This window comes from Rutidosis leptorrhynchoides, chromosome 2 (assembly GCF_046630445.1).
Source record: "Rutidosis leptorrhynchoides isolate AG116_Rl617_1_P2 chromosome 2, CSIRO_AGI_Rlap_v1, whole genome shotgun sequence".
NCBI lineage: Eukaryota > Viridiplantae > Streptophyta > Magnoliopsida > Asterales > Asteraceae > Rutidosis > Rutidosis leptorrhynchoides.
In genome coordinates, this window is record NC_092334.1 from 525,885,654 (window position 1) to 525,957,742 (window position 72,089).

General features: G+C 34.3%; 4 protein-coding genes across 6 annotated transcripts; all 4 read left to right on the forward strand.

Moving 5' to 3' along the window:
• The first annotated feature begins 23,007 nt into the window (after window positions 1-23,007).
• Window positions 23,008-26,182, forward strand: LOC139892912 (binding partner of ACD11 1-like). The gene is made up of 5 exons (XM_071876038.1): window positions 23,008-23,200; window positions 24,083-24,186; window positions 24,381-24,456; window positions 24,546-24,641; window positions 25,476-26,182. Exons 1-5 carry the CDS (start codon window positions 23,195-23,197, stop codon window positions 25,998-26,000), a joined length of 807 nt encoding a protein of 268 aa, XP_071732139.1. The 5' UTR covers window positions 23,008-23,194; the 3' UTR covers window positions 26,001-26,182.
• A 2,365-nt stretch (window positions 26,183-28,547) lies between these two features.
• LOC139892913 (TOM1-like protein 1) lies at window positions 28,548-31,359 on the forward strand. Its single transcript, XM_071876039.1, has 4 exons — window positions 28,548-28,662; window positions 29,033-29,619; window positions 29,721-29,969; window positions 30,755-31,359. The coding sequence occupies exons 2-4, from the start codon at window positions 29,101-29,103 to the stop codon at window positions 31,157-31,159; spliced, it is 1,173 nt and encodes a 390-aa protein (XP_071732140.1). The 5' UTR covers window positions 28,548-28,662; window positions 29,033-29,100; the 3' UTR covers window positions 31,160-31,359.
• Window positions 31,360-32,632: 1,273 nt separating this feature from the next.
• Window positions 32,633-36,720, forward strand: LOC139892914 (probable arabinosyltransferase ARAD1). Its single transcript, XM_071876040.1, has 9 exons — window positions 32,633-33,211; window positions 33,578-33,751; window positions 33,881-34,038; window positions 34,128-34,275; window positions 34,491-34,606; window positions 34,691-34,829; window positions 34,975-35,085; window positions 35,911-35,979; window positions 36,313-36,720. Exons 1-9 carry the CDS (start codon window positions 32,699-32,701, stop codon window positions 36,436-36,438), a joined length of 1,554 nt encoding a protein of 517 aa, XP_071732141.1. The 5' UTR covers window positions 32,633-32,698; the 3' UTR covers window positions 36,439-36,720.
• A 3,391-nt stretch (window positions 36,721-40,111) lies between these two features.
• LOC139892915 (cellulose synthase-like protein D3) lies at window positions 40,112-44,476 on the forward strand. Of its 3 annotated transcripts, none has more exons than XM_071876043.1 (4): window positions 40,112-40,451; window positions 40,709-40,710; window positions 41,410-42,217; window positions 42,713-44,476. In XM_071876043.1, the coding sequence occupies exons 1-4, from the start codon at window positions 40,140-40,142 to the stop codon at window positions 44,474-44,476; spliced, it is 2,886 nt and encodes a 961-aa protein (XP_071732144.1). In that variant the 5' UTR covers window positions 40,112-40,139. The 3 variants fall into 3 exon arrangements, with proteins under 3 accessions (XP_071732144.1, XP_071732143.1, XP_071732145.1); XM_071876044.1 differs by having other exon boundaries at window positions 40,242-41,026; window positions 42,713-43,208; window positions 43,257-44,476; XM_071876042.1 differs by having other exon boundaries at window positions 40,112-41,026.
• The last annotated feature ends 27,613 nt before the right edge of the window (window positions 44,477-72,089 follow it).

The window sequence follows — 72,089 nt, forward strand, 5'->3', positions numbered from 1 at the left end:
CTATGTGAACTAAAGGTGTATGTTTCACTAATAGTCAGGTTTATAATTTGTGTTTTTTTTATCTTTCTCGATTAGTCCATTCCATTGATTATAATTGATTGAGAATTCTACTTTCTTCAGATCCTTTTGTGATCTTTACCCCAAATCTATAAGATGTGATTACTTATTAAAATTTCATCTTTCATGTGCAAAAACCCTACATACAACTGTACATAATCAATTGTGAATTTATCAGTTTTGAAGTTCTCCAAATTCTGAGTAATTGATGAAAGGTGGTTTATGAAGTGCTCAACAAGTGTTTGATGAAATGTGTTAGTAACTTTTTAGTTTTTGTCAATTTTAAAATGTCATTTGAATTATGTTGATCACTTCCATTAAAAATATACATATATCTCTGTTTGTTTTAAGCATCTATAAGTAATGGAATGATTTGTGTTTGCAATTTAGAAGTATTGAATTGATTTGTATTGGCTTTGTAGATCCTTGATATCTTATTTTATTAAATTACTGTTCTTTATAAATGGGATACAACAAGCCAACACCTTTTCAGTTTATGATCATCTACGGACAGTACAATTGTTTTACTATCGTGTTTCATATTTCATGTCATATGCTAAATGTTTGGTGGTTATTTCATAGGCAAATCCAAAATCGGTGGTAGCGCATATATAGGTTCTGGGAATGTATGGTACATATATGTATACCGTGGTGGCAATTACAACACATTAACTTATGTATGGGTTGATGATCATATACGCACCAAGACAACTAAAACGGTTCAGTAAGTTATCACGAGTTATTATGACCTTATCTTTCATGTTTGATACTACTGATACGTAGTTTCAAGTGTTAGGCTTTGTGCAACATAGGCTGTTCGGTAACATACCCCTATGTTGAGCTGTTGCTTGTCTGCTAATTCTTCCAATCTTGCATAGGTGAAAAATCCATTTTGATTAATCCATTACTTTTAACTAAAAAAATTAAGTGACAAATTTAAATAGACAATACTATTTCAAATTTAGTTTGAAGAACTTTATGTTAGTTTGCTGATGTTCATCATAGTATATTAAATTTGGACTATATATATTGTGTTCATGGTTCTAAAGTGGATATTACTGGACTTGCTAAATGGTTTGAAGTCATGAGGTTTACATCTAAATGGTTTGCATGAACTACTGTATTTCTTTTGCACTTGTGATCGAACTGGCTTATGAAATTGATGAAGAGAGCGGTGCCATGTACTATATTTTGTTGCTTTTCTCTGATTGATGAATTGGAAAGTTGATCATATTATTGTTTTTGAAGATGTTTATGTAACTTTTGCTTATGAGAAAGTACGGATTAAACGTAAGATATCGACAATGAAGCTAATTAGGCACCCGAATGCGATTCGTATGTATGAGACTGTAAGTTAGCCTATTATGTTTGCCTATATTGACCCATATTGTGAGTTGATGCTCGAAACTTTCACGCCCTTTACAGTTAGCGACTAATAAAAAAGTTATGCCGTTTATTATTTTCAGTCAACTAGAGGCAGACGACATATATATTGGTCCTGCACACGACGTGTGGAACACCAAACTATGTTGCTTTTGAGGTAACTTATATATTGGTCTAACAAATGTATCATATATTAATGTTGATGATTAAGCCACTTTTATCAGAGTGGAGTTATGTTGTGCACTAGGTAATCAACAACAAAGGTTATGATGGAGCTAAGGCCGATTTTTGTTAATGATAAAGCCACTCTTATCAGGGTTTAGTTATGTGTGATTCTTTTTGTTCTTATGGCTGGTTACTTGCCTTTTCATGAGTCAAACTTGGCGGCTCTATATAGAAAGGTAATCTCTTATGTTTTGCACGTGTTTTTGGTAATATTGAAAAGTTAAGAGTCAAGTCTTTAATCTTTTGAAACTTTGAAACGTCGTATATGTTACTATTGCAGATATTTCTAAACCGAACGTGAGGGGATAAACCAGAAAAGACAGCCAAGCTTAGATTGTATATATGGTTGTTTTCATTTTCATTATCTTATGAAACCATTAAATATGGTTATGTTTTTATCCTATGCCGAATTAGTATAAATAATTCTTGACTTTTGTAACTTAATTCACACTTGGCTTGCTTATAATGGCTTAACATTTCTTTTTATGGTACTTAATGTGAGATTACAAAATAAATCATAACTTTATATGGAAGTTTGTATGTAAGAGATATTTACAACTTCAAAGGTTAGTACAAGGTACATCAATGGCAGTGGTGAGATCAATGACACTGATACAATGTATGTTCATCAGCTTAATTCATTGTTGATATTAATATTAAGATTTCGTTGTAACAAATTTTGTATATTGATGTCTTCTACACAAGAATTTAACTCTATGAAAGTATGAAGTTAATGAACAATTTGCGACATTAGAGCAATCGGATGCTACAATTACATGGTACTTATTGCTAGCACTTTTGTCACAGATTGATTAACCTATTTTTTTTTTTTTTTGTAAAACAAAAATACTTAAGCAGATTATGTTTATTTCATTCACAACGATACTTGTGATACTGTCTTTATCATACCGTTAAGTGATATAACATTTTACGTTTCCACTTTGTTTGATTAAGAGTTGTCGTTGTTGTAAAATCGTGTGTACTTTTACCAAAACAGATTAACGCAGCGGATAGTTAAAATAATAATCTTTTATTATTTTATGAACAAAATTTAACAAGATTAAATTTTCACTTATTTAATGAAACATGCACATGATTAACGATCCCGAAAATCCAGTTACACCATAATAATTGTCAAGAATATAAATCATAAGATGAGTAAACGATATACCTTTCTTGAAGAAACTGATTGAAGGAGAGAAACCTACGATCAAAAATATGACCGTCTCTTTGGATAGCCCACACTACACTTCAAACAACGTCAATGGATGCTAGTCCAAACCCAAGTAATAATCAATCAACCTTTGATTAATATTATGAACCCAAAATATGTAATATGTGTTTTTCCTTTTAGTTCATCGAAAGCATTAGAATGATTCAAAAATTACTTCGTAATATGATACACATATATGAATATATAATATATCCCATTTGTTTGGTAGCATAAAGTAAATCAAAAGAAATCAAGATTCGTTTGTTTGATAGCAAAAAGCAAATCAAAAGAAATCAAGATCATTTTCAAATACAATGCTATATTTTAAAAAGTCGTATTTCTCAAATACTTTAGGGGTAGTTTATGAAACTTATAATTAATAATTTCTATCATGTCACTTTCATGTGAATAGTAAATTAATTAATTTCATTTCATTTACTATTCGCATGAATAGTAAATGAATTAATTTCGATTTACTATTTTGTTACTTGAGTAATATATATACATCATATATATATTTTATTTGACGTCTCGGTGTATATGTGTGTGACCCCGAAGGCTCAAATGAGGTTGGCCATATAGTTATATGTTGTACCTTGCACATTAATCCTACAGACTCCCACTTGTGCATGGCACAACACCAAGTAACTATACAAACAATGATAAGCGTCTAGCAACACGTCATTGTCCCCAAATTCACGTGAGGATAGTTTCTCGAAACTGTTTATGGTAAGTGTTAAATGTCATTCGTCCTTTTGTTTCAGATACTTTAGTTAAACTTGAGATATGGATCATCGGTCATTCTCATTTGTTTAACAATTTTATTTATCGATCTTAGAACTGAATTAGATCACCAAATTAATTAAGTATCATCTTAATTACATCTGGGTGCGGCCACACAAATATCTTATTCATTCATCGAGGAGCTCAAAAAGTATCTAACTCCAAACATTTTAGAGGAACAAATCCTATATTGCATACACGTGTCTATCACGAGCTTTACATTATACCCAATAATGGCCTTTATAACAGTCTTATTCAGGACAACGTTTAACCATATCAAAATACAATGCTACACTCATCAAGACGGGCGTGCATCTCAAGTCTAAGGACACAAAGACATAATCACTAAAAGATTCACTACTGACTACGATCCATGTAGTGACATCTCATGGTTGGGTCATTCCAATATTCATCATCAATGAATACATATGAATTTTGGTCTCAACAAGTTAACTATTCATCATCAATGAATATAACCAAAATTTCACATTAATCTTAATTCATGTTATTCCCATAACATGACCGATTATGGAGATTTTGAATAATCAACAATTATTCATGGATTAAACATGCTAATATAGAACACAGTGATATAAATGAAAACTGTGATGACCCGGGAATTTTTGACAAAATTTAACTTGAATCTTATTTGATTTCGATACGATAAGCAAAGTCTGTAATGTTGATGTTTCAAAAACTTTGAACTGTGTTCATGTAATCAATTACCCTTCGACTGTTCCCGATGATTCACGAACCATTGCTTGTAAATATATGTATCTATATAAATATATGTATAATATATATAATAACATGAACATTAATAAACTAGCATATACATTTAACTGTTAGAATTAAATATGTAAAATAATATGCGATGTAATGGAAACTATATTTATAAATATATAGATATATATATAATTATGTATATAAATATTACTTGTAAATATATAAAGTTATATTAAATCCATTTGTTTAAAAATATATAATATATTTGTTTTAGTAATTACACTTGCTATTTTTAAAACTGTTTATATATAGAATGCGAATATATTAAAAATAAATGATTTCGAGCTTAATTAGTAAACGTCAGTAACACTCGGTTAACGTGTTGTTAGTTTTAATATATATATATTACATGTTCATGAAGAACTAAAATAAAAGTTGAACTGTAAATCAATTACGAAGATGTTAGATTTGTTAAAAATATTTTTAAATTTTCAAGTTTAAATATTAGTACTCCGTACATATAAATTGGAACAGAAAATAAATAATTATCGAACTTTTTTTATCAGGTTTCAAACAGTTAATGAGTGAAATAATTAAATATATTTAATCTAAAAATTTGGGATTTTTAGGGACACTTTTATACGTTAACTCTTTAGCAATGGACACTTGAAAAACTGTAGGTAAAATTAATTGGGCTGCTAAAGAATTGAGAACACGTTTCTTTTAAAGTTGATTCATTAAGATATTATTATTATAACTTTACAATTGGCAGTACACATCAAACCACAATTATTTTCTTTCTTTCCTTTTGACTATTCGACACACACTTCACTCAAATTGAATTTACTGTGCATCTGTGAAACATATATTATTGTTTAATGATCCCATTTCATCACCAATTATTATTATAATATAATATAATTATTATTATTAATATTATTATTATTACTTATTATAATTATATATCTCCTTATATATATATATAAACAAGCAGAGAGAGTGAGATAGAGAACTCACTACCAACTTACACGTTTTTGACCCAAGAACTCACTACCACTTATCTTTTCTATACTTATATACATACATATGATCATACACACCCTAGCCGCCATCGCACCACCATTCAAAGAACCACCGGCTACCTTTCACCTTCACCCTCACCATGAGCCAACCCGTCATCAGTTTCTTTTTCAATAATAACCGTTACCACCACTCTCACGTTCCACTCTCTCTCCCTTCTATATATACATATGTACACGTACGTACACAATCAATCCCTCAACCACCCACTACCACTACCAACGTGGACTATCGATCACCATATACAACCGGCTGCCACCACCGGAGCACCTTCCACACGCCACCATCATCCATTTTTTTCTCTTTTTCTTATTTTCTACTTCGGTTAACATACCCACTCACCATCGTGAATTTTCACACACCTAGCATAACCACCACACAACCACCGTTGTGTTTAACGCAGCTTCTAACAGCAAGTTTGATGTGTTATAAGATGATAGTAATAACCGTAAAGTGATGGTGATGATTCTGTGGTTAAAAAATAAAATAAAATAAAAAAAAAATAAAATAAAATGATTAACGATGATGATTCCGAACGAAGAAGAAGAAGATGATATGCGTGACATGTGATGACGTCATATGATGATGATGGTAACAGCTTGATGATATGCGTGTCTTGATGAAAACGTTATGATGAGTGCAAGATGATATTGATGATGATGATAAACTGTTCTTGTAGGTTATCTTATTATAAACACAAATTAATTCATAAAATTAGTAAGTAGTTCAGTGGTTAACAGTGAGTTGCTTATTAAAGAGGTCCTGAGTTCGAATCTCAGCGCCTGCATTTTTTTATTTAGAAGCTGTTGTGTTGTGATTGCTATTTGGACTTGTAAGACAATTGGGCCGTGTATGATTTTGTTGTTGGGCCGAAAAACGAAACTAAGAGATAAATAAATTCGGGTATGTTTGATTTCGGGAATAAAGAAACAGTTGGTTGGTTAAGAGGTGGTTTGAGTGTTCGAGAGGTCGTGGGTTCGAGTCTAGCTCTGGGGATTTCTTTTTAGAAAAGACTATCATAGGGGTATACACTCTTATTTTTGATCTTATTGTTATTATTATTATTATTATTATTATTATTATTATTATTATTATTATTATTATTATTATTATCATTTTTTGTATTATTATTATTATTATTATGTTTACGATCATCATTATTAATAAAAGGAGTGGAATTATAAATAATATCATCTGTATTATTAATAGAATTATTAATTAATGTCGTTATTATTAAACCTTTTATCAATATTATCATTAGTAGTAAAATGAATATTTTTATAAGTATTATTATTATTATCAGTATTAATATTGTTACCGTTAATACTGAAAATATCATTACTTTGAAAATCTATCATGTTATTAAAAATTGGTACTATCAACGAACTAAACATTTTTTTTTTTTTTAAATTATTAATTTGCTATTATTATTAAGAGCTAACAACATTATTATTATTACTATTATTATTATTATTATTATTATTATCATTATTATGACTATCATGATCCTTAACTTCGTATTATTCCAAATATAAAAATTTTACAAACAAAAGATATTTTTATAAAAATATATTTATTATAAGTTATACTAATATTACATAATATTATGTTCTAACTAATATAATATTATAATGTTAATTAAATTATATATATCAAATAAATATCATAACAAAATATATAAATTTGCTCACCTACGATTATATGTTTTAATATATATACGAATGATATAGGTTCATGAATCCAAGGCTAACCCTGCATTGTTCCATATCGTCATACGTATTTTTAATACAAAATACAGCATTGTGAGTTTCATTTGCTCCCTTTTTACTCTTTACATTTTTGGGCTGAGAATACATGCAAATGCTTTGTTAACTGTTTTACAATATTTATATGCGTGAGTTTCATTAATCCCTTTTTAAATGCTTTTGCAATATATATTTTTGGGACTGAGAATACATGCGCTGCTTTTATAAATGCTTTACGAAATAGACACAAGTAATCGAAACTACATTCTATGGTTGGATTATCTAATCGAATATACCCTTTTTATAAAGTCTGGTAATCTAAGAATTAAGGAACAGAAACCCTAATTGACACGAACTCTAAAGATAGATCTATCGGGCCCAACAAGCCCCATCCAAAGTACCGGATGCATTAGTACTTCGAAATTTATATCATGTCCGAAGGAGGATCCCGGAATGATGGGGATATTCTTATATGTATATTGTGAATGTCGGTTACCAGGTGTTCAATCCATACGAATGATTTTTGTCTCCATGTGTGGGACGTATATTTATGAGAAATGAAAATCTTGTGGTCTATTAAAATGATGGAAATGATTATTGATGTTAAACTAATGAACTCACCAACCTTTTGGTTGACACTTGAAAGCATGTTTATTCTCAGGTATGAAAGGAATCTTCCGCTGTGCGTTTGCTCATTTTAGAGATATTACTTGGAGTCATTCATGACATATATTAAAAGACGTTGCATTCGAGTCATTGATTTCATCAAGATTATTATCAAGTCATTTATAGTTTGATATATTATGAAATGGTATGCATGCCGTCAACTTTTGATGTAATGAAAGTTTGTCTTTTAAAAATGAATGCAAAGTTTGTAAAATGTTTCATATAGAGGTCAAGTACCTCGCGATGAACCAAATGTAATGAATTCGTCCGGATGGATTAGGACGGGTCCTTTCAGTTGGTATCAGAGCGGTGGTCTTAGCGAACCATGTCTGCATTAGTGTGTCTAACTGATGAGTCGTTAGGATGCATTAGTGAGTCTGGACTTTGACCGTGTCTGCATGTCAAAAGTTTTGCTTATCATTTTGTGTCAAAAATTGCCTGCTTATCATTCTTAGAGAATCACTTGCTTATCATTCTTAGTCTAGACACGTTTTACTGCATTGACTGCATGAATAGTGTATAGACAAAATTCATATCCTAGCGTATCTGCTACTTCATATCTTAGCGTATCTGTTACTGTAACTTTGCCTGACAACTTTCGTAGATTCTTCAGTAATTTATGGGATTTTAGTATTATATATGCATATGTAAATTATGTATTGCAGGGTACTAATCTACATTCTATAATCCATTTCTTATCGGAAAAAAAAAAATCTTTCATCTGATCGTACGAGATGAATCCTGCAACCAGTTCGAGTCCCTCAGATTCCGATAGCTATTCCGATAGTTATTCCGACAGCTATTCCGAAATAGATGTTCACCTAAGCTCTGAAAACAGTGTCATCAACATGAATCAACCAATCAGCTATTATCAAATCATCTGATGGGTTCGTAGTTGGCTTAATTAATGAAAATGCGCAGAAGGCAATCCCTTCCATCAACCGAATTCACCTCTTGACAATGAACCTGAAGCGTTTACCGGCGAACCTGTTCGAGACACCATTTTCAGTCTCATTTCCAGGGTAACTCGACAAGATTATATTCTAACCACAATTCTGAATCTTATTCATCCGCTCGTTCCAACCGACAATCATCCTGGAGTAATAAGTCAACGAACTTTGCGCTCGAATAATCAATTAGGAGAATATGGTGCAAAATGTACCAGCTTCAGCAACAGCACCGACACCAATAGTACCATCAATAACAGCATCAGTACCATCAACAATCCATGCTTCAATATCATCATCTGTACTTTGAGTATGATCTTTGTTCTACGTATCGTTCTACCTCATTTATCTTCGTTCGACATGGCTAATATGTAATCTCTAAAGTTTTAGAGATTATTTATTCTAGTTCCAACTGAAAAGCAAATGAGTTTAATATCATATTAACTCATTAAATCCATAAATACATCTGAAGAAAATATATATGTATATATGTTTTCATAAAGATTGTAGTTAAAAATTCTCTTGTACAAACTGTTAATGGTGAAAATATTTTAACGGGTAGGTAATACCCGAGGAATATTTAGATTTCACATTAATAAGTACAATGTACATTCTTTGAATCTAATTCAACAGTCATATACTATCCTACTTACATCCACCGATATACGTATCTGTTCACCAAAGAATAACTATTTTCATCCAAGTTCAATTTCATATTTGGATTTTGACCTATCAGAATCCAACAAGTGGCATAATGAAGAAATAATGGACACAATAAAAATTGATTAGAAACAGATTAATTAACAATATGAAATTCTATTAAGAATCCACGCTAACAAAATCCTAGCTAACTGTTCCTAGCTAACTGTTAATTTCGTAGTACCATTTAATTATCGCAATTTATTTATCGCAGTTTATTATCGCAATTTACATTCTCGCAATTTTATTTATCGTCATTTATTTTCTGTTATTTATTTTACGCACTTTAAATATCGGAACACGTATACAAGGTTTTAACATATCATATCGACGCATCTATATATATTATTTGGAATCACCATAGACACTCTATATGCAGTAATGATCGAGTTCTATATACAGGGTTGAGGTTGATTCTATAATAATATATATATAGAGTTTGAGTTGTGATCGAGTCTGAGACATGTACACGGGTCACGATACGTATTAATTAATTCGAATATTATATATTAAATTATATATGAATTATTGGAATGTTAACTGTGGATTATCGAATGTGGACTAATGACATTGGACAATTAAAATGAATTAAAATATTGATTATAATATATGAAACTAAATAATTCTTCAAGTTTGCCGCTTGATTTCATCTTAAACCTCAATTGTATCTTGACGATTACAATCTGCGTTCAAACCTTTCATGATTCTTGAAAACACCTCAATCGATAGGATGAATCAACCGCACTTCATCTACGGAAGGAAAGATTTATGCATATAGTTATGCACCTGAGAAACCCTCGGCAACTGAGTAAAAGTTTAACACGTAGCCGTGTCAGATCCTTTGGCATTTATTAGCAAAAATAACTTCACAATCCCTTTTCAAGGTAGTAAATTTTGTCACAGCTCCAACAAGTCAAATTCGACTTTTCACTCGGTTTAGCTTATTATAACACTGATATAAAAGTTGCCTTTTCGTCATCAATACCGTAAAACCATTTATATCTCACTACATTAGCAGTAAACGTACCAGCAACCTCGTCGCTCCTTGGTTTAAATCTCTCCGACAAATCACTAAATTTATCTATTGAAGTCTCATCATGTACTCATCCGCACCTTGTAACGAAAAATTGCCGTACCAAAATACCGAGAATCAGCAATCAGTATTTTGAAATCTCGCAGCATGTCTATATCAATAGTTATATGCAAACATATAACCTTTATCTCTTAGAATTATGATCTTCCATTCTGAAATTCTGAAAAAGCTGAATACAGCAACAAAAACTGTACACGACCTTAGCCGTCGAAAGTTGATGATAAAGAATAGAATATTGGAAACATTCAATAGAAAATTTAGTACCGAAAAGCGGATTATGCGCAACTATGAAGTAAGCCGTGGACAAATCACAAAGAATAAGTTTGACTTCAAAGAATCCAAATGATTCTGTTTCTGATGAAATCTTTAGCGAATACCTTGCTTCCGAATCTAAACCCTTACGGATAAATCTTCTTCATCATCCATTGATATTAGAAAATTCCAAGATATCATCGTATCTTTCACTATAAATATCATCCATATTTCTGAAGATATTTTCATAACTATTCTTATCTGAAATCAATAATCTCTTCGTGCTATCAGTGTTACATCATATAGAAACTGTTAGTTTCTATATTCTGTAAACTTTCGAGCTTAAAATAGTAATATTATTGAAGTAATGTTGGGAACTGATGCATGAGTTAGTGTAATATAATGACACTTGATCAACGTGATTATATTACAGTAAGTCATGCTGAGTTTCTAATGGGACGTGATGATTCACAGATTATAACATCATCACGTGCCATGTTACATAACTCTTTCATTCTGCCTAACTTCTGAATATATCAAGAAAGTATATTTTTGATAGTTCTATTCTTAGTAATTCTGGTAATTTGACAAATCGAATCGTGCTATTATGTTCTTTCTTGTTTTGAACATTCGTCATGTTCATTCGAAACTCTATACTTACGAATTCTGGACCATTATTCGCTTAACTTGAAGTCAGGAAGAGAAAACAAAATCATATTGCTTTAAAATATAAGGGAGAATATAAAACCCGATAACAACACATAAATTACAAACCGTGTATATCAATGTTTATCGCAACATAAAGACACGGGAGAATTAAAAACATTATAATCCCAAGGGCGAAGTAGAAGAAAGCAGATTCCTCTGGTGGAAGTTGGAAAAGGAGAATGATTGTTGTGATAGTAAGGATAAGGACAAGGATTAGAACGGGATTAAGCATTTTCACAATCTTTTGGATGTATGAACTAAGAAAGAAAGTATAGGAATGGTGAGAATAATGAAAACGGAAAAAGTTTAATTTATAATGGAAATATCAGACAGAGTAATCGAGACAGCTCGCCGTATTTAATTATAGAGATCTTAATTTCTTTATTCGTCAAAGAATCAAATCTTTTAGATTTCGAAGATTTTCTTTAAATCCCTTAAATTCTGGAAATCAACCGTGACCACGTCACCGGTTAAGACAAACTTGCATTTACTCATTTCATTCTTTTGTGATAGCTTCACTCGTACTCTTCGAATAATCGAATTATTTTTATCCATATTACTCAATGATGATAAAACTCAATTTATCAACTCATATTCGTCATGAAAACATTTTTATTGTTAGCCATGACCACCTCACTCAAATTTCGGGACGAAATTTCTTTAACGGGTAGGTACTGTGATGACCCGGGAATTTTTGACAAAATTTAACTTGAATCTTATTTGATTTCGATACGATAAGCAAAGTCTGTAATGTTGATGTTTCAAAAACTTTGAACTGTGTTCATGTAATCAATTACCCTTCGACTGTTCCCGATGATTCACGAACCATTGCTTGTAAATATATGTATCTATATAAATATATGTATAATATATATAATAACATGAACATTAATAAACTAGCATATACATTTAACTGTTAGAATTAAATATGTAAAATAATATGCGATGTAATGGAAACTATATTTATAAATATATAGATATATATATAATTATGTATATAAATATTACTTGTAAATATATAAAGTTATATTAAATCCATTTGTTTAAAAATATATAATATATTTGTTTTAGTAATTACACTTGCTATTTTTAAAACTGTTTATATATAGAATGCGAATATATTAAAAATAAATGATTTCGAGCTTAATTAGTAAACGTCAGTAACACTCGGTTAACGTGTTGTTAGTTTTAATATATATATATTACATGTTCATGAAGAACTAAAATAAAAGTTGAACTGTAAATCGATTACGAAGATGTTAGATTTGTTAAAAATATTTTTAAATTTTCAAGTTTAAATATTAGTACTCCGTACATATAAATTGGAACAGAAAATAAATAATTATCGAACTTTTTTTATCAGGTTTCAAACAGTTAATGAGTGAAATAATTAAATATATTTAATCTAAAAATTTGGGATTTTTAGGGACACTTTTATACGTTAACTCTTTAGCAATGGACACTTGAAAAACTGTAGGTAAAATTAATTGGGCTGCTAAAGAATTGAGAACACGTTTCTTTTAAAGTTGATTCATTAAGATATTATTATTATAACTTTACAATTGGCAGTACACATCAAACCACAATTATTTTCTTTCTTTCCTTTTGACTATTCGACACACACTTCACTCAAATTGAATTTACTGTGCATCTGTGAAACATATATTATTGTTTAATGATCCCATTTCATCACCAATTATTATTATAATATAATATAATTATTATTATTAATATTATTATTATTACTTATTATAATTATATATCTCCTTATATATATATATAAACAAGCAGAGAGAGTGAGATAGAGAACTCACTACCAACTTACACGTTTTTGACCCAAGAACTCACTACCACTTATCTTTTCTATACTTATATACATACATATGATCATACACACCCTAGCCGCCATCGCACCACCATTCAAAGAACCACCGGCTACCTTTCACCTTCACCCTCACCATGAGCCAACCCGTCATCAGTTTCTTTTTCAATAATAACCGTTACCACCACTCTCACGTTCCACTCTCTCTCCCTTCTATATATACATATGTACACGTACGTACACAATCAATCCCTCAACCACCCACTACCACTACCAACGTGGACTATCGATCACCATATACAACCGGCTGCCACCACCGGAGCACCTTCCACACGCCACCATCATCCATTTTTTTCTCTTTTTCTTATTTTCTACTTCGGTTAACATACCCACTCACCATCGTGAATTTTCACACACCTAGCATAACCACCACACAACCACCGTTGTGTTTAACGCAGCTTCTAACAGCAAGTTTGATGTGTTATAAGATGATAGTAATAACCGTAAAGTGATGGTGATGATTCTGTGGTTAAAAAATAAAATAAAATAAAAAAAAAATAAAATAAAATGATTAACGATGATGATTCCGAACGAAGAAGAAGAAGATGATATGCGTGACATGTGATGACGTCATATGATGATGATGGTAACAGCTTGATGATATGCGTGTCTTGATGAAAACGTTATGATGAGTGCAAGATGATATTGATGATGATGATAAACTGTTCTTGTAGGTTATCTTATTATAAACACAAATTAATTCATAAAATTAGTAAGTAGTTCAGTGGTTAACAGTGAGTTGCTTATTAAAGAGGTCCTGAGTTCGAATCTCAGCGCCTGCATTTTTTTATTTAGAAGCTGTTGTGTTGTGATTGCTATTTGGACTTGTAAGACAATTGGGCCGTGTATGATTTTGTTGTTGGGCCGAAAAACGAAACTAAGAGATAAATAAATTCGGGTATGTTTGATTTCGGGAATAAAGAAACAGTTGGTTGGTTAAGAGGTGGTTTGAGTGTTCGAGAGGTCGTGGGTTCGAGTCTAGCTCTGGGGATTTCTTTTTAGAAAAGACTATCATAGGGGTATACACTCTTATTTTTGATCTTATTGTTATTATTATTATTATTATTATTATTATTATTATTATTATTATCATTTTTTGTATTATTATTATTATTATGTTTACGATCATCATTATTAATAAAAGGAGTGGAATTATAAATAATATCATCTGTATTATTAATAGAATTATTAATTAATGTCGTTATTATTAAACCTTTTATCAATATTATCATTAGTAGTAAAATGAATATTTTTATAAGTATTATTATTATTATCAGTATTAATATTGTTACCGTTAATACTGAAAATATCATTACTTTGAAAATCTATCATGTTATTAAAAATTGGTACTATCAACGAACTAAACATTTTTTTTTTTTTAAATTATTAATTTGCTATTATTATTAAGAGCTAACAACATTATTATTATTACTATTATTATTATTATTATTATTATTATTATTATCATTATTATGACTATCATGATCCTTAACTTCGTATTATTCCAAATATAAAAATTTTACAAACAAAAGATATTTTTATAAAAATATATTTATTATAAGTTATACTAATATTACATAATATTATGTTCTAACTAATATAATATTATAATGTTAATTAAATTATATATATCAAATAAATATCATAACAAAATATATAAATTTGCTCACCTACGATTATATGTTTTAATATATATACGAATGATATAGGTTCATGAATCCAAGGCTAACCCTGCATTGTTCCATATCGTCATACGTATTTTTAATACAAAATACAGCATTGTGAGTTTCATTTGCTCCCTTTTTACTCTTTACATTTTTGGGCTGAGAATACATGCAAATGCTTTGTTAACTGTTTTACAATATTTATATGCGTGAGTTTCATTAATCCCTTTTTAAATGCTTTTGCAATATATATTTTTGGGACTGAGAATACATGCGCTGCTTTTATAAATGCTTTACGAAATAGACACAAGTAATCGAAACTACATTCTATGGTTGGATTATCTAATCGAATATACCCTTTTTATAAAGTCTGGTAATCTAAGAATTAAGGAACAGAAACCCTAATTGACACGAACTCTAAAGATAGATCTATCGGGCCCAACAAGCCCCATCCAAAGTACCGGATGCATTAGTACTTCGAAATTTATATCATGTCCGAAGGAGGATCCTGGAATGATGGGGATATTCTTATATGTATATTGTGAATGTCGGTTACCAGGTGTTCAATCCATACGAATGATTTTTGTCTCCATGTGTGGGACGTATATTTATGAGAAATGAAAATCTTGTGGTCTATTAAAATGATGGAAATGATTATTGATGTTAAACTAATGAACTCACCAACCTTTTGGTTGACACTTGAAAGCATGTTTATTCTCAGGTATGAAAGGAATCTTCCGCTGTGCGTTTGCTCATTTTAGAGATATTACTTGGAGTCATTCATGACATATATTAAAAGACGTTGCATTCGAGTCATTGATTTCATCAAGATTATTATCAAGTCATTTATAGTTTGATATATTATGAAATGGTATGCATGCCGTCAACTTTTGATGTAATGAAAGTTTGTCTTTTAAAAATGAATGCAAAGTTTGTAAAATGTTTCATATAGAGGTCAAGTACCTCGCGATGAACCAAATGTAATGAATTCGTCCGGATGGATTAGGACGGGTCCTTTCAAAAACGACCATATCAAGTATGTCAGTTCATTAATATAAAACTGCTTAATGTTCCAAAAATATCCAAATATTAAATTACAAATGAAAAAGATCAGCAGCATAACGAAGTCCAATATTACTAGCATGATCATCATGCTTGTTGTGCATCATGGGCTTCGTGAACGGGTCAGCCACATTATCATTTGTATGAACCTTTAAGAATACTAATATCATTCCTCTTAATGACTTAATGAATGTAGTCAAACTTTTGAAGAATGTGCCGGATACTTTTATATACATGTGATTCTTTCAAAAGTATATTAACACTCGAACTATCACAGTACATATTATAGAAGATTAAATGTTGTGTACTACTCTGAGTATAACAACGAACTTCCTTACCCAGACAGCTTTCTGAGTAGCTTCTCAGTCAACAATGTATTCTGTTTTTGTTGTAGATTGTTCAATAGTGCTCTGCCTAGAGCTCTTCCAATCAAATGTCTTGCCCATCATGACAAAGAAACAACGTGACTGGATCGAGAATCATCTTGATCAGTTTGGAAACTAGAATAAGTATAAAACTTAATACTTAACTCTTTTTCCAAACCACCGTAAACCAAGAACATATCATTAGTACTATGCAAATACTAAAGAATATTCTTAACAACAATCCAATGTACTTCACCCGGATTATGTTGACAATGACTCGTCAAACTCAAAACTAACGAAACATCGAGTATAGTACATATCATGGCATACATAATGGATCATATAGCCGAAGCATATGTGATACATTTCATTTGTCTCATCTCATCTACTGTGATAGGACTTTTGAGACTTTCTCAAGGTTATGCCCTTTTGCATTGGCAAAGCTCCATGCTTGGAGTTTTGCATGCTAAATCTCTGCAAGATAATGTATGTACTTTGATTCAAACCAATAAGCCAATTGGATCTATTGTATAGATCCTCATTCTAATAATATAAGTAGCTTCATCAAGATCCTTTATGGAAATACATTTTCCAAGCCAAGACTTGACATCTTGCAAGTTGGAATGTTATTTCTAATAAGTAATATGTCATCAACATATAAGATCAAGAAGACTACTCTGCTCCCACTAGCTCTAATGTAAACTCAGAGCTTATCTTGGTTTTGAGAATTGATTTTCTCATTAAACTTAAGATTCTAGCTCCTGGATGCTTGCTTTTATCCATAAATGGATTTTAGAAGCTTGCATACTTTATTAGGATGCTTAGGATTCATAAACCCTTCCGGCTGAACCATATATACGTCCTCGCTTAGGTCGCCATTTAGGAAAGCGGTTTTGACATCCATTAGCCATATTTTATTATCATGAAAAGTAACCATGGCAATAAGTATCCTAATTGTTTTAGGGCTCACGACTAGTGAAAAACTTTCATCATAACCTTTTGTCACCAATAGAGCTTTAAAAGTGTTTACATTACCGTCCATATCAGTCTTCCTTTGAAGACCCATTTTTACCTCATTGTCTTACAATTGGGTAGAAGATCAATCAAGTCTCATACTTGATTATCCTTCATGGACTGCATATCTGTATTCATAGAATCTAGTCATTTTCAGATTCAGAATCTGATATGGCCTCACACAGCTAGAGGGTTCATCATAATCCCTTAGTTGAGGTTTATCTGAATTAATCAGATAATTAAACCTCATAAGCCGATGAGCTCTACTAGATCTATAAAGTGCAGGTGTAACACGTTCTGGCTTACCAACAGTGTGCTCAGTTTCAACGTGTGGATTGCTAGTGCTTATTGAAGGTATGTTACTTTAAAGTACTTGAATTTCTTCAAGATCTACTTTACTCCCACTGACTTCTTGTAAGAGAAGATCTCTTTCTAGGAATTCAGCAGACCGAGCAGAAAACACGTTGTCTTCAGCTTGGTAGTAAAAGTAGTAACCTGTTGTTTCCTTTATGTATCGTATAAAGTAACATTGGATAGTTCTGGGTACTAATTTGTTTGAAGTGTCATGCTTCACATACGCTTCACAACCCCAGAATTTGAGATAAGACAACTTGGGATTCTTCCCATGCCATAACTCATATGGTGTCTTTTCTACCTTCATAGTTGGAATCACATTGAGTATGCCTGCAGCAGACTCTCATACATATCCCTAAAAGACGGTAGTAGAGAAATCAGACTCATCATAAATCAAACTATATCAAGTAAAGTTGATTCCTCTTACTCAGACACACCATCGTGTTGTGGTGTGTAAGGTAGAGTGAACCATGAGACAATCCCACAATTCTTTAGGTGGTCCAAAAACTCTTGACTCATAAACTCACTTACTCCATCGGAGCGAAGTGCTTTAATGGTCTTTCCAAGCTGATTATCTACTTCATTTTGGAATACTTTTGAATGGTAAAATAGTTGTATGTTTATGTTTCAGCAAGTGAACATAATCATAGCTACTATACTCATCAGTAAATGTAATGAAGTAAAATTAACTAAATCTATACATTGTTCTTAAAGGGCTACATACAACAGTATGTATTAGTCCTAAAAGATCTTTAGCTCTTTTACCTAAATCGGAGAAAGAAGCATTTGTCATCTTTTCACATAAACATGACTCGCATACATCAAATGACTCAGAGCCAATTGATTCCAAAAGTCCATTAGACTGGAGTTTTGAAATGCATTGTTTGTTTATATGACTCATATGACAATGTCATAGATAGGTCTTATTCAAGTCTTGCTTGAAGACTTTGGCGATGTAGGTATACACAGAATTCTCATTTGAAATTACACTATGCATATCAATTTCAAAAATACCATCACGTGGATAGGTATTAAGATAAATATATTATCCTTAGAAACTGAAATATCTAAGTGTGTAAATGCAAGTTCAAAACTAGCATCTTTCAAACTATGTCGCTCGCAGTATTGAGAGCATAATGCTATTGTTCCAACAAAACAATAAGACCACTTAGAGAAGTAAGTTCAGAGGTACCAATAGCTTTAACAAAAGCTTGATCCCCTTTGCCTACTTGCAAATCCAGTGTGCCTTTCTTTAGTCTATTACTTCTTCTCATTCCCTTCATATTGTTACAGGTGTGAAGGCCACAACCAGTTAACAAAGATATAGGAATCACTAGAAGAAGTATATAACTATTTATGGAATATACCTGATTTGCTAGTCTCACCAGCGTTGCCTTTTCTCAGCTCAGATTGGAAGATAGGACAACTTCCTTCTCCAATTGCCAACCTTTCCACAATGGAAACATTCGGCGTCTTTTGTTGGGCTTTCCTTCTTGGAAGGTGGAATATTTTTCCTAGCAAATGATTTGTCATTTTCCTTCCACAAAATATTCGGCTTATTCTTTTTCACCCTTCAATCATATTTCTTCCTGATCATCGAACAACATCCGATAGAAATTTTGCTGAGCAGCAGCAACTGCCACAACAGGAAGTATGAATAAGGGTTCTAAATTTTGTTCAACTTCCATGTATGCTTGAGAACAATTCTCAGGTTGCAGTGTCAGTCTAGGAAGTTTGAACATTGAGTTTATCCTTCTCCAACAAAGAAGGAAGTGTGTTTTGGTTTACGTCTTGATTATTTGACATCTACAATAGATATAAGATTCAATTTAGTATTTTCGATATTGAGCTTTAATAAATTAACTACCCAAGTTTTTATAATATTATAAAAAAAACAATTAATTTACGAAAGCCTAAGATCCACATAGAGGTTCCATAGCCACATCTGTTGATCAGCTAGCAGTTATGGAGTCTATTGGTAGGTAACGGGTACCAATTGCATTACAAGTGCAACTCTTAGATCTTTATGAGACCTTGAGATATGTATAGTTCAACAAACCACTATTATCTACTAACATGTTTGTCTCATCCTTGCCTCGAACTCAGGTCTCACCGTGAATACGATTAAGTCGTCCAATTTGAAAAACAGTGGAAATTCACGCTAGTCTCACTAGATCGAAAAATCCACCTCGTGGCTATAATTCAGCCTAGTCTCACTAGATCAGAAAAATAACGAGGAGTGTTTGCAAGCTCATTGGATGGCATGACTTAAATTTGACGGGTATTTTGTAAAAAGTTTGTGTCAACGAATAATGCATGCACACAAGATTCGCTACACTACTAGTTAAAAAAATATTTTAACCAATTGTATATGTCGATTATGTTTGTGATCTAATTTGTTATTTAATTTATAGGATATAAAAATAACAAATACACAAACGTGTATCGTTTTAAAACAGTTTTAAAAGATGTCGTCCATATATTTTATTTGACTTTCAAAATCATTTATCATTAAACTCGTTAGAGTTTAACTTATTTTAAAATCATCAATTTTAATCTTTGAAACTCGTTTAGAGTTTTAGTTAATGTTTTCATCAAAAAACATATATATATAATTTGAGTCTCAAAATTATTTAACTTTAAACTCGTTAGAATTTAACCTTTTAAAATCATTAATTTTAATATTTGAAACTCGTTACCGGTTTTATTTAATGTTTTCATCAAAAACATTTAGCATATATTATAATCAACCATTAAATATAAATGCGTAAAATAAAACACAACCATGCATCACACACACATAGCCTAGCCCAAAAAATCCTATGCTTAATCCCATGAGCCGACATGGGATCAAGAGGTCAAACTAAGGGTAATATCGTAGCTCCCACTTAATTCAAGAATCAAGTGAAAACTTGACAAACGCCATCGTTGTCAACTTGACCTGTTCGCCATCTTCTAAGTCAAACTTCGTGTTGCATCTTTATCTTCAATTTTCATCTTGTTACATTTATTTAAATTTGAAAATACAACTAAACTAGTACTTTTACAAATTAAAATAAACTGAAATACAATACTATGAAAATGAAAAATAAATACAATACAACTTTGGCTTCAAAATGGCCTTTCTAATAAAATAAATAATCAACATGATATAATATTGCCGTAATCAACAATCACAACAATCACATAGGTCGGGGCATTACGGGCTATGTATGCAATCACAATTTTAATAACTACATTATTAAAACCTATATATGGTTTGTCCATGGTTACAATGCATGTGTATAACCATGGAATATAACAATCAACAATTATAATAAATATTCAAGCCATAACAATTAAATCTACAATTTAAAATAGTGATATTCTTTCAATCATATTTGTGCGTCATGAGGTTAAGTCTAAATCAACCGCGTTGACTTTAAAAACCAAAAAGGTTTCGACTTTTACCAATTCACCACAAAGCTAAATTTAAAGAAAATCACGCGACAATTAAGATGGTGTAAAAGCGGCTCGGATACCACTGTTGTAAAATCGTGTGTACTTTTACCAAAACAGATTAACGCAGCGGATAGTTAAAATAATAATCTTTTATTATTTTATGAACAAAATTTAACAAGATTAAATTTTCACTTATTTAATGAAACATGCACATGATTAACGATCCCAAAAATCCAGTTACACCATAATAATTGTCAAGAATATAAATCATAAGATGAGTAAACGATATACCTTTCTTGAAGAAACTGATTGAAGGAGAGAAACCTACGATCAAAAATATGACCGTCTCTTTGGATAGTCCACACTACACTTCAAACAACGTCAATAGATGCTAGTCCAAACCCAAGTAATAATCAATCAACCTTTGATTAATATTATGAACCCAAAATATGTAATATGTGTTTTTCCTTTTAGTTCATCGAAAGCATTAGAATGATTCAAAAATTACTTCGTAATATGATACACATATATGAATATATAATATATCCCATTTGTTTGGTAGCATAAAGTAAATCAAAAGAAATCAAGATTCGTTTGTTTGATAGCAAAAAGCAAATCAAAAGAAATCAAGATCATTTTCAAATACAATGCTATATTTTAAAAAGTCGTATTTCTTAAATACTTTAGGGGTAGTTTATGAAACTTATAATTAATAATTTCTATCACTTTCATGTGAATAGTAAATTAATTAATTTCATTTCATTTACTATTCACATGAATAGTAAATGAATTAATTTCGATTTACTATTTTGTTACTTGAGTAATATATATACATCATATATATATTTTATTTGACGTCTCGGTGTATATGTGTGTGACCCCGAAGGCTCAAATGAGGTTGGCCATATAGTTATATGTTGTACCTTGCACATTAATCCTACAGTCGTGCAACGCACGGGCTCTTAAATCTAGTGTACACCTATAGTTCATTAGGGTATAGAGCACCTAAATGACAGATAAAGTTAACATTTGACCCAAAAAAAAAAAAAAAAAATCTATGCAATGTTAAGTTACCATATGAATATCGCTACGAAGGTAATCATTTTTAAAACCCCAATGTAAGTTTCTTGAGTCAATGTAAAGATTTTGTAAGACGGTGACATGAAAGCATGATCGGCGGAGAGGATGGTTTTGGGGTATTTCATTTTTAAGAGAGAGAGAGAGGGGAATGGTTGGTTTGGTCTAGTAGTGAAAAAGTGATTAATTATGGGAGTGTCGGATCTGAAACGACATAGCAGCACACATGTGTCCCACTTAAAAGGATTGAATGACCAAAATGCCCATGATACTGTTCATACATGTTGGCTGATTTACTTATTAAAAATAGAAATGAGGCATGAGGTTTTTTTCACTTCGTTCTAGGTACCTAAATTCTCGAAGCCAGCGTGTTAGGGGCCCATTTTTTATGCCTCGCTCTAGGTCTTTAAATTCTCGAGGCCGGCCCTGCTAAAACATATCATTAAACTGTTTCGTTTAAACAAACCCGTGATTCCACGAGTCATTTCATTAGTTTGTTTTCATTCTGTTTCCGAGATTAATAATTACTTTTATTTATTTTTTTTGTTTGTCAAAAATAAAAAATAAAAAATCATCACCCATTATCATCTTACAAACGGGTTCAACCCGATCCGGCATCACGTATGTACAAAAAGCTGCTTAATTGCTATTGTTGCTTGTATACGTTGATTCGATAGTGTAACATCATCAACCTCCTACCGATTTCCCCAAATTTTAATAAATCAAATCCTATAATATCGTCACCGCTTGTTAATTCGATGTCGGTTAGTAATTTTCACATCTTTAATTTCATTTTTTTACTGCACACAATAAAATCATTATGTGTTACTATTTGTTTAAATCGTTTGCATTTATGTAACTTAATCTTTTTTTTATTCAATATTTCGATATTAATTAGGTCTTCCACCTAGATCTCGTGTACTTATAAGAATCATAAATTCGCCCTTTTTTGTATGATATTTGAAATGAATTGAATCCGTTTATTTTACTTGTTTGGTTGCGTGTTATAGTGATTGAGTTGAGATAATATGTGAATTTTTTTTTTTTAAAAAAGTAACATCATGTGATTGAGCATCAAGATATTTACACAATTGCACCAAAACTTGAAGTTGGAGTAGAATTTTTGTGTTTTTTTTTTTTTTTTTAATTTTATTATAACAGATGTAACTGAGGATCAAGATACATAAGAATAAAAGTAAAATAACTTGTAAGAAAAAATTGGTAACCATAATCATTTTATCGTATTTTGGAAAATCTGATAAGCGTTTTCGTCCCAGCTTACGAGCTTTTAAATTTAAGCTTATGACTTAACTAAGTCTAGCTCAAGTTGATACGCCTATAAGACGCTAGCTTATTGGTTTTTTTCCGAATTCAGCAAGCCCTGAAACTAAGCTTAGCCGAACACCTAGCCCTAAAGGGTCGGGTTTAGAAATTTATAGTCACTAGGAATTCATATGCGTAGTGATTACCTATCAACGAATTGAGCACCACCTAAGCCATTGGTCCAGTTATAATCGTAAATGTGACTGTCGTGTGTATAAGCTTCATTTAGTTATTGATTTACTTGGTTATGCAATACACTTTGTGTTTCAAGTTGTTTTGAATCACATGCAATTTAATGAAACTTGTACAATTTATCTCGACAGATACGAACTGTGAAGGTCAACAATGTTTCCTTGAGTGCTTCCGAGCAAGACATCAAGGAATTTTTTTCGTTTTCTGGTGAAATTGAATATATTGATATACAAAGGTTAGTTAGTTCCCTTGGTAGTTAGTACTTCGAGATTCTGCTGACGATCTTTAAAATAATGGTAACATGTTTTCTAAAGTGTGTGTCTTTATGCTAAATTGATCTTAAGAAACTGTGCAATTTAGTCATTATCTTTTAAGTATCATTCCATAATCTATATGTTTTGACATTTTGGCTACCGGCTATGTTTACAGCGACAGTGAACGGGCTCAAACTGCATTTGTCACCTTTAAGGATTCTCAAGGTGCTGATACCGCAGTTCTACTCTCGGTATGTAATATATATTATCAGCATAATTTACAAGCTATAACATTATGCTGTTGCGTATAATCTTACGAGTTTCAGTTTGGTAATTTCAGGGAGCAACGATAGTTGACCAGTCTGTTACGATTGTTCTTGCACCAGAATACACTCTTCCAACTTCTGCTACTACACCTCCAGTGCAACAATCCCCTGTACTTTTTTTTTTTTTTGAAACTTTCATTTACTTATCATGGGGGCGTTTGGATTTGTATATTACAACCACTGTTGTAAAAGTCGGCCGTTGCGTCGGTTTGGGAACTAGCCCGTCCCGACTCGCCCAAAAAAGCATTAAAAGTTGGTCAATGCTAAAAAGTTGGGTCAAAGTCGGGTCTAAGTCAGTCAAAGTTAGGTCAAATTTGTATAAGGTTTCTAAAATTAAATTTTGTGCAATATATCTCTGTTTGAAATAGTGATACTCTATGTAAGATATTGATGTGTAATATATATGTTTAGTTTATTTATTACTAAAAATCGACGTTGGTCAACGCGTGACTCGTCCCGACTCGCGACTTTTACAACCTTGATTATAAGTGAACATATAGGGCTGTTAGTTGTATTTGCTATAATCAGGTTTTAGTGGTAGGATAACAAATGTCGCTTCTGATTATCTTCTTATTTAGTTTTCATACAGAAAAAGCATTACCATACAGCTACACCTGGCAATCGGGTCGTGTTGGGTCGGGTTTGAGTCCGAACGGGTCGAGACCCAAATGGGTCAGCTTTTTAAAATGGACCCAAATGGGTCAGACCCAAACGGGTTGGGTCGGGTATGGCATACACTAATCAAACGGTCATTTTTGTTAAGGTTGATTAACTGATTTTGATTATCCAATATCATGTTTTTATTTTTATTTTTTTGAACAGCAGTTATCCAATATCATGTAGTCACTTTCAAAAGGGTGAAGTTTTTGAAAATGTATCGATCTCTTCAAATGCACATAAAGTTTAGTATCCGACTGACATAATGTTGGCAAAATGTTATTTAGGCAATGGATCAACAAACTGGGGGCGTTGCGGAATCTGCGGTTCAAAAGGCAGAAGACGTAGTGAGTAGCATGTTGGCGAAAGGTTTTATTTTAGGAAAAGATGCAGTTAATAAAGCCAAAGCGTTCGATGAAAAGCTCAAGTTCACTTCAACTGCTGCTGCAAAAGCCGCTACAATTGACCAAAGAATCGGTCTCACTGAAAAAATCACCTTAGGCACAACGCTTGTGAATGAGAAAGTAAAAGATTTGGATCAAAAGTTTCAAGTGTCGGAAAAGACCAAAACGGCGTTTGCAAATGCAGAGCAGACGGTAAGTGAGGCGGGGTCCGCGATTATGAAGAATCGGTATGTGCTGACTGGGACTGCCTGGGTGGCGGGAGCGTTCAGCAGGGTCACAAAAGCTGCTGGAGAAGTTGGACAGAAGACGATGGAGAAAGTGGCAGAGGGAGAACAATCTGGAAAGACCGAGTCAACTCGGCAAGAATCACCCAGTTCACCTAAAGGTCCTACTAGCTCAGGTCATTAAGGTTCATTGTTTCATTCAAGTGGTAGGCTGTAGATTGTGCAAAACATGTGGATTTCAGTATGACTTAAAGGATGTGGTTTTATTTGTTAAGTTATAGTCGGTTGAGAATACAAATTGTTGCTTGATGTCAAATAGTGTAATTTGGATTACGGAGTGTGTTTTATAGAATCTGTGTTGCATTAAATCCCGCCTTTACACGCTGCACATAAGTTTTTTTCTCCCGGATTATATGTATGATCCAAAGTAGGCAACTTTTTTTTTTTTTGTCAAAAATAACGATAACATTCAATAGCCTCTTCATCGGAAGATGAAAAGACAAACACAAATAGAAAGTCGAATGAAACGCAACAAGGCTCGAAAGCGGTAAACATACCCTAACAAGCTAACTAAACCCGAGCCTTGAACAACAAACTTATACAATCCAATAAGACCAACATAAACACAAACGATGCTTAAAGCGACAACAAAACAAAAAAGTCCAATAACCGACTACAAGTTACCGTCTACTCGCGTTACCTTTCCGATTTTTAGCAAACGGTTTGACCCCCACACCGTCCACCTTCAAACGATTTAAAATCTTCACTTTCGGAATCTTATTCTCATAGGGTGATACACTTGTAGCTCCACTTCCAATTCTAAAACCCGGTACGGAAGGTGGAAGCGACCCTTCCATACGAAGTTCCACAAAAAAACCAACCTCTTTGTCAACCCCAATATCGCCCCGGAATCTTCACTACTCTCACAAGAACCCGAAGGAAGATGTCCCGAGGAACCTATTTGATTTGCGTCCATAAACGCCTTTTGAATCATCTCTCCATCAACCAAGTCACTATCGTAATCTTTAAGTGAAAAACATCCAACGTAGGTAATGATATACCTTATTCAAAAAGAATTTGTAACATATCTGTCATATGTAACATATATCTTTCATACATACATACATACATACATACATACATACATACATACATATATATATATATATATGTATGTATGTATGTATGTATGTATGTATGTATGTATGTATGTATGTATGTGTGTGTGTGTGTGTGCGCGCGCGCGCGCATCCAAAACATGGCATCATACTATGCTCACATAAGGTGCGACATACAAAGGTTCAAAGTGTTAATGTTCTGTGTGAGACTTTGTACTAAAAGATAAATAGATAATCATCATGACAATACTAACACATTGTTTATTTTTGTCTGTATTAAGTCTCGTTTCCATTTGCCTTTGTTTGGGAAGAGTGTCTGATTCTATGTCTCATAGAATACATACCCATTTTCAGATTAAGTGACAATGGAACATCACTTTTACTTATTGAATTAAAAGTTGTATAGAAACATATCATTAAGTTGAAAATAAACATGCCCTTGATCAAGACGAAATTCTTCCAGTTTCCTTTCATGCATCTCGCCGGTGGTCGGGAAATTCTTCCCTGCTCGTTTCTTTCCTTCGATCTTCTCTCTCCCCTTCTTTCTTCAGTGCTTTTTTTTCACGATCGGAGGTTTAGTTGTTGAGTTCCACCTCTGTTTCAGGCACCACTACCGGTCTCGGCTTTTGGTTGGTGGTTGCCTGGGGGAGTTGCTTCTCTTTTTCTTGCGCCATTCAATTTTTCTTGATTTTATTCCTGTTTTGCTCTTCCAAAAGCTTTACCAGAGATTCGTCTTGGACGCTGGTTCACTCTCTTTCTTGTTGGCCTTTTCATTGGAAGTGGTACTTGTGGGTCGGTTTCACATGTGGATGGTCAGTTTTTGTGCACGAAAATTTCACCCGTATTTCTGGTGGTTGGTGTTGCAGGAGTTTTGATTAGTTCCAGTGCAGCTGTTCTCCGAAAACCTTCACCGATGTTCTCTTGGTATGATTTTGGTTCATTGGTTGCACTCGTTTATGGTTTGGACCGTGTTAGCTGGTTTCGTTACCGGTTTATGTGCTCGCACTTGTGATTTGTTGCCGGTCTCCTTCTCCGGTCTTGTCTATCGGCATTAACCAGGCGACAATCTCCTTGTTGAAGATCTGATTTTTAAGCCGGGTGGGGTGACTAGTTGCAGTTGTGGTTCTCGTGTGTAGCGGCTCGTGGAGTTTTGTGGTAGGCGAAACTTTATGGTTCTCGATGGATACTGGTAGGCATGAACGTTCTCCCGACGTTTTTGTTGTGTTCTCTGGAATGGTTTGGTTCTGTCGGTACCTTAGGCTCCTTTGGATGTAACCTTGGTTGTTTGTTTAGCTTGCTTTGTAATTTTAGCTATACCATGTTGGTGGTTAGATCTAGTTAGATTTGCTTGTTTGTTGGTATTTCTGTATGTTGCGGGGTTGACTAGGGTTAGTATGTGTTGCCAGATAGTTTGTACCACGTTGATCTTCGAATTCGTTTATTTATGTTATTGTTTTCCCGCGATAAATAAAACAAGGTGAAATGCTAAACGCAAACTGATATGACTACTTTAATAAAAATTGAGGACTAAAATCGTTTAAGTTCTAAATGTTCAGGGACTATTCACGTGAAGTTAGAGTCAAGGGTCTTAGAAAAGTTTGCTGCAACTTCAAGTTTCCAGGAACCACTGTAACAAAGTCTTCCGGGCGACCAAATTCTACAACCCCCCTTTTCACAAGCCAGATAAAACTTAACTACTTTATATTCTTTCAATTTCAGCTCAATAAGGTACTATTTCGATCCATATATATATGTAATCATTATAATTATATTTCTACATAAATGTTTATATAAAGTGATTATTAATTACTGTATGATATCTTATGCGATCATTCTATTTTTGTTCGTAATCTGTCGAAATTATCATGTTAATTGCTACTCTTACTTGTTTTCCGGCTTTATAAAATGATTATTTGTTCATCTGATTGTTTTTTTTGTTCATCGTGATATCCGATCCTTTGTAATTACACTTGATGAAAGCAGTATATATATACATATGTGTATGTGTGTGTAGTTTATCATTTTATTTTACATTTTATGTATGTATATATAATTATATGATTCCGTTGTACTTAAATTGTTGATTTGACTGTTGAAGGATTAGGAAGATCTGATTGAATATAGGATCAGAGGTAAACTGTGTTACAAAATTAGGGTTTCAGAACGATGAGTGATAATATAATGGAAAAAGTTAATGCGCTCGGTGAGCGTCTGAAGATTGGTGGATCTGAGGTTGGTCAGAAGATTACTGCAGGTGTGAGTTCGATGAGTTTTAAGATGAAGGAGTTCTTTCAAGGACCGAATCAAGCTGATAATCTTGTGGAGGAAGCAACTGCAGAGACGCTAGATGAGCCTGATTGGGCGACGAATCTTGAACTGTGTGATATGATCAATCATGAGAGGATCAGTAGTATTGATATGATACGTGCCATAAAGAAAAGGATCATGTTGAAGAATGCTAGGATTCAGTATTTGACTCTTGTGTTGCTTGAGACTGTGGTTAAGAACTGTGAGAAGGCTTTTTCAGAAGTTGCTGCAGAGAGAGTTCTTGATGAAATGGTGAAGATGATTGATGATCCACAAACAGTTGTTAATAATCGTAATAAAGCTTTGATCTTGATCGAAGCTTGGGGTGAGTCTACTGAAGAGCTTCGATATCTGCCTGTTTATGAAGAGACATACAAGGTAAAGGTTCAACTTTTTTATAAAAATCAGCACTCAAAAATATGCTTTATTTGTTGTATTGATTCCATTGTAAGGTTAAGTTACTTGTTTGTGTATGACAGAGTTTAAAATCAAGGGGAATTCGATTTCCTGGTCGTGACTCTGAGAGCTTGGCTCCTATATTTACCCCTCCTCGTTCAATTCCGCCTACAGAGGTATATCCTGTTCCTCCACAGCAATTTCATCAACAAGAGATTCCGGTTCAAGGCCTATCTGCAGAACAAACAAAAGAAGCATTTGATGTGGCAAGAAACAGTCTTGAGCTTCTGTCTACTGTTCTATCTTCTTCACCCCAGCAGGATGCTTTGCAGGTATTGTTACTATATTCAAACATTCATCATATGTAGGATTTGTAGAATACATCGTGAACATTGTCTTACTTTATTAGTTTATGTTAGCACTTGATGACTGCTGATCAGACATTCAGTTAAGAAGTAATTTTTGGTCCGGAACAATTATCCTTTTGTTTATAACCACTTTTAAAGTTAAGCATCTTCTCTTTCAGCTTTAATGGGCACATCGTAGATTCATAATGTTGTTTTGTACTGTTTGTGCGTGTAAACATTAACTAAGTGAAGTAAAGGTTTGCGATTCAAGCCCATTTACTTAGGAATGGTCAATACAAGTAATGATTTATTGCTAACGGGTCAAGCGGGTAAGAAGGAAACATGTAAAAGTGTCGAAAGGGTCAAACGCGTTGAAAGCCGCCTTCAATACTTTGTTAAATCGGAAAGTGTCCTGAATATTTCAAGCAAAAGGTAAGAATATTATTGAAGTGGTATAACATCTGTAATCATATCTAACACTCTAATTATTTATTAAAAAAATAGCAAATCCTGGAAAATGTGTTTAGACTCAAACTGATCCGTCCTCACAAGTACAAAATTATCCATTTTTTGCTTCTAACCCGTTTTGACCTATTTGTCCAACTCATGCATTTTGCAACCTCTGCATGTGAGGGATCTTGATGTCTGTGGAAGGGCAGGTCCAAAGTCTTAAAACGCAATGCCATAAATATAGGTGTATATAGAAACCTATATTGCCCTCCTTTTTGTTAAAATAATAACTTAGCATTTTACATCTGTTGGAATTGCAGGATGATTTGACCTCGACACTCGTACAACAATGCCGCCAGTCCCAACTCACTGTTCAGAGAATAGTAGAGACAGGAGGAGATGACGAGGCCCTGCTATTTGAGGCTTTGAGTGTAAATGATGAAATCCAAAAAGTTCTTTCGAAGTATGAAGAAATGAAGAAACCTAGTGAGGTGTGTCGTGAGCCAGAACCTGCTATGATTGCTGTGGCTGCAGAACCCGATGAGCCAACTCAGGTTGGCAAAGAAGAATCGTTGATCAGAAAGCCTGCAGGGTCTCGTGGCAGCAGCAACAACAACGATGATATGATGGATGATCTTGACGAGATGATATTTGGAAAGAAAGGTGGTGGCTCATCTGAATCGAAAAAGGATAAACCATCGAAAGATGATCTTATTAGCTTTTAGACCTTTCTAGCACATTATGTCTTGCTCAGATTGTGATGAACATGAATTTAGACTTTTATGTTCTCTGTTTTATTTTTCATTTTTTTGGTGTGGGGTCATATTTAGAGTTTTACCATTGTTTTTACATGCATTTTGTGTAAGACAAAGGTAGTTGAATTGTTACCAGGTTTTCACTTTATAGATACCAAATGTTGTGTGATTTGTTATAACTTTACATTACCATTTCTGCTCTTCCTGCTTTTGTTGTCTTTAATTTCCTGAATGATCTTAACAATAGTAAACGTGCATGTTATAACTACAAGTTGTACAATTCTTGTACAACTGGCTTTTGGCCAATTTTGATCAAATTTAATAAACCTAAAATAAAGTTCATGTTTCATCTAGCTTTTGGCCTTTGAAGGTCAGAAAATGGCTTCTATAAGCGGGAAATGTTGTTGAAATTCCATTAAAGAGTCCGAGCCAGGATGCATGTCAGTTTCATGAAGTCGATTTTTTGATGCGGTTGTCGGGAAATTGAGAAAGTGTAATGGGCAACTGGACAATTTAATTTGACTAAAAGACCTTAATGAAATATGAAGGTCGCCGAGAAGAAATTCATTTTTGAGACGCGAAAGCTTCTTGCTGAATTTCTTAGTAACATAATTTCAAAGTTCATCTCATGCTTGAAACTTTAAACTAGAAAGTAAAATCCGCACTCATTTCTGTGTCGGTTTCGAAAGAGCGAAGAAAAAGGATGTTTTGTTGAAGCTATAGATTGGGCAAGCTATATATGAAGAAGCTTCTATTTGAATAAATGCTTAATTTTAATAAGCATTAGTGGTTTTTTTGGTAAAATGTTGATAACCGGCAACCCTGACCGGCTCACAATCGACTGACAATTTCATAATGTGTGGCATACCTTACTCAATCAACTGTTGTGGCTATGAAGTTGACAGGATTCGAACCCCGACCTCTGTTCATTTGCGACAAACTGCTCTTACCCATTATCAACTGAGGTACGCGCCATTTGCTAGGCTTTAGTGGTTTTGACTCATGAATTTTTTATCGTTATCACTCGTTAAAAGTTTATCTTTAAGTTTGGGATTTATGTCACTTCGATGAATTAAGTTTATTACGTCTCTTTGGTACTACTCCTTCCGACTCAAAAAGTTGTCCATTATTTGTTGGATTTTACTTACGTTAATTTACTTACTAGATAGGCCAGTGGTTGGGGCCATGAGTTCTTTGCAAGAGGTCTCAGGTTCGAATCCCGTACAGGGCGAATATTTAGTGTTGGCCAGGGATGGGTTGAAAACAGCCAGAGAGTAATCGTGCTAGGCTGCGTACATCAGAGTATGGGGTCGGATTACTCGCTCTCCCGGATAGCCCGAACAGGGAAAACCTTCTACTTTTTACCTTTTTATATAGCGGTGAAAATATCAACCATGAACCGACTAGGCAACTACTGGGTTTGTTTTAAATCTTAAAGGCTCACGCAATATAACAACAAAGAGCTGAGCTCAAATTCAGTGTGATCCAGTGAACCACCACCCTGTTTGTATGGCTGGTGGTAGACAATATTCATCTTCTTCAATGAACCCTAATTTCACCAAACTCACCAGATCCCCATTCCTCCTAATCACAATCACACTCACTTGTTTCTTTCTCATTTTCCACATCTTCACCACTTCACCACCAACCAAATCCATCTCCAACTCACACACTTCAATCTCAAACCAACCTTACCTAAACCCTAACGTTCACTACTCTTTCGTCAATTCACTCGAACAATTTTTGAAAAAACCTAGAATTCCGGGATCACCTGATGATACTGCCGCTGATCCGGCGAGTGATGATGAGCAGCGGGAAGTTAGGAAATTAGATGATTTGATCTGGAGATCGGAAACTGCTAGGGTTTATAATGATGAAAACAATATGTTGCCTGTTAGGGTTTATGTTTATGAGATGCCGGTTAAGTTTACTTATGATATGCTTTTGCTGTATCAAAATACGTATAGAGAGACGGTTAATCTTACATCTAATGGTAGTCCAGTTCACCGGCTTATCGAACAGGTAGTTTCAATTTATCATGTTATGCATATTTAGCTATATTCTACATTGATATGGATTGGCATTGTGTTTAGTATCCGATTATTGTGTTTACAGTTAGCTTCTAGTCATGTGTTTGGATATAGTGAATCAATTTGACTATGGCTATTGTTTAGTTTTGGATACATAATATTTTGTGGCATTTTTCACGTAATATGTTATATAATCAGGTTTGTTGAACACTGAACTAATAGGCAGAAATGCATATGAAACCCTATTTTCTGCGTGCTGTTTTGTTACAGTTGAATTCTTGAATCTGGTTGTGTAAAATGGAATGCCAAATACCAGCTGCCTCGCTTTAACTATCATTTTCTATGTGTTATATTGTAGCACTCTATTGACTACTGGTTGTGGGCGGATTTAATTGCTCCAGAATCAGAAAGGAAATTGAAAAGTGTTGTGCGAGTTCATCAACAGGAGGAAGCTGATCTTTTCTATGTTCCATTTTTCACGACTATTAGCTACTTTTTGTTGGAGAAACAGCAATGCAAGACGCTTTACAGGGTGTGAGTGGATACCACTGTTTACTGAATATATAATTTTTTGTAACCTGCAAACCATTAGTGGATCTGTGAATCATGATATCTGGTAAACTTGACCTATTTGGGTGATTTTGTTTGTGTGTCATTTCAGGAAGCATTAAAATGGGTTACTGATCAGCCTGCTTGGAAACGGTCTGAAGGAAGAGATCACATATTTCCAATTCATCATCCATGGTCTTTTAAGTCTGTTCGCAAGTTTGTCAAAAATGCAATATGGTTGTTGCCAGATATGGACTCCACTGGGAACTGGTATCTTTTATAGTTTAAACATTATAAATTGATTAATTTTGTGGAGTGTAGTTTATAATTATAATTATTATCGATATTAACAATTGCAGGTACAAGCCTGGCCAAGTTTCACTTGAGAAAGATTTGATACTTCCTTATGTTCCCAATCTTGATTTATGTGATGTGAAATGCTTATCAGAAAGTGCATCAAGGAGAACCACACTGCTATATTTTCGTGGGCGGCTTAAAAGAAACGCTGTATGATTTTTAATCAAGACTTCGAAGCTATGTCTGTTTAATTTCGTTCATATGGGTCGTACCTATTTGTGTTGCTAGCTTGGCTTATTTCTTTTTTAACATACAACACACAATAATTTGGACAAGCGTTTAGTCAAATGCTTAGCAAAGTTACCCTTATTTAGTTATTTACCCATTAAACGTGATCTTGACTTTATACTATATCCTACTTACAGGGAGGAAAAATACGTTCGAAACTTGGGTCAGAACTTGGTGGTGCGGATGATGTCATCATTGAAGAGGGGAGTGCTGGAGAGGCAGGGAAAACAGCTGCACAAAGTGGCATGCGCAAGTATGTATTTGACCCTGAATTATTTATTTCCATATAGGCGGTGTTTTTGTACATTTGTTGAGTTGGTTGTTCTTTGGTGAACAGATCTGTGTTTTGCCTGAGCCCAGCTGGTGATACACCGTCGTCTGCGAGATTGTTTGATGCCATTGTTAGTGGTTGCATACCTGTTATAGTTAGTGATGAACTTGAGCTTCCTTTTGAAGGAATACTTGATTATCGTAAGGTAAGTGCCAACACTTTTATCCATCAATATGGGTCAAACCTGTAATCTGTTACAGTATATAGCATTTAAGCCCTTATTACTTGTGCAGATTGCTTTATTATAGCTAAGTGTTAACTGATGCTTATATCTTATTCCCTTGTTGCAGATCTCTTTATTTGTTTCTTCAAGTGATGCCGTGCAGCCAGGTTGGCTTTTGGCATACCTTAGAAGTATCAAACCTACTCAGATAAAAGAAATGCAAGATCATTTGGCAAAGGTTTGTTACTGTGAAATTGCTAATATAGTACTATAGAAGCATGCTGCAATGTCTCTTAGTTTTGTAAAATTTATTTGTTTTTATTTTAATTATATGTTATATGTTATATTATATATTATATATATAAACCCTTTAGATCCCTCAGTTTATTTTTAATTAAGTGTAGTATATATTTCAGATACAATTGAAAGTTGGTGTTATCATACATCTTTCTTAAGCCTGAACTCATTTTTTTCTTTACGGAAATGGGGTTTCTTGTACGTGAAAATTGTCTCTCTTTCTATCCACTGTTGAATGAATCCCTTGCAACACGACTTCTTTTGCGTATGCTAGTATGCTATATATGTCTTGTACATGTGAGATTTGACGGTGAATGGAACATCTGAGTCACTATTTTCTCATGTTTTACTGTCAACCAGTCCTTATATGTTTGGACATATTTTTTCTAATTGTGGATCGGGTGTCTACATTGAGTGGTGTTTGTTACGTTTTGGTCTTAGTATGTGTGTTTACATACTCGTTCTTGAATTATTAGGCTTTAGGCTCTAGTTCAAGTCATATGTGGCCTTTTGTCACATTCTATTGTACATAAATCGTTTATATTTGTAGATATTTTTCAGGGTAAAACCCATTCTGTTTGGGAAAAAAATGCATTTGACCTATTTGTCAATTCAATTTCAAGTTCATCCTTATATGATTGTTCCAGTTATTGATGTTTAACCACCAGCTGCTTCAGTGACCCTTTATATGATTCACATGGATATTTATAGCACGATTCTCCTGTTCCTGAATTTTTAATGATGATTTTTTTTATTTATGTGACAGTACGTGAGGCATTTCTTGTATTCCCACCCTGCTCAACCATTGGGGCCAGAAGACTTGGTTTGGAGAATGGTGTGCTATTCTATCTCAATCATACTACACCTGAACTTTCTTTTATGTGGACTTCCGACCCATATACATATAAACGGGTCTATTTGGGTTGTGATTTATCTCAAATGGACCAAATCAAAATAGTTAGTTGAATGCGGAACTAGTCAAACGGGTTAAAACGCGAAGTCTGTTTTTAATGCACAGATCCTCCTATTATTTTGTCTATACATTTAGATTATTGTTGTTTTGACCCAAAATAACCCGTTTTGACCTATTGCATGTACTGCTCGTCTTGTGTTGGGCTTCTATTCATTGCCTGCCAATCTGATGATTTGTTTGTTGGTGTGTTACCAGATGGCTGGCAAACTAGTGAATATCAAGCTTCACATACGGAGGTCACAGCGTTTAGTTATAGAGTCAAGAAGCATATGCATGTGTGACTGCAGGCGTCCCAACGTTACTAGCCCACTGCCTTCTTGATGGGATTTCATGTAAACTTCTCCATTGTAGTTCCAATTTCTATTCACTAAAAAAAACATTTTTTTTTTCTTTTCTGTTTCTAATGTTATTTATTCTTTGGTTACGTGTAGAAGATGTGTATGTAGTAAAATATATATTTTATTTTAAACATCGTTATGAATTATAAAAAGGAGTTTTGAGGTATCAAGAATCCTGGAAATGGTGATGCTGTAGGTGTGAAGAAGCATCATGGGGTACGTGCAACCCACATTGGTCGTATGCTATATGCATTCCATGATTGAAACCATCACTTTTATAAAAAAAAATTATTTATATTTATAGTATTCTAACGTGTTAAGTATAATTTAACACGATTTGATCCGTTATTAAATTCTCTTTGAAGTTGTGATGTGGTCTAGCGGTTAGTGGTCTGTCTCTTTTAGAGGAGGTCAGGAGTTCGACTCATGTTGGCTACATATTAAAACACAATTTCATCACTGTCATGAAGTATCCACTCATGACACCTTTTCCATATCGTTTGGGGGATAAAGGGAGGGTGGTTTTACTTGGTCGTACCCTTGGATCGGTTTCAAAGTTTCCTCCCGGGCAGCGATGAGGGTGGGGTTATTATCGCTGCATCGGCATAGTCGAAACGGGAGATGATCGCAACGGGTGGTTTAGTCCCCCTCGGGTGATCCCAATCGCTGCCAAAAAAAAAAAAAATTAATTCTTTTTAAAATATCGTCAAAAGTTGAATGATGTTTAAATGTGCTTTAGATTTTAATATTAGTTTGTTTTACAGTAATATATACTCCTAATAAATAAAACTAGTTAAAAGACCCGTGACAACACGGGTTTGTTGAAGAAAAACGGTTAAATGATATATTAAAGTTGACAAATGTTATTAAAACATGTTATCTTATATGAATGATTGTAACTGTATAATAAGCATATATTTATAAATCTATAATCTATATATTTTTTATCGAACCTTGCCATTCAATAAAAATATACACTTAGTATAAGAAGTCTAATAAGAATAAGATCATACGTCCATAGCATAATCACTCAATTCCCATTTTATTAACAATACCCGGAACTTTATCATGTATATTGTACATGATTTTTCACGCAAATATAATACAAAAACCACTTAATTGCACGTTTTTGTTTCTCTATATACAATCCTATGACGAATCTAACACTCGATAAATATCAAACCACAACAACCCCCACTCCATCTCAACTTCCACTAAGATGATAGAGATAAATATGCACCTTCTTGTACTATACTTTAAATTGCATGACTAACAAAAAATCTATGATCAAGAATTATATGTACCTGGATCTTGTCGGCAACATCTAATACTGGAAGTCTGTGGTTGACCTCAAGTAAAAGAAATTGATATGGTGCACTTTAGGCGGTTGCTTCACTATGAAAATTCGAAACAATATATCCACCATCTACTCAATGCATTTGCATGTTGCCCTTTAAGAAACCTTAGAAAATTTTTACAAAGAACTTAGTATTTACAAAACAGCAGCAGGATAGATAGAGATAAAAAAACACTTCAACTCATTAGAACTTAGAAGACAACTTATAAACGCATTGATTATTTAGTCTATAAATGGGTAAAAGCCAATGCATGATTGTAGTTCAACTTACTTACATCTTCTATTCAAGAAGCCGTTACTGTTGAGTGTAATTGAAAAATAACCTCATTAAACCTACAAACAATGAGAATATGCAGTCTAGTTAATGAATATAAGTAACAAATTAAAAAAAAAAAAAAAAAAAAATCTCAATTGGACACATGAGTTCTGTGTCATTCCTAATGTTTTATGTTCACTATCAATTTTCAATAGCGGCTTCCTATGCATGAGTAACAATACTAATAAAAGCCCATCTTGGTTTTTACCTTATCTGGAAGGTACGACTAAACATGAATCTAAGTAATAACACAAGGAACAAATTGTATCAGCAGCAGGATGCTCATAGTGTTCAAAGCTTGTACTCACATTGAATATCGATAAATCAAATGGTTAATATCAACCTAATCTTCATTCTCTACTACTGATTTACCATCATCAATGATTAAAATGGTCCAATTGACACAAAAAACGAAATGAAAACCATGAAATAGAGATTGATAACAGAAATAACTTCCCAAAATAAATATACAATACCTGATTCGATAAAATCTTATTTGGGTATGGAAGAAGATAGTAGCTAGAAGAAAGAGACGTGCGACGTTTGTGCGTAGGGTTTTTTGAACGACAATGTTTAAGGATTAAGAGACGTGGATTGATTTTTTAGTGTGTGATTTTTGAATTGATATGTAGAATTTGAGTTGTACAGGCACACGCAAATTTAATTTGTACCGAGAAGATGAGAAAATCTTGGCAAATTTTTTGGGAAGATGAAAAAAGCTGTTATGTAATTAGGGTTGAATGTATCTTTTGAGTAGGGTTAAGCTCGAGCAGGCACGCGTGAGTTGTACTCTGCAAATATATATTTTTTATTTAAAATTTTATCTTTTTCTTTATTATTACTAACTAATACTACAAAATTATATTTAATTAAAAAATAACTACAATTATGATATCATCACATGGCCTCAAATTTTTTCTAAATTTTTTTGATTTTTTTTTTATACAAAGAAAATGGTTGTTTAATGACATCATCAAGTTACAAATTTATATGATAGTATAGATATAGATATCGGTTTCAAAATTATTCAATTACAACTTTACCTTTTTATCCTTGTTAACATTTTTTTAACAATTCTATGGTTAAAATAAAACTTAAAAAGTGACATTTAATAGACTATGAAATTTTTAAAATCAGGAATCTTTGTAGTTCACCTATCATTGTGTGTAAATACTAACACAACAATAATTTTGAGTGTAAATACTAACACAAGTATTAAATTGAATTAAAATACAGATGTTATTATATACTGCCTTATACACTTATGCTATCTAAATTGATATTACTTTGAATTTAATAATTAATAATTAATCTTAATACACAACACTTTTATACATGTAAAACATTGCTTAATTATCAGTGTAACTATTAGTTAGTTGGTTAATTTGGTCAACGGTAAGAAAAAGATTCTTATTTAAAAAGGAAAATGGCGGTGATCGCGGGAGGATAGATGATTTGTGTCCGGCTTCAATGGAAAATGCGCGTAGTTACATGATTGGGTTCACGTTCACCTCATTACAAATTTACATCTATTTTACTCTATTATATAGTTGCCTCCATTTCATGTCATTCCTCTTTCAAACCCTAACTTTTTTTTATACTCCTATACATACATGCATACTTACATACATACACCAATCTGTATCTATATCTCAACCTACATTTTGCTCAATTTTACACTTCTATTCGTCAAATCTTAGTTTAATTGGTGATTTTCATCACTCTACGTACATACAATCATACATACACCAAATGTATCTATATCTCCATCAGTAAAGGTATATTCTAATCTTTCTAACTTCAATTACTTAGAAAATGCGTTTTGCTTGGGGTAAGCTAGGCTGTATTTATAGTTCAAAGTTTTGTGTGGTCAAATGAAATTCTCTCGTGGTCAAACATGTATTGCAGGATGCATACTACTAGCAAATTGGAAACTGATAATAATTCGTGTTAGTTATTTACATTTTCACATCTTTGTGTGTTTTAACAGGGTTGAATTATAATCGAAAAGATGTCATCAAATAACAACAAAGGATTCAAAGGTAATAGATCGAACTTATCGATTAGTTCCGACGCACCGGACTCACAAAAACCGCCATTACCTCCAACTGTGACGTTCGCAAGGCGAACGCCATCAGAAAGGTATATTAATTACTCTAGAGATGATCTAGATAGCGAACTTAGTAGTCAAGACTTTATGAATTACACTGTCCATTTACCGCCAACACCTGATAACCAACCGATGGATGCAATCTCACAAAAAGTTGAAGAACAATATGTATCGAGTTCGTTGTTTACTGGTGGATTTAATGGGGTCACTCGCGCTCATCTTATGGATAAAGTGATTGATTCGGAAATTAGTCATCCACAAATGGCGGGAGCCAAAGGATCGTGCTGTTCTGTTCCTGGATGCGGCTCGAAAGTGATGAGTGATGAGCGTGGTGTTGATATATTGCCGTGCGAATGTGATTTTAAAATATGTAGGGATTGTTATCTCGATGCTATTAAAACTGGTGATGGTATATGTCCAGGGTGTAAGGAGTCGTATAAGAGTGTCGATTCGGATGAGTTAGGTAATAGTGGTGGAAATGGACAGCTGGCACAGTTGCCACCGCCAGTCGGGATATCGAAATATGAGAGAAGGTTGTCGTTGATGAAGTCAACGAAATCTGCGCTTATGAGAAGTCAAACGGGAGATTTTGATCATAATCGGTGGTTATTTGAAACAAGTGGGACGTATGGTTATGGGAATGCGATTTGGCCTAAAGAGGGATTAATGGAGAATGGTAAAGATAATGATGATCATGATCATATCGATTCGTTGGAGTTGATGAACAAACCGTGGAGACCTTTGACTCGCAAGTTAAGGATCCCGGCTGCTATTTTGAGTCCGTATAGGTACATTTCTTTGTTCCTTTATCCTTGTTTATTTATTGTGTTCGATCTATATCTATTCAAGGTTGCAAAAATCCCTTCTTGGGGAGTACTCGGATGTCGACTAAGTTTGACTTTGACCAATTTTAACCGATCTTTGACCAATTTTGACCGGTCTTCTGAAAAATCCTGATTTTGACCGATTTTCTGAGTATCCCGAGTGTTGACCGAGTTTGACCAAGTACTCGCTGAGTAATCCCTGAGTTGCAAAAACCAACTACTCGCCGAGTAATTTCGAGTTCTGCAACATTGTATCTATTGATTAATGTTCATGTAATACAAAGTGATTTTTTTGTGACTTCTGTATTCACAGTATCAAATGAATTTTCGTGCATTTTTTTGTGCAGGCTTCTTATTGTTATTCGAATGGTTGTTCTTGTACTCTTTTTGTCTTGGAGAATTAACCACCCAAACAATGATGCAATCTGGCTATGGGGAATGTCAATTGTTTGTGAACTATGGTTCGCCTTTTCTTGGATCCTTGACCAGTTGCCTAAAGTCAACCCAGTCAACCGTGCCACCGATCTTAACGTTCTCAAAGAAAAATTTGAATTACCAACAGTAAACAACCCAACTGGAAAATCAGATTTACCAGGCATTGATATCTTTGTTTCGACTGCGGATCCAGAAAAAGAACCACCACTTGTTACTGCAAACACCATTTTATCGATTCTAGCCGCCGATTACCCCGTCGAAAAACTCGCGTGTTATGTTTCCGATGACGGTGGTGCGCTTTTAACCTTTGAGGCCATGGCGGAAGCCGCTAGCTTTGCTAACATGTGGGTCCCATTTTGTAGAAAACATGATATTGAACCTAGGAACCCAGAGTCATATTTTAATTTAAAGAAGGATCCTTATAAGAACAAGGTAAAATCAGATTTTGTGAAAGATCGTAGAAGGGTAAAACGGGAATTTGATGAGTTTAAGGTACGGATCAACGGTCTTCCTGACTCTATCCGACGTCGATCTGATGCGTATCATGCACGTGAGGAGATAAAGGCCATGAAACAACAGAGACAAAAGAGAGACGATGAACCTATCGAGATGATCAAGGTTCAAAAGGCTACGTGGATGGCCGACGGAACTCATTGGCCCGGAACTTGGTTATCTCCTGCACCAGAACACTCGAAAGGAGATCATTCCGGAATCATTCAGGTAAACAAAATAATCACTTTTAGCACTATTGATCGTTGTTGTTAATATGAAGTCAAAGATTAGTTTATTACACTGTTGTAAAAAACCTCGTTTACCCCAGATTAATCCCCGATTACTCTTTTTTAAGAACAAACCGATCTGATTTTCCAAAATCCGTTTAATTGATATAAGGTAATGGGTCAAAATCGGATTTTTTTTTGTCAAAGTCAAAATTGGTCAACGTTTTAATATGAATTTAAACTGGAAGTTTAGAGTTTTTGAACAAATGAACGATTATGTTTATGTTTTTACACAATTATGTTTATGAATGTGTTATTGGTTTCTTCTATGTTTACACATAATGCTGAAATTTATTATTAAAATGTATAAAAAGTCCCATCCGATTAATCTCCGATTAAACTCTGAATTTTCAGTTATTGCTTCCAAAGTCCCGACCGAGTACTCCGAGTAGCAAGTTTTTCAACCTTGGTTAATTATGATGTTTAACTGGTACAGGTAATGTTAAAACCTCCAAGTGATGATCCATTACATGGCACCGAAGATGATGCCGGGATGCTCGATTTTACTGACGTTGACATTCGTCTTCCAATGCTCGTATACGTATCTCGTGAGAAACGTCCCGGTTACGATCATAACAAAAAAGCAGGAGCCATGAACGCACTTGTTCGAGCCTCTGCAATCATGTCTAACGGTCCTTTTATTCTCAATCTTGATTGTGATCATTACATCTACAATTCTCAAGCCATGAGAGAAGGCATGTGTTTCATGATGGATCGAGGTGGGGACAGCCTCTGTTACGTTCAGTTCCCTCAACGATTCGAGGGTATTGATACGTCTGATCGTTACGCCAACCATAATACAGTCTTCTTTGATGGAAACATGCGAGCCCTTGACGGGCTGCAAGGACCCGTTTACGTGGGAACGGGTTGTCTTTTTAGACGAATCGCGCTATACGGGTTTGACCCACCTCGGTCTAAAGAACACCACCCGAGTTTCTGTAGTTGTTGCTGTAGTTGTTGCTGTGGCGGTCGGCGTAAAGCTAAATTTCACACGTCGGTAGAAAATCGGGCTTTACGAATGGGTGATTCCGATGATGAAGACATGAATCTTTCTCTTGCACCGAAAAAATTTGGGAACTCGACTCTTTTGATCGATTCGATTCCCGTGGCGGAGTTTCAAGGCCGCCCGCTAGCGGATCATCCGGCCGTTAAAAACGGGCGCCCGCCCGGTGCGTTAACCAATCCCCGGGAGCTTCTAGATGCTTCCACTGTTGCAGAAGCTATAAGTGTTGTGTCATGCTGGTACGAGGATAAAACCGAGTGGGGGCAACGGGTCGGGTGGATATACGGGTCGGTTACTGAAGATGTTGTAACGGGTTATCGAATGCATAACAGAGGGTGGAAATCGGTTTATTGTATTACTAAACGAGACGCTTTTCGTGGTACAGCTCCGATTAATTTAACCGATAGGCTTCATCAAGTGCTTCGTTGGGCTACTGGGTCGGTTGAGATCTTCTTTTCACGTAATAACGCTCTTTTAGCGAGCTCGAAAATGAAAATTTTGCAACGAATCGCTTACTTAAACGTCGGGATCTATCCATTTACCTCGATTTTTTTAATCGTTTACTGTTTTCTCCCGGCTCTTTCTCTCTTTTCCGGGCAGTTTATCGTGCAAACATTGAATGTAACGTTTCTCGTTTACTTACTGATAATAACTTTAACGATCGTTATGCTTGCGGTTCTTGAAGTCAAATGGTCAGGGATCGAGTTAGAAGAATGGTGGAGAAACGAACAGTTTTGGTTAATTGGTGGGACCAGTGCTCATTTAGCAGCCGTTATGCAAGGGTTGTTAAAAGTTGTTGCTGGGATCGAAATCTCGTTTACTTTGACATCGAAATCCGCTGTTGATGATGAAGAAGATGAGTTTGCTGATCTGTACATTGTGAAATGGACGTCGTTAATGATCCCGCCGATAACTATAATGATGGTTAACTTGATTGCTATCGCGGTTGGGTTTAGTCGAACAATATATAGTACGATACCGCAATGGAGTAAACTTTTGGGTGGTGTGTTTTTTAGTTTTTGGGTGTTGGCTCATTTATACCCGTTTGCGAAAGGGTTGATGGGTCGAAGAGGAAGGACACCAACGATAGTGTTTGTTTGGTCTGGACTCGTTGCGATCACTATATCGCTTTTGTGGGTCGCGATTAATCCTCCACAGGGTCAAAACCAGATCGGCGGATCATTTCAGTTTCCGTAAACTATTTGTTTATTTATTATTACGATTATAGTTATAATTATATTCTTTTTAGCAAGCAGGATTGGGATTATGGTGGGTAACCAGTCTAGCCATGTTGAAGGTAATTAAGATAGATGAGAACCGAGCTGATTGATTTGTGTCTGGCTTGGTGGGTTGGGTCCCGGCTATAGATGTTCGAGCGCAAGCACAGTCATTTGCAGACTTGGTTAAGAAATGCTAAACTGTAACAAGTATACAAGGAATGATGATTTTATAGTTTGTTAAGAGCCATGTTATTTTTTTGGAGTACTCTTTATTCTTTGAACAGCAATACTCGAATATATGTAGATGCTTTCAAGTTTTGTTATAATCAACTAATCTTTGATATGCTTAAGTATGTCTTGTTTTATTTTACTTTTTTTTTAATAATCCAAAGTAACACCAGTTAACTAACTTCTTATATCTGACTGTGATCCAAAGTAATGGAATTAGAAAAGTAATGGAACTAGGGCTGTAAATGAGTCAAGCTTGAGCTACTCGGGCTTGGCTCGGTAAAAGATCGGTTCGAGCCGAGCCTAAACAAGCTCGAGTTCGAGTTCGAGCTTAACTTTGTGCTCGTTTAATAAACGAGCTCGAGCTCGAGTTTCAGATGACGCACTGGTTTAAGCTTAAATAATCATGCTAATTATAGACAAAATTTGCTAAAATAGTCCGTGTGTTTTAAGTTTTTGATTAAATTAAATAGTCAATGCCAATTATAATATGCATTATCAGTCACTAACCTAACGACAACAACTAGCAGTCCATTAAATTTCTTTCGATCAAATCCCGTACTTCTTCTTTACGAATCTTCATATAAAAAATAGAGTTTTTTTTAATGAAGCATTTCTATGGATGATTTGATGTTTACTATTAAAAATCTGTTCGACCAGAACCTATTTTTGTTCGCCCATGTCTCCAAATTGCTCGAATTTGAAGTTCTCACAATTTTCATCAATAATTAGTTATCACAGAATCCCTACATTTATATTATATTATATAATTTTAATGTTGAATTAAAAAGGAAAATATGTAGAAGTTTTTAAATCTTATTCGTTCCAGCCTCCATATCCTTTCAATTTCTCTAAACTGACGATTTAGTTTTTTTTTCGAGTTTCAACAATACACATTTAACATCTCATATATAATGTATGTTTCCATAGACACCAAACCTTCCTCCACTACCACAAGTCCACAGCGTCAAAACATCCTCCACCGCCTCCTATATGGCTGTAACTGTCCAAATAACTTCTTCTCCCGAAAAATTATATCAAAAATTTTCTATTGACAGTAAACCAGATTCAACCACTGTACGCACCAAGTCGTTCTCTTATTTGGCTCGATTGTAATACACTGCAGTTGTTTAATGTCAAGAACAAAAAAATGGATATTATCCAAATGACGTATAAAAAAGGCATACAAAATACATTACCAAGCTCGAGTTTTGCATAACAAATCGAGTTAATTGATTTTTAAGAAAAAAACGAGCTATTAACGAGTCTAACTCGAGCTTTTAACGTGTATCACGAGCCAAGCTCGAGCCCAAAAATTAAGGCTCGATTCGAGCCGAGTTCGTGCTCGAGTTTTCTAAAAATCAAACAAGCTGAGCTCGAACACCACTCAGCTCGTGTTCGGCTCGGCTCGGCTCAATTACGCCCCTTAATGAAAGTCATTGAATTATATGTTGTATTTCAATCTAAACATCTTATATTTTTGTCTTTGTATTGATTTCTAGGTTGAGTTTTTTTGCAGATTTGGAGGTTAGCTTTTTCTTAACTGAAAAGGACTTGTAGTAAAAGACTTAGTGAAGAGAGGGGTTAATATTGACATTTGCTGAAATCTGGTGACTGGACTCAAGTTTCTATGGGCTGAATATTGCTGGGCTTGTGGAGAGATATTGGGCTTAAAGCCTTATTGTCCAGATTGTATAACCTATGGAATTAGGGTTATATCATCATTCATTCATCGAGTTCACTATGAGAGGTTACCTCCGCCGCCTTGCGTCCGTAACGATAATCCTAGAACATCGTCGGAAGGATTTGATCCTAAGCCATTGGAAAGAGGTGCTGAATCGAAACTGTTAAAAAAAAATTGCTAAATCTAAAGAACCTAAGAAGGTTTTAACCTTTTAGTGTACTTTATATTTTTTTAAAAGAATTGTTTATTATGTGTTTATTATGTGTTGATTATGTTACTATTGCATTTGGAATTAAATGAAGACGGTAATGATAAGGGCTTTTTTTTTTTTTTTTTTTTTTTGAAATTCCGTATTATGATGGATTATGTTCTTAATTTGTGGTAATAATCTGTGGTTGGTGGTGGTGTTTATAGTTTTTTGAGTGATGAAGAAGCAGAAAGAGACTAGATAAGCGGATTTAGCAGCAAAGAAAGCTGAGTTTATGGCAATGAAAGCTCAGGCTGTGTGAGAGAGAGAGAGAGAGAGAGAGAGAGAGAGAGAGAGAGAGAGTTAAGGTATGGCTGAAGCAGAAGGTAGGCTCCCAAGAAGCTATTAAGGGAATCATATAGAGGAATATATCCATGGTCGAGATTTAATCAACAAACCTTGGTTGACTACAGGGTCAGTCCGGATTTTGATGATTGTGTTGCTCCATTTATCCTGTTTTTCAAGGATACAATACTACGGTAATAGTTTATGGCTTATGTGACTTATTTCTTTATAAGATAATTTCCTTTGAATGATCTGTTTAATGATGGAAATTATGAAAGTCAGATTGGTTAGCATTTTGTTTAATCATAATTATTAGTGTTAAGGTTATCGTTTTGAAGCTCATATTTCTGATTATTTTATATTGTCAAATACTGGATCTGGGAAAACTTGTACCATGGGGACAAGCTACAATGGCCAAAGTAGGAATGACCCAAAGTTTTTTAAACCATATATAAGCGAGTAGAAATAACTAAAGGCACTATTGAGTTCTTGATTAGAGTATCATTCATTAAGGTAATAAAAATTTATGGTCTTAATTCTGGCCACCAGAAAGTGAAATCTCACCTCTAGGAATTTATGTGATCTCACCTTTTAGGAGTTTTTGTGATAATAATAGGAGGCCTAGAATATCTAGCGGGCTTTCCATTCCCTTCCAGTTTAGAATAAACTACTAGACTTTAGTACAATAAATTGTAAAACTCATCCTAATAAAATATCTAAAAAGGAGAAGTACTACTTTCGCAAATAATAATGACATATAGAGTATAGAAGATAATGTGTGTAAAAATATAATTATTTTATGAGTATTTAAGACATCAATATTTATTACCTCGGTGAACGATCCTCTGAGAGAACTTTTTTTTTTTTGAAAGGCAAGCTTGCATCAGTCCGGACCGAAGCCTAGTCATCATTTGCACACACACGTGCTTTCGGGCAGGAAACCCGAACCACACTCTGAGGATCCGACCCTTAACCATCCCGAGGGGCAGGCGGGCCGGATCTTAGTCCCGAAGCGGGTCGGTAAAACCTTCCCTTTGGGCCACCTTCAAGGAATAATGTTTCAATTCCTAGAGCGGGTGACGAGGTTCGAACCCGAGACCTCTAGCTCTGCGAGTACACAAGTGTAACCGCGGTACCATTGAAGCAATGCTTCGTTGGTTCCTCTGAGAGAACTTAGCAGTGCCTTTAGTGTCTTCCACTCTTTTATATATAGTTCGAATAACTTTAGGGATGATGCCATTGTTATTCTGGTCATTGTGGTTTATCCCCATTGTATAAGTTTCCCACATGCAGTCTTTGGGAATATAAAAAAAGGATAAACTTAGCACTAATAATTATGATGAAACAAAATGCTAACCAATCTCGCCTTTAGAATTTTCGTCATAAAATTGATAATTCAAAGCAAATTGTCTCATAAAGAAAATAAGTCACATATAGCAATACCTAGCCATCCGTGATTTATTAGGATCAACAAGTGGAGCAACACAATCATCAAAAATCTGAGATAATTGAAACCCCATATCGATGCTTTCCGTGGAACAGCTCCTATTAATTTGACCAATAGGCTTCATCTAAGTGCTCTGTTGGACTACAGGGTAAGTCGAGATCTTCTTTTTACATGTAATAACGCTCTTTTAGCAAGCTCGAGAATGAAATTTTTGTAAAGAATCGCGTACTTGATCGTTGGAATTTTTCCGTTTTTTCAGGCAGTTTATGGTGCAAACATTGAATGTGACGTTTCATGTCTACCCAGTGATAATAATGCTAACGATCGTCATGCTTGCTGTTCTTGAAGTCAAATGGTCAAGGATCGAGTTAGAAGAATGGTGGAGAGTGATACAATCCCACATTGGTCATGTAGGAAACTACATGAGGGTACTTAAGCCTAAGGGTTCTCCTAACCATTAGACATGTCTTTTGGGCTAGGCTCTTCCATTGGGCTTAGGTTCCTATCATTTGGTGCTTTCATTGAGAGGCCGCGTTTTCGGAGGGGGCGACCTAGGAGAGGGCTACCGGGAATATCTAGAGTGGGCATCACGCGTAGCGGAAAAGGCGACCTAGAAAAGGGCTACCTAGCGAAAAAAGTCTAGAGTGAAAGCCATCTAGAGTGGGCCAACGAGCACCCAACGGGCCAACGTACGCTCTGGGAGGGGCGACCTAGCGAAATAAAAAACCCGAGTGAGAGCTACCTAGAGTGGGCCAACGAGCACCCAACGGGCCAACGAGGACGTCGGCACTTGATGGGGTGTGCAATGATACAATCCCACATTGGTCATGTAGGAAACTACATGAGGGTACTTAAGCCTAAGGGGTTCTCCTAACCATTAGACATGTCTTTTGGGCTAGGCTCTTCCATTGGGCTTAGGTTCCTATCATTTGGTGCTTTCATTGAGAGGCAGCGTTTTCGGAGGGGGCGACCTAGGAGAGGGCTACCGGGAATATCTAGAGTGGGCATCACGCGTAGCGGAAAAGGCGACCTAGAAAAGGGCTACCTAGCGAAAAAAGTCTAGAGTGAAAGCCATCTAGAGTGGGCCAACGAGCACCCAACGGGCCAACGTACGCTGTGGGAGGGGCGACCTAGCGAAATAAAAAACCCGAGTGAGAGCTACCTAGAGTGGGCCAACGAGGACGTCGGCACTTGATGGGGTGTGCAATGATACAATCCCACATTGGTCATGTAGGAAACTACATGAGGGTACTTAAGCCTAAGGGGTTGTCCTAACCATTAGACATGTCTTTTGGGCTAGGCTCTTCCATTTGGCTTAGGTTCCTATCAGAGAGACGAACAGTTTTGGTTAATGGGGGCACCCGTGCTCATTTAGCAACTGTTATGCAAAGACCGTTAAAAGTTGTTGCAGATATCGAAATCTCGTTCGCATTTACATCGAAATCCGCTCTTGATGATGAAGAAAATGAGTTTGCTGATCTTTACATTGTGAAGTGGACGTCGCTTATGATCCCGACGATAACTATAATGATGGTTAATTTGATTGCTATCGCGGTTGGGTTTAGTAGGACAATATATAGTACGATACCACAACGGAGTAAACTTTAGGGTGGTGTGTTTTTAGGTTTTGGGTTCTGGGTCGAAGAGGGAGGACACCAATGATCATGTTTGTATGGTCTGGACTCATTGCAATCACTATATCACTTTTAGGGGTGGTGATTAATCCTCTGCAAGGTCAAAACCAGATCGGTGGATTGTTTCAGTTCCCTTAAAATATTTGTTTGTTATTACGATTATAATTATATTCTTTTTAACAAGCTGGATGAGGATGCGACCAGTAGAGATGGTGTAACACTATTGTCCCATATCCAAATATATTGTTTTTGTAGTGTTTTTTCGAAAAAGAGGATTTTAGTGTGTTTGCGTAGCCATGTTGAAGGTAAGATAGATGAGAACTGAGCTGAAAGATTTGTGCCGGGTTGGAGGGTTTGTTCCCGGTGATAGATGGTCAAGCCCAAGCGCAGTCCTTTGCAGACTTGGTTAAGAAATGCTAAACAGTGACAACCAAACAAGAAATGATGATTTTATGGTTTCCTGACAGCCATGTGATTTTTTGGAGTATTGTTTATTCTTTGAACATCAATACTCGAATATATATAGATAGATGCTTTCAAGTTTTGTTTTAATCAGCTATTCTAACTATGTCTTCTTGTTTAATTGTACTTTAAACAGTCCACTAATTATTTCTATCAATTTTCAAATCATCAACATTAAAACCAAACTCACTCCATTGAAGACCTTATATAGACTTATACACCCGAATTTATCGAAGAACCAAATGGGGCATGAATGAATCAGATCAGAAGCTATTGTGTCGGGATCCCACCAATTCAAAAGCTTCAGCCAAACGGTCTCAACAAAGTTGCAGTTCACAAACCTGTAAAGTATTGATTCCTCCAAATTACAGAAGAGTTAATAATACTAACTCCTCTCGGAAATTTTGATTAAATTAAATTTCAGGCAGGATTTAAAACCCATGGGAATTTTGATTCTACAATTTTCATGGCGTCTATTATTATTTTTATTCTGTATTTTTAATTTATTAAAAAAAAAAAAAAACGTTTTCCTACTTAAAGGCCGGAGGTCCTCTCGGAAGCAATCTCTTTATCCGTCGAATAAAGAGAGGGATGACTTTCTCTACTCTTGAGAGTGTTTCACTCTGGGTGGAGAAATGACTTGTCTTTATTTCTCGGATAGGGGAAGGATTGTCTACATCTCACCTCCCCCATACACCACTCATGTGGTATTGAGTTTTGTTGTTGTTGTTGTTGTTGTTGTTGTTGTTGTTGTTAATAATACTAACTCCTCTAGCTGCTAGATGTGGCTAGGTGGGCAAACTTCGTTCCAAATATCCGGAATATCCGGAAATGAGAACAATCACTTGAGTTCTTTTATGACCTCCAATTGCTAATAAGATTAGGGTTTTTAACTTTAACATAACCTATGTTCAATTTGCATTTAATCGCCAAACCCCATTTCATTTTACTTGCCAGTTAGATTATTTCAAAACAAAAGCATGTAACAAATTAACAAGAGAAAATTACTGAAATAAGCAAAAATAGACCTCTCAAAAATAATCATTGTCAGACGAAAGTTTACAAAACTAACCATTCTTTTCGCCTAAACATAGGCGTATTAGGCGAAAAGTTTTAAGACCCAATGAGAAGCTGCCACGTTATCCCAATATTTCCGCTATTTTTTTTTCAAACTTTTCACCCAACCTACCACTTTTTAGGCGATTTAGGCGAAATGTCTTTAGGCGAATATGGCGTAAACTTTCCACCAATCAAAACTGGCCACATATACAATTTATTTTCGCCTTACCTAATTTTTTTAGGAGAAATAGGCGTAAAGGTAAAAAAAACCCACCCAGTTACAATACCCCGTAACTTACTATCGCCTAACTCAAAAACTATCGCCTCTCGCCTAATCTCTTCTACTGCCTCCACCTCGACCGCCACCGTACCCACCTTCCTCCACCGCCGTAACCCGCCCGCCGTACCTCGCCTTACTCCGCCGTAACTTCCGTTCTCAATTTTTGTTATTATTCGTATTTTCAAGCGGTTATCATGTTCTCAGGTGGTTATTATCAAGCAATTCGTATTCTCAATTGTTCATTTTAGTCCATCTCTTCAAATTTCAAGCCTTCGCCACCGTAGACCGCCATAATATTTCGGTTATTCAATTTTATTACATTGCATTATCTTTACTTAATTTATTAGTTATTATGATTATTCCTTTTCAATAATAAAACATGATTTGAATTGAAGGCGTTATAAGATGGATCGAAAAGTACTTAGCAGTGATTTAAGTTCAAATGAATGTTGGGTTAAATTAAAGGCTTTATAGACAAATTAAAAAAAAAAAAGTTCATGACTTTGACTGTTTTTAGGAATCTGACTTTTTTTTTTATATTTAATTGTCAAAAAAAAAAAAAAATAGAATTAAATGCTTGACAAAGTGTATAGGTTATATGGTTGCTGGTCCCCTGGGTGATATCCCACCCTCGATTGATATTGTGAACAAGCTGCACATGTTTTATCTATGTGTCTTTTTATTAATTAAATGTGTATGTATGTACTACTGAATAAACAACAGTTTTGTATATTCCAATTTTGCACTTTTTTGTGAAAAATTGTTTAAGTTACGCAATTTACTGAAACGATATATTTTGTACATCATACATGCATTAATTGATTAGTATTTGCCTAATAATTTATATATTTAAGAAAGTTTATGGTTAACGATTATGTTGTTGTTTTGATGTGGTGCAGATGGAAAAGTCGGAGAAAAATAATAATAAGAGACCTAATTCATTGGATGAAATCGACTTTACAATTTATCCGGTAATTTATGTTCATTTCGTTTAGTTTACTTTGTATTTTCAACGACTTAAATCAGTTTGTTACTGTGACTTAAATCAGTTTAATTTTTTGGTCATTTGGTCATTTTGTGCAGTCATTTTCGCATACATGGAAGGGCTAAGAAACTCAAGTGCTCCTTCGACCGGATGTTCAAGAACGTTGAAATTTGATTAGTATGTTATTTATCCCATCATAAATTGCAATATCTTTGAGTTATTGTTTCCATAAAAAGAAGTTATATCATAAATTGCAATATCTTTGAGTTATTGTTTCCGACATCAATGTGCACAAGTTAAACATAAGAGTAAACACACACACTTTACTTGCAACGATTAGAATAAATAGTGTCGGTCAAATAATGCCGGTACGATTGTTCAAACTCGTTGGAATCACAATTTAATCGGACCGAGCAACCGTGTGCTAACTTTTCCAAAAAATGACATACATAAATTCCACAACTACTACCATCAATCTGTTGAGGAACATCGGTTGCTACTTCAATGGTTACTTGTAATTTTTGATTCTCTCAACTTTTGCACTTCTCCAATAATCAAGCTTGTCTAAAAATATAGGCATTAAGCTCAATAATTGACCTCCAATATGAGTTACGAACTCCGAGATTTGCCCATTTCCACCACAATGCTTGAACATACTATAAAAAATTTTAACAACCCAAGTACGCAAATCTAATTCTGCCAGTAACCAATGCTTATTACCCTGATTCAATGGGATAAGAACCTGAAAAACAAACGTATATAAGATCACTTGATTTATCCATGAATATCTAAATTAGTAACATAATACTAACCCTATAGAGAGTCCACCAAGGAGGACAAGGTCCCCTTGTGCCGTTTGCCAATTCATATATCTTTGGACAGTCCTCTAATATCGTATGAAATAGGACTGGAAGGATGCCGCACCTTGGATCCTTAGTGGGTGATAAAGCAACAATCATCGACTATATATCAATGTGCTACAACACATGTCAATTAAATTTTGTTAACTAAATTAAATTATCTTAAATTATATAATAAATAAATAATTAAATGAAGCTTATAACATACCTCATTTTTCAGCCAGCCACTACCCTCAATTTTTGAGAAGTTTTTCCCAAAAATCCAAATTTAAATGGTATGGAAAGCCTTTAATAAGGCAATAACGATCAGCACGCTTAGTTATTCCATTTAATGTTATAGTTTCTGATTTTCCGTTATTGTAAAACTCCAGTGCCGTGTCTTCAACCAAAACATATCTTTTCTCCGCATTCTCGCAAATGAGTGACTATAATAAAAATATATACATAAAACTGTAATATATGTTCTAATTTTGTATTTAATTTAACGAGGAATTAAACACATACTTACTTCATCGTTATCATTACCATCCCAATTTTGTAAATCCCTTAGTAGGTCTAAATCAGACTGTTCAATTGAGACAGTGTTTTTTTCGCAACGTCGGTGGTAAATTTCGTTGGATTGTTTTCAAAAGCATCAAAAAGTTGAGACAAGGCTTCATTGGAAATATCCAAATTCCTATCTTCATCTTGATGGTCGACATTAATATTAGCACCATCATCGTGATAATCATCCTTTTCATCATCTTTCAACCTTACTACTACACCGTCGGGCCACATTATATTCGGGTACGCTTTCTCCCAAAGAAACTATTATATAAATATACATAACGACCGGTTCTACACTATAATAGATCAAGATTGAATGGAGGCGTCAATGTTGATGTTTGTCATACCTCAAAAAGGTCCGGGATGTTCCTGAATTTTGTTTTTTTAGGCCTTCTACTCAGATCATTGATGCGACGTTCAAATTTAGCTAGTAATTCTGCTTCACTTTCGCCGGCTAAAAACAGCATGCTATACTTATAGTAATCACGTTTTATTTCAAGAGGCGTCGCCACCATTGGTCTCGGTCTATACTCGCTCTAACAAATTAAATAATAATAAAAAAACATGTATCAATACAAAGCGCTACTTACAAAAAGTAGATGTTATCATGATATTTAATTGCAAAGGAAAAATACCTCCATAGACATCTTTTCCAACTCTACACATCGTACCCAACCAATTTCTTCCCTTTGTTTCCAATTAAGAATTCGAGGATGATGATCACATCGGTCCTTTGTAGCATATCGACTTATAAACGGAAACACTTCAAAAATCCATATCTATTTATCCAAATGATACACATACATGGTTTTATTAACAATAATGATACAAATACAAAAAACTAAATATTGAAATAACCATGAACCTTGAAGGATGGGATAAATCCTTGAAGACCGTACACTGGATTTTTTGTAGGTGTGTTAGGATAAAACGATACATGACGTCTAGGATGTAGTGACCCGAACTTTTTCATGTTTATATATATTAATTGAGATTGATATTTACATGATTAAATGTTTCCAATATGTTAAGCAATCAAACTTGTTAAGACTTGATTAATTGAAATATGTTTCATATAGACAATTGACCACCCAAGTTGACCGGTGATTCACGAACGTTAAAACTTGTAAAAACTATACGATGACATATATATGGTTATATATATAGTTAACATGTTTTTATTATAAGTATGTATCTCATTAGGTATTTTAACAATGAGTTATATACATAAAAATGAGACTATTAATTTAAGAAACTCGAAAACGATATATATAACGATTATCGTTATAACAACGTCTTACTAGGTACATATGAATCATATTAAGATATTGATACACTTGGTTAATTATGTTAAATGATAATTAAATATATTATTAAGTGTATTAACAATGAAATACATATGTAAAAATAAGACTACTAACTTAATGATTTCGAAACGAGACATATATGTAACGATTATCGTTGTAACGACATTTAACTGTATATACATCATACTAAGATATATTATATATCATAATATCATGATAATATAATAATTTAACGTCTCATTTGTTATAATAAACAATGGGTTAACAACATTCAACAAGATCGTTAACCTAAAGGTTTCAAAACAACATTTACATGTAACGACTAACGATGACTTAACGACTCAGTTAAAATGTATATACATGTAGTGTTTTAATATGTATTCATACACTTTTGAAAGACTTCAAGACACTTATCAAAATACTTCTACTTAACAAAAATGCTTACAATTACATCCTCGTTCAGTTTCATCAACAATTCTACTCGTATGCACCCGTATTCGTACTCGTACAATACACAGCTTTTAGATGTATGTACTATTGGTATATACACTCCAATGATCAGCTCTTAGCAGCCCATGTGAGTCACCTAACACATGTGGGAACCATCATTTGGAAACTAGCATGAAATATCTCATAAAATTACAAAAATATGAGTAATCATTCATGACTTATTTACATGAAAACAAAATTACATATCCTTTATATCTAATCCATACACCAACAACCAAAAACACCTAAAAACACTTTCATTCTTCAATTTTCTTCATCTAATTGATCTCTCTCAAGTTCTATCTTCAAGTTCTAAGTGTTCTTCATATATTTTACAAGTTCTAGTTACATAAAATCAAGAATACTTTCAAGTTTGCTAGCTCACTTCAAATCTTGAAAGGTGATCATCCAACCTCAAGAAATCTTTATTTCTTACAGTAGGTTATCATTCTAATATAAGGTAATAATCATATTCAAACTTTGGTTCAATTTCTATAACTATAACAATCTTATTTCAAGTGATGATCTTACTTGAACTTGTTTTCGTGTCATGATTCTGCTTCAAGAAATTCGAGCCATCCAAGGATCCGTTGAAGCTAGATCCATTTTTCTCTTTTCCAGTAGGTTTATCCAAGGAACTTAAGGTAGTAATGATGTTCATAACATCATTCGATTCATACATATAAAGCTATCTTATTCGAAGGTTTAAACTTGTAATCACTAGAACATAGTTTAGTTAATTCTAAACTTGTTCGCAAACAAAAGTTAATCCTTCTAACTTGACTTTTAAAATCAACTAAACACATGTTCTATATCTATATGATATGCTAACTTAATGATTTAAAACCTGGAAACACGAAAAACACCGTAAAACCGGATTTACGCCGTCGTAGTAACACCGCGGGCTGTTTTGGGTTAGTTAATTAAAAACTATGATAAACTTTTATTTAAAAGTTGTTATTCTGAGAAAATGATTTTTATTATGAACATGAAACTATATCCAAAAATTATGGTTAAACTCAAAGTGGAAGTATGTTTTCTAAAATGGTCATCTAGACGTCGTTCTTTCGACTGAAATGACTACCTTTACAAAAACGACTTGTAACTTATTTTTCCGACTATAAACCTATAATTTTTCTGTTTAGATTCATAAAATAGAGTTCAATATGAAACCATAGAAATTTGATTCACTCAAAACGGATTTAAAATGAAGAAGTTATGGGTAAAACAAGATTGGATAATTTTTCTCATTTTAGCTACGTGAAAATTGGTAACAAATCTATTCCAACCATAACTTAATCAACTTGTATTGTATATTATGTAATCTTGAGATACCATAGACACATATACAATGTTTCGACCTATCATGTCGACACATCTATATATATTTCGGAACAACCATAGACACTCTATATGTGAATGTTGGAGTTAGCTATACAGGGTTGAGGTTGATTCCAAAATATATATAGTTTGAGTTGTGATCAATACTGAGATACGTATACACTGGGTCGTGGATTGATTCAAGATAATATTTATCGATTTATTTCTGTACATCTAATTGTGGACAACTAGTTGTAGGTTACTAACGAGGACAGCTGACTTAATAAACTTAAAACATCAAAATATATTAAAAGTGTTGTAAATATATTTTGAACATACTTTGATATATATATGTATATATTGTTATAGGTTCGTGAATCAACCAGTGACCAAGTCTTACTTCCCGACGAAGTAAAAATCTGTGAAAGTGAGTTATAGTCCCACTTTTAAAATCTAATATTTTTGGGATGAGAATACATGCAGGTTTTATAAATGATTTACAAAATAGACACAAGTACGTGAAACTACATTCTATGGTTGAATTATCGAAATCGAATATGCCCCTTTTTATTAAGTCTGGTAATCTAAGAATTAGGGAACAGACACCCTAATTGACGCGAATCCTAAAGATAGATCTATCGGGCCCAACAAGCCCCATCCAAAGTACCGGATGCTTTAGTACTTCGAAATTTATATCATATCCGAAGGGTGTCCCGGAATGATGGGGATATTCTTATATATGCATCTTGTTAATGTCGGTTACCAGGTGTTCACCATATGAATGACTTTTATCTCTATGTATGGGATGTGTATTGAAATATGAAATCTTGTGGTCTATTATTATGATTTGATATATATAGGTTAAACCTATAACTCACCAACATTTTTGTTGACGTTTTAAGCATGTTTATTCTCAGGTGATTATTAAGAGCTTCCGCTGTCGCATACTTAAATAAGGACGAGATTTGGAGTCCATGTTTGTATGATATTGTGTAAAAACTGCATTCAAGAAACTTATTTTGTTGTAACATATTTGTATTGTAAACCATTATGTAATGGTGGTGTGTAAACAGGATATTTTAGATTATCATTATTTGATAATCTACGTAAAGCTTTTTAAACCTTTATTGATGAAATAAAGGTTATGGTTTGTTTTAAAATGAATGCAGTCTTTGAAAAACGTCTCATATAGAGGTCAAAACCTCGCAACAAAATCAACTAATATGGAACGTTTTTAATCAATAAGAACGGGACATTTCAGTTGGTATCCGAGCGTTGGTCTTAGAGAACCAGAAAATTTGCATTAGTGTGTCTTATCGAGTTTGTTAGGATGCATTAGTGAGTCTGGACTTCGACCGTGTTTTCTTTAAAAATGATTGCTTAACATTTTTGTTGGAAACTATATATTTTTAACATATGAATATTATGTGATATATTAATCTCTTAACGTGTTTGATATTATGTGATAGATGTCTACCTCTAGAACAAGTCCCATTGACTCACCTAATAATAATGAAGAGTCAAATGTAAATTGGAATGATTCGTGGACTGATTCACAAGTTCCCGAAGAGGAACCGAAAGAAGAGTCGGAATCGGAAGAAGAATCGGAACCGGAAGAAGAATTGGAACCGGATGAAGAAATAGAACCGGTGGGGGAAATAATAAAACGGTTAAGTAAAAGAAAATCCTCAACCAACCGACCAAGGTTAATTATGGTCAATGGTGTTTCCGCCAAGGAAGCAAAATATTGGGAGGATTACCAATTCTCCGATGAATCGGATTCCGACGAGAATTCCGATGATGTTATAGAAATTACCCCAACTGAATTTAAAAAGGCAAAAGAAAATAATAAGGAAAAGGGCATAAAAATAGAGAAATCTAATTCCAACCCCGATGAACTTTATATGTATCGTCAACCCCCGAAGTCCTTAAGTTGTAACAATGACCCGGGAACCTCTAAACCACCAGGTTTTTCTAAACCAATGTGGATCACGACGGCTCGTATTAGGGGAACATCATATATCCCTAGAAACTTGGCAAAACAAACCAAAACCGAAGAAGAAGAAACAAGCGAGTCGGAATAAGATAGTTGTATTCGTGTGGTGTAATATATGTAATATAGTGTGCTTATGCTTTATGATATATGTAAAAATTGTTTGTATTAATAAGTATTTTTTTTTATGAATCTAACTCTTGTCTATTTTAAAGTATAAAAACACAAAATGGATAGACAACCCAATATTTTAAGAGACCTACCCAGAGACATGATTGATGAAATCTTGGCTAGAGTCAGTCAGAATTCTTCGGCACAACTATTTAAGGCGAGATCAGTTTGTAAGACATTCGAAGAACGTTCCAAGAATGCCTTGGTTTATAAAAGGCTTTCGTTCGGAAGATGGGGGATATCACATTGGGAAATCCATAAGTTACGATGTGTTTACTTTGACGCATATATTGCGGGGAACCCAAATGCTATTTTACGCAATGGGTTAAGAAATTATTTTGACTCAATATATCCGAATATTGGACTTCGTGATTTAGAAAAAGCGGCTAACATGCAACATAAAGAAGCATGTTATGCTTACGGATTAGTAATGTTCGCTTCTCACCAAAGTGAGAACAAGAACACCGGGCTACAACTATTAAACAAAACGTTCCCACAAGTGACGGAGTCGGTAATTGGGGTAAGAAATGAGGTTTTTAGATTGTTACGGGACTGTTGGACATTACGTAACCCTCGTCCCTTTGACGACGTTACAACACGCTGTCTTATCAACGGCCATAACGGTTATGTTCCACAAGACCAAGGATGGGAAGTAGTCCTAGTAAAACCAGAATGCATGACTTGTTTTTGGACGTATGAATTACGTGTCTTTATTGCCTTTGCTGAACGACTTGTGTACTAGCTAGAATTATCTTCACAACCATCTTGTATCAAATTTATTGTGTGCTATATTTCATGCTATATGTAAAATAAGCGGTATTGTAAGTTTGTAAAATGTTGTGTAAAAGTTTGAACGCGAAATATTATTATAATCAGTTTTTCATATAGAATTGTAGTAGTTGAATTGTATATTAGCTACTAAGTATGAACTTAACGGGTAGGTACTACCCGAATTTAAACTTATAAAACGCTAATATGAAGAAAAAGCTTTTATAAATGAGTTCATATTATGCTACGAAATACTATTAACTACTCTTAATATTCTGTATGATTAACTTGTTCCATTTAACTATTTTGAAGGAAATGGCACCGACTACTCGACACACCGTGAATATGAATGAAGAGGAATTCCGTACTTTTCTAGCTTCAAACATAGCCGCAGTACAGGCTGCGCTACATACCAACAATAACCTTGGATCTAGCAGTACAGGAAATCGTGTAGGATGCACCTACAAAGAATTCACTGCCTGCAAACCTTTGGAATTTGATGGAACCGAAGGACCGATCGGATTGAAACGGTGGACCGAGAAGGTCGAATCGGTGTTTGCCATAAGTAAGTGTACTGAAGAGGACAAAGTAAAGTACGCTACGCATACCTTCACAGGTTCTGCTGATGATGTAGCGTGAGGGTACGAAATAGTATTATTTTTAATACAAAATACTACAAAATATGACACAAGTTTTATTAATTTACGGATGGGATATACCTAAACCTTGCTACAACACTATAGGCAGTGTACCTAATCGTAGAGTAGTGTAGTTTTTAGTAAGTCCGGTTCGTTCCACAGGGAGCTGGTGATACTTACTATATTTTTAACTATATTTATACAAAATATATATAATTATATAAGTAGTAATATTATTATAAAAGGGGGGTTTTACCGTTTAATGACCGGTTTGTCGATTCTATATTTTAAGCATAAAGATAAATGACGATAATTAAAGTGCGTAAAATAATGACAATAAATAAAATGACAGTAAATAAAATTGCGAGTAATAAAATGACAGTAAATAAAGATACGATGAGAAATATAATAAAAGAATTATGCTTATTTAAACTTCCGTAATCATGATGTTTGACGTGTTGATTTTAATTTATTACCATGGGTTAATTGTCCTTTGTCCTGGTTTATTTGATACGTCTATCTGGTTTTTTGTCCATAATAGTCCATCGGTCATAAAAATAAAGTGCGAGTATCCTCGTCAAATTACCCTTATACCCGAAGTCAAATATTCCAACTGATTAAGGATTTAAACTGTGATGCAGTTATCACTTCTGTCAACAATTACACCAGTTATCACTGTATGTAATCCACCCCTGTTTTAATTAGTTTATGAATATTAATTCATCCACTTGATCAGAATGAATAATCAATTATCCAACCCAATTGATTAATTAAATGATTATAACAGATTCCATATGAACATCACTAAATAGGACAACCATAATCATTATTAATTATTAGGTTAATTAATTTGAAGATAGGTTCGACAGACTCCAATGAGTTGTCACTCAATTAGACAATACCCCCCATCTATTAATAGTCAATAGTTCAATTTCCACAAGTGTCGGTCTTTTGCCCAAACCTTAATTATGGTCCAAAGTTCAATAACCCCTTCTTAATATTTTAGCCCAACATCACGATTACTTCGGCTCAAATAAGCATAATAATAACTTAGTTACGATACATTAATGTAAAAAGGTTGAACATAACTTACAATGATTAAAAATAGCGTAGCGTTACACGGACAGAATTTCGACTTACACACTCAAACGATCTCTATCATAAATCTTATTATTATCATAATTTAAAATTAAAATTAAGATTATTGTTATATCTTATTAAGTTAACATTATGATAGAGATATAGAATATAGATATTGATAATTGATATTGATAAATAAGAAAAAGATAGAAAAAGGTGTGTTTTTACATTACGATTACAAAGCCTTTTATAGGCGAATTTAGAAATTGAATTTTCACTTATGACCCCTGAACTATGCTCAATTAACAACTTTTTATTATTTAATATTATTCTTATTATGAATTATTTAAATATTATATTTTATTCTTGTGCATAGTTGACTCGTAATTTTTACACCGTTGCGTCGAGCGTTGAGAGTTGACTCTGGTCCCGGTTCCGGATTTTCGAACGTCCTTGCGTACAATTTTATATTTTGTACTTTGCGTTTTGTAACTTGTACTCTTGTCATTTTTAGACGTTCCTCATCAATAATTTGAACCTTTTTGATTGTATCTTGTACTTTTGAGCTTTTTGGACCTTTGTGTCTTCAATTCGTCGTTTTCGCCTTTTGTCTTCGCACTTATTTAAAATAAACGAATATTACTTGAAAATGGAACAATTGCAACTAAAATCTTGTCTTTCTTGGGGGATTTTGCTATGAAATATATGTTCCTTTTTAGCCTTATCATCTGCGTTAACATGGTGGAATACCTATCTAGAGCAAGTGGGACAAGACGATGCGTACGCACTACCGTGGTCAGCATTCAAGCACTTGATGAATGAGAAGTACCGTCCCAGAACCGAGGTCAATAAGCTCAAGACAGAACTTAGAGGGTTATGAACCCAAGGATTTGATATTACCACGTACGAAAGACGATTCACAGAATTGTGCCTATTGTGTCCGGGAGCATTCGAAGATGAGGAAGAGAAGATCGACGCGTTTGTGAAAGGATTACCGGAAAGAATCCAAGAAGATATAAGTTCACACGAGCCCGCCTCCATACAACAGGCATGTAGAATGGCTCACAAACTCGTGAACCAGATTGAAGAAAGAATTAAAGAACAGACTGCTGAAGAGGCCAATGTGAAGCAAGTCAAAAGAAAGTGGGAGGAAAACGGTGATAAGAATCACCAATACAACAACAACAGCAATTACAACAATAATCGCAACAATTATCCCAACAATCGCAACATCAATCGCAACTACAACAAACGGCCCAACAACAACAACAACAACAATAACAACTACAACAATCATCCCAACAACAATAATAACCGCAACAACAACAACAATCAGAAGCAGCTATGCCAAAGGTGTGAAAAGAATCACTCGGGGTTCTGCACCAAATTTTGCAACAAGTGTAAAAGAAATGGTCATAGCGCGGCGAAGTGTGAGGTCTACGGACCAGGGGTTAATAGAACGAAAGGAACAAATGGTGTCGGAACGAGTAATGGCGGAGCAAGTAGTGTCGGAGCAAGTTATGCCAATGTAGTTTGTTATAAATGTGGAAAACCGGGCCACATTATTAGAAATTGCCCGAACCAGGAGAACACGACTGGACAAGGCCGTGGAAGAGTTTTCAATATTAATGCGGCAGAGGCACAGGAAGACCCGGAGCTTGTTACGGGTACGTTTCTTATTGACAATAAATCTGCTTATGTTTTATTTGATTCGGGTGCGGATAGAAGCTATATGAGTAGAGATTTTTGTGCTAAATTAAGTTGTCCATTGACGCCTTTGGATAGTAAATTTTTACTCGAATTAGCAAATGGTAAATTAATTTCAGCAGATAATATATGTCGGAATCGAGAAATTAAACTGGTTAGCAAAACATTTAAGATTGATTTGATACCAGTAGAGTTAGGGAGTTTTGATGTGATAATCGGTATGGACTGGTTGAAAGAAGTGAAAGCAGAGATCGTCTGTTACAAAAATGCAATTCGCATTATACGAGAAAAAGGAAAACCCTTAATGGTGTACGGAGAAAAGGGCAACACGAAGCTACATCTTATTAGTAATTTGAAGGCACAAAAACTAATAAGAAAAGATTGCTATGCTGTTCTAGCACACGTCGAGAAAGTACAAACTGAAGAAAAGAGCATCAATGATGTTCCCATTGCAAAAGAATTTCCCGATGTATTTCCGAAAGAATTACCGGGATTACCCCCACATCGATCCGTTGAATTTCAAATAGATCTTGTACCAGGAGCTGCACCAATAGCTCGTGCTCCTTACAGACTCGCACCCAGCGAGATGAAAGAACTGCAAAGCCAATTACAAGAACTTTTAGAGCGTGGTTTCATTCGACCAAGCACATCACCGTGGGGAGCTCCTGTTTTGTTTGTCAAGAAGAAAGATGGTACATTCAGGTTGTGTATCGACTACCGAGAGTTGAACAAACTTACCATCAAGAACCGCTACCCACTACCGAGAATCGACGACTTATTTGATCAACTACAAGGCTCGTCTGTTTATTCAAAGATTGACTTACGTTCCGGGTATCATCAAATGCGGGTGAAAGAAGATGATATTCCAAAGACTGCTTTCAGAACACGTTACGGTCATTACGAGTTTATGGTCATGCCGTTTGGTTTAACTAATGCACCAGCTGTGTTCATGGACCTTATGAACCGAGTGTGTGGACCATACCTTGACAAGTTTGTCATTGTTTTCATTGATGACATACTTATTTACTCAAAGAATGACCAAGAACACGGTGAACATTTGAGAAAGGTGTTAGAAGTATTGAGGAAGGAAGAATTGTACGCTAAGTTTTCAAAGTGTGCATTTTGGTTGGAAGAAGTTCAATTCCTCGGTCACATAGTGAACAAAGAAGGTATTAAGGTGGATCCGGCAAAGATAGAAACTGTTGAAAAGTGGGAAACCCCGAAAACTCCGAAACACATACGCCAGTTTTTAGGACTAGCTGGTTACTACAGAAGGTTCATCCAAGACTTTTTCAGAATAGCAAAACCCTTGACTGCATTAACGCATAAAGGGAAGAAATTTGAATGGAATGATGAACAAGAGAAAGCGTTTCAGTTATTGAAGAAAAAGCTAACTACGGCACCTATATTGTCATTGCCTAAAGGGAATGATGATTTTGTGATTTATTGTGACGCATCAAAGCAAGGTCTCGGTTGTGTATTAATGCAACGAACGAAGGTGATTGCTTATACGTCTAGACAATTAAAGATTCACGAACAAAATTATACGACGCATGATTTGGAATTAGGCGCGGTTGTTTTTGCATTAAAGACTTGGAGGCACTACTTATATGGGGTCAAAAGTATTATATATACCGACCACAAAAGTCTTCAACACATATTCAATCAGAAATTGGATCTTTATGAAAACATTTGATCTTTTGAAAATTCAAGCTAGATTTTACCCTAGATAAGTTTTCTGATTTGATCCATCATCGGTGTTGCAAAATATATTTGTGGATCAATATTTTGGCTAAAACTTTTAGGTTCGTGTAATCCACTGCTATCCCGGTATCGGAAAGTACACATCCAGTTTACTTGTTCCGTATATTATCTTTCGGTAAACTACCGTCCGGTTGCAAAGGAAAGCGATGAACAAGAAACTGTTAAGGCAATGTCCCGTGACATGCAGATGATTATGGTCTTTTAACGTGTCGGATGCTAGAACTATCCTTGGTAGGAGCGATAGTAAAGATCATCCTATGATTTTTCGGTCTGGCACAAGGTCCTGTCTCCGACCATGCTATGCAACCACCATTCTTACGGTTGACACCCGATTTGGTTCAGGTGACCTAATGAATTCCAGGTGAATTCCTAGGATTTTACGTTCAATGGTAATGAACGCATTGAAAATGGGTTTTCAGAAAACAAATCGGTTTGTATTTTTGATCAAAATATTTTCTCGTTCAAGCTCGAGTTTAGATATCATTGAATTCCATGAGTTTGAATTCTCAATCTTTAAGGTCAATCTCAAGGATTGAGTAATATCAGTCTTAAAAGCTGATTTTTAATCTTTAAGGAGATTATCCTTTCTGGGGATCTGATTCATTAGTCTTATCAAGCTAATTTGCACGGTGCCTCCCCATTGTACGAGATAAATCCTTCTCATGGTTAGGATAAATCTGACCACTTGGCGACCCTGTTTGATGCTGAGGTCCGTGGATTTCCTGCTGATTTTAGAGATGACTTTTCTAGATTTTTCGTCAACCTACAGCTGGTCTGGACGACAACTTCTTGACCTAAATCAAGAAGCGCGTGTCTTTTTCGGAAGACTTTACTTCCTTTTAATGATGGAATTGATTCATCGTGTAGATCCATCTTTCTTTCAAATATATTACAGTAAACCGGGTAAAACTGATTAGTATCATCCAAAACAAAAGTACCTGCAATAATCTTGTACAAAGATATGTGATAGATAATTTTTAATTGAATAACTTGGTACATTCTCCCCACACTTAGTTTCTTTCTTTGCCTTTTTATTCTCCTTTATTCCATTTTAAATGAATTCAAGCGTTTTAGGTTGTTTCTCAATTTATGTCCTTTCCGAGGAAACGATAATTTCGGTATTATCACCTAGTTTTCATCGTTCATAAATATGTATAAACATGATTTTGAGTTCATTTAGTTAAAAAATTTTAAAATTTTCATAATATTTAGAAAATAAGCCAAGTATAAACCCGAGAGAATTTATAACCCTTCCCCACACTTGAGATCATGCAATGCCCTCATTTGCATGAAATCAGACTATAATTATTAATTCATGAGGGTGATTAGTGTAGAAAAGTGATTAAAAATACCCAGTTTGTAATTACAAAGCTCGTCGAATGATAGATGGCGCGCCTCATCGGTAATTCCTTCATTTATTATATCACATTTGTTGTTTTGCATCTTGTCGTCAAAATCAGTACCTTTTGCTGAACTTAATGTTAGTCTTTGAAAGTGCGTTGTTTTACCCTGTTGTTTACATGATAAAATACGAACATATATACATATTTTTAAAGTTGGGTATATTACCCCACGTTCAAAAATTTATAAAATCAAATATATTTTTTTTGGCATACTTTAAATCAATAAAATTAAAAATAATGATGAAAAAATTTTTCGCCCCGCCCTCGGGTAAAGTAATTTCGGCTCAACGGCCTAGTCTTCAACCCACGACGAATTTTAGAAATCATTTTTTTTCAACTTAATGAAATAAAGTAAATTTTTGTTTTTAAATTCACACAAAACTTAAAAAGAAAACATATTAATTTCATATAAAACCTAAAAAACAAAAAAAATTCAGAATGGGGGGAGAAAACTAGTTCTTTAGTGTCTGCTAGCGGAAAAGACCAATCGAATTCCATTCTCGGAACTACACGAGAACAGAACAACTAACTCCAAACAGAATTTTCTTTTTAGAATATTTGAATCTCCTCACACTTAGGTAGATGTGGTGTCGAAATTGTGATTAACTTCATCGTCAATTTCTCTTGGACCATAATCAACTTGCATATCTGTGACTTTTGCTTTAAGCCAGTGACCAGCTTTTTCCGTAATATCCACAAATTCAACTAGCTTCGCCTTTTATTTAGGCGACAGATTGGATACTAACCGGTTATATAACCTAAAGTTTCCCTTACTTTTAGCATCAATAACCCGTTTAAAAAGTTTCTTCATTGAACTGTTAATAACGGGGTTATTTAATTTCGTATCAACTATGGGGTTCTTTATTATCAAGTCATCATTAGGTGTTACTTCATTTTCCCCACACTTATACGTTCTATTATTGTTAAGCATTACCGTTGGAGTTGGTAAAACAACATGGTTCTTACCAATCGTTTTTGTCGGTTCAACGGTTTTGGTTTGTGGATATTTAGACTTTCGAATCATAAAGGTGATCGATTTCTCATCATTACTAAGTGTCATTCTACCCTTTCTTACATCAAATAACGCCCCGGTGGACGCTAAGAATGGTCGACCTAAAATTAGAGGAACGTTTGAGTCCTCTTCTATGTTAATGACAATGAATTCGACTAGAAAGGTTAAATTACCTACTTGAACGGGTAGGTTGTCAGCAATTCCAACTGGGTGCTTAATGGTTTGATCAAGGAGTCGAACACTCATATCCGTTGGAGTTAACTCACCTACACCTAATCTCTTATATAATGAAAGAGGCATAACACTCACACTTGAACCTAAATCTGCTAGTGCATCATACATGACACAGTCACTAAGTAGACAAGGAACAATAAATTCACCCGGATCACCTACCCTAGGTGGAGGATTTGGTGGAACTGTCTTCACCGGGTTTACTTCTACTGTTTTTGTTTCTTGCACTTTTTTATTCTTCTTCTTCTTCTTTCCAGAGGTATCACAAACTTTATTACCTATTACTTGCTCATACTCAACTCCTTTTCTTGGAAACGGGATGGGTGGTCTGTATGGTGCCACCACTGGCTTTACATACTCGGGTGGTGGTGGTGGTGTAACTTCTTCATTGTTACTTACATCTAAAACTTTCCCATCTTCTGGTATTGGTTTTTCAGAATTTGTTGATATCATGTTAACATTTTCATTCCGAGGATTTACTTCATTATTACTCGGTAGCTTTCCTTGTTCCCTTTCACTCATCAATCTAACAAGAGTACCTACTTGTTTTTCTAGATTCAAAATGGAAGCTTGTTGAGTTCTAAATGACTGCTCAAACCTCTCATTCGTTTGGGTTTGAGTTTCAATAAATTGTGTTTGAGATTCAACTAGCTTAAATACCACTTCTTCCAGATTTGACTTCTTCTCGTCGGTTTGTTGTGGTGGTTTATACAAGCCAGGTCTTTGTTGATTGAAAGTGTTGTTTTGAGTTGGTTGGTTATTCGGACCTTGTTGGTTATACGAGTTATTGTCGGGTCCTTTTGGATTGTAAAGAATGTTTTGATTTCGATTGAAGTTTGGCCTTGGCGGTTGATAATTATTCTGATAACTATTTTCCAGCCTTTGGTTCATGTAGACAACATTCTCACGTTGTTCCATCGTTTGTTCAATGTGACAGTCTTTCATTAAGTATGGTCCACCGCATTGCTCACAACTGATTCGTATTGCGTGAATATCTTTATTCATCTTTTCCATTCGTCTTTCGAAAGCATCTATTTTTGCGAAAACGGAATCAAAGTCATGGCTAGAATCGGCTCTAGCCGCTTTAGATGAACGAAAAATATCTTTTTCTTGATGCCACTCATGAGAGTGGGAGGCTGTGTTATCAATAATTTTGTAAGCTTCAGTTGCGGTTTTCTTCATAATGGAACCACCAGCTGTTATGTCGATGTCTTTTCGTGTAGCAACGTTGACACCTTGGTAGAATATTTGTACTATTTGATAAGTGTCTAAACCGTGTTGAGGACATCCTCTCAACAACTTTCCAAATCTTGTCCACGCCTCATATAGAGTTTCATTTGGCTTTTGCGCGAACGTAACAATTTCTCCTTGAAGTCTCACGGCTTTGGATGCCGGAAAGAATTGTTTAAGAAATTTTTTAACTAAAACATCCCATGTGTCAATCGCCCCTTCAGGTAACGATTCTAACCAATCTTTGGCTTCTCCCTTTAAAGTCCAGGGAAACAACATGAGATAGATCTGCTCATCTTCCACTTCTCGGATTTTGAATAGTGTACAAATTCTTTTAAACGTACGAAGGTGTTCGTTAGGATCTTCATTCGGTGCACCACTGAATTGGCATTGGTTAGTTACCATGTGTAGAATTTGTCCTTTGATTTCATAATCTGGCGCATTAACTTCTGGCTTAATAATGGCGTGACCTTGGCCCGTGCGTGTGGCTCTCATTCGATCTTCCATACTTAGAGGTTCCGTTACTTCCATAATTGAATTTGTTGAATACGAATCACTAGAGGATTCTGATTTAATGGTTTGTGGCTCAGGAGGAATAATTAGTGGTTCAGGATCTTGGAATTGTCCTTGAATATGCTCCGGGTTCTTAATTGTGAAGTCGGGTTCAAAAGATGGATTATCGGAAATTTGAGTTGGAGTTCTTGTTCGACTAGATGACGATTCTAAAGAAAAATCAACGGCGACAATATTTGCTAGATGTCTTGATCGAGTTACAGGTGGTGAACGTATGAAAGGTGGTGAACGTTTTGCTCGGTGCATTCACAGAATATCCTATTAGTTATAAAAATAAGAAAAACTTATATAAGTTGTCCAATCAATAGACTTTTCTGATTTTGCCCACGTTTCGAATAGCCAAAAGATGCAGCAGAGGGGCAGGATTCGTTTGGTCTCAATATAATTGAGTACTGTTTGGCTCCAATAACCCGGTCCACGTACAAATCCAACTATTACTACGAACCAGAAAATTTTGATGTCTATCAATTTAACCACTTAAAATAAATTTTCGTAATTTTAAGAAATTTAGAGAAGAAGTAGAAAAAAATCTAAGTCCTAAAAACTAGAATGGCGAGAAATAAGAAAAAAAAAAGATTGCGCGTCGAAAAAGGTCGAAAAATAAAAAGGTCGAAAAATAGGCGTCGAAAAATAAAAATAAGAAAGTAGTGCGAAATACGGCGTCGTAAAATTCTAAAGCACCTAAAACTTAATCTAAGGAATAAGCACTTAAGGGATTTTACGGCAAAGCCTAAAAATTCTAGAAGTAAAAATAACTATGGCAAAACTAAACTTAATACTAAAAGTTGCGACTATAGTCTAAAAATCTAAAGGTAATAAAACTAAAAAAAAACAATTTTTTTTTATAGACAAAATCTTAAAAAATATATATTTTTTTTTTAATAATTTTTTTTTTTTTTTTTACGTTTTTGTTTTTTTTTTTACGTTTTTTTTTTAAAAACGAATTTTTTTTCTAAAAAAAACGTTTTTTTTTTTACAATTTTTTTTTTTTTTTTTAAAAAAAAATGATTTTTTTTACAAATTAATAGTTTTTTTTTATAATTATTATTTTTTTTTCAAAACTTTTTTTTTAATTCATTTACTATTCATGAATAGTAAATGAAAAGAAATTAATTAATTTACTATTCACATGAAAGCGACATGATAGAAATTATTAATTACAATTTACATAATATACCCCTGAAGTATTTAATAAATACGACTTTTTAAAATTTTTACAATTCAAAATATATTCTAAAATATTATTATATTATTATATTCTATTTCAATATTATTATATTATTATATTCTATTTCAATATTATTATATTATTATATTTTATTTCAATATTATTATAATTAAAAATATAGCGTTTTAGCGCTCTCCGGCAGCGGCGCCAAAAACTTGATGATGTAGCGTGAGGGTACGAAATAGTATTATTTTTAATACAAAATACTACAAAATATGACACAAGTTTTATTAATTTACGGATGGGATATACCTAAACCTTGCTACAACACTATAGGCAGTGTACCTAATCGTAGAGTAGTGTAGTTTTTAGTAAGTCCGGTTCGTTCCACAGGGAGCTGGTGATACTTACTATATTTTTAACTATATTTATACAAAATATATATAATTATATAAGTAGTAATATTATTATAAAAGGGGGGTTTTACCGTTTAATGACCGGTTTGTCGATTCTATATTTTAAGCGTAAAGATAAATGACGATAATTAAAGTGCGTAAAATAATGACAATAAATAAAATGACAGTAAATAAAATTGCGAGTAATAAAATGACAGTAAATAAAGATACGATGAGAAATATAATAAAAGAATTATGCTTATTTAAACTTCCGTAATCATGATGTTTGACGTGTTGATTTTAATTTATTACCATGGGTTAATTGTCCTTTGTCCTGGTTTATTTGATACGTCTATCTGGTTTTTTGTCCATAATAGTCCATCGGTCATAAAAATAAAGTGCGAGTATCCTCGTCAAATTACCCTTATACCCGAAGTCAAATATTCCAACTGATTAAGGATTTAAACTGTGACGCAGTTATCACTTCTGTCAACAATTACACCAGTTATCACTGTATGTAATCCACCCCTGTTTTAATTAGTTTATGAATATTAATTCATCCACTTGATCAGAATGAATAATCAATTATCCAACCCAATTGATTAATTAAATGATTATAACAGA

Excerpts from the sequence above, each read along its gene's own strand:
- LOC139892912 (XM_071876038.1), top strand. Across the intron at positions 24,457-24,545 it reads ATACCGCAGTTCTACTCTCG|GGAGCAACGATAGTTGACCA; the intron begins GTATGTAATATA and ends TGGTAATTTCAG. Across the intron at positions 24,642-25,475 it reads CTCCAGTGCAACAATCCCCT|GCAATGGATCAACAAACTGG; the intron begins GTACTTTTTTTT and ends AATGTTATTTAG.
- LOC139892913 (XM_071876039.1), top strand. The coding sequence starts at position 29,101 with ATGAGTGATAATATAATGGAAAAAGTTAATGCGCTCGGTGAGCGTCTG. Across the intron at positions 29,620-29,720 it reads TTTATGAAGAGACATACAAG|AGTTTAAAATCAAGGGGAAT; the intron begins GTAAAGGTTCAA and ends TGTGTATGACAG. Across the intron at positions 29,970-30,754 it reads CCCAGCAGGATGCTTTGCAG|GATGATTTGACCTCGACACT; the intron begins GTATTGTTACTA and ends TTGGAATTGCAG.
- LOC139892914 (XM_071876040.1), top strand. The coding sequence starts at position 32,699 with ATGGCTGGTGGTAGACAATATTCATCTTCTTCAATGAACCCTAATTTC. Across the intron at positions 33,752-33,880 it reads AATGCAAGACGCTTTACAGG|GAAGCATTAAAATGGGTTAC; the intron begins GTGTGAGTGGAT and ends GTGTCATTTCAG. Across the intron at positions 35,086-35,910 it reads TGCAAGATCATTTGGCAAAG|TACGTGAGGCATTTCTTGTA; the intron begins GTTTGTTACTGT and ends TTTATGTGACAG.
- LOC139892915 (XM_071876042.1), top strand. The coding sequence starts at position 40,140 with ATGTCATCAAATAACAACAAAGGATTCAAAGGTAATAGATCGAACTTA. Across the intron at positions 41,027-41,409 it reads GCTATTTTGAGTCCGTATAG|GCTTCTTATTGTTATTCGAA; the intron begins GTACATTTCTTT and ends TTTTTTGTGCAG. Across the intron at positions 42,218-42,712 it reads ATCATTCCGGAATCATTCAG|GTAATGTTAAAACCTCCAAG; the intron begins GTAAACAAAATA and ends TAACTGGTACAG.